This window comes from Quercus lobata, unplaced genomic scaffold (assembly GCF_001633185.2).
Source record: "Quercus lobata isolate SW786 unplaced genomic scaffold, ValleyOak3.0 Primary Assembly Scq3eQI_1872, whole genome shotgun sequence".
Lineage (NCBI taxonomy): Eukaryota > Viridiplantae > Streptophyta > Magnoliopsida > Fagales > Fagaceae > Quercus > Quercus lobata.
Genome location: NW_022154726.1, coordinates 6,501 through 78,589, shown reverse-complemented (window position 1 = coordinate 78,589; position 72,089 = coordinate 6,501). Strand labels below are relative to the sequence as shown.

The 72,089-nt window shown below is 37.2% G+C and overlaps 4 protein-coding genes across 4 annotated transcripts; 2 read left to right on the top strand and 2 right to left on the bottom strand.

Annotated features, from left to right (window-relative positions):
* Window positions 1-17,098: 17,098 nt before the first annotated feature.
* Window positions 17,099-19,494, bottom strand: LOC115973157 (S-adenosylmethionine synthase). Its single transcript, XM_031093401.1, has 2 exons — window positions 19,320-19,494; window positions 17,099-18,610 (listed from the first exon to the last, which is right to left on the bottom strand). The coding sequence occupies exon 2, from the start codon at window positions 18,598-18,600 to the stop codon at window positions 17,419-17,421; it is 1,182 nt and encodes a 393-aa protein (XP_030949261.1). The 5' UTR covers window positions 18,601-18,610; window positions 19,320-19,494; the 3' UTR covers window positions 17,099-17,418.
* Window positions 19,495-25,674: 6,180 nt separating this feature from the next.
* LOC115973152 (zinc finger BED domain-containing protein RICESLEEPER 2-like) lies at window positions 25,675-29,916 on the bottom strand. The gene is made up of 5 exons (XM_031093396.1): window positions 29,596-29,916; window positions 28,210-28,411; window positions 27,392-28,081; window positions 25,977-27,274; window positions 25,675-25,869 (listed from the first exon to the last, which is right to left on the bottom strand). The coding sequence occupies exons 2-5, from the start codon at window positions 28,395-28,397 to the stop codon at window positions 25,748-25,750; spliced, it is 2,298 nt and encodes a 765-aa protein (XP_030949256.1). The 5' UTR covers window positions 28,398-28,411; window positions 29,596-29,916; the 3' UTR covers window positions 25,675-25,747.
* A 22,948-nt stretch (window positions 29,917-52,864) lies between these two features.
* Window positions 52,865-56,990, top strand: LOC115973154 (autophagy-related protein 8i-like). Its single transcript, XM_031093397.1, has 5 exons — window positions 52,865-53,098; window positions 53,191-53,246; window positions 55,887-55,939; window positions 56,507-56,625; window positions 56,727-56,990. The coding sequence occupies exons 1-5, from the start codon at window positions 53,059-53,061 to the stop codon at window positions 56,813-56,815; spliced, it is 357 nt and encodes a 118-aa protein (XP_030949257.1). The 5' UTR covers window positions 52,865-53,058; the 3' UTR covers window positions 56,816-56,990.
* A 4,501-nt stretch (window positions 56,991-61,491) lies between these two features.
* Window positions 61,492-70,403, top strand: LOC115973156 (protein GFS12-like). Its single transcript, XM_031093399.1, has 16 exons — window positions 61,492-61,851; window positions 61,929-62,017; window positions 62,445-64,565; window positions 64,809-65,136; window positions 65,222-65,437; window positions 65,678-65,750; window positions 65,842-66,047; window positions 66,137-66,199; window positions 67,057-67,262; window positions 67,365-67,476; window positions 67,605-68,114; window positions 68,310-68,620; window positions 68,715-68,958; window positions 69,031-69,104; window positions 69,222-69,357; window positions 70,124-70,403. The coding sequence occupies exons 1-16, from the start codon at window positions 61,723-61,725 to the stop codon at window positions 70,271-70,273; spliced, it is 4,968 nt and encodes a 1,655-aa protein (XP_030949259.1). The 5' UTR covers window positions 61,492-61,722; the 3' UTR covers window positions 70,274-70,403.
* Window positions 70,404-72,089: the final 1,686 nt, after the last annotated feature.

The window sequence follows — 72,089 nt, the reverse complement described above, 5'->3', positions numbered from 1 at the left end:
TTAAATTTTTTTTTTTTTCCCTTCTTCCTTCCTTTTCCTATACTGCAACTGCAAGAGAACCCATGGCTTCAGATCTTGGCATTGTAGGATCAGTGCCTTCTGTTGAAGAATAAATAGATATCATCATCAAAAGTAAACAAAAAAGCCCCAAGCAAAAAAAATAAGGAAGAAAGGGGAAAAAAGCAGAAAGCTTTGAGTCCAACGATTCGCCTCTTCTCAAAATCGTCACCTTCTCCATCGCCGGACCGATCTTCGCCACTCTTAGATCTTCCGCAGAGCTCAACCTCTTCAAGACTGACGGCTCCACCGTGGTGACATACCTCTTCTTCTCCTGCCAGACCGCCGGTTTCCGGCTAGATCTAGTGTTAGAATAGTTAAAGTTAGGGTTTCCATAGTTTCTCCAGCGATAAAAAAATCGCCGGCTTCTTTATTTTCTCCTTTCTTCTTTATTTTTTTGCTGGAGATTTTTTGTTTGCTTTTGGTGAGCACCGTGGGAAAGCAGAAAGCATAGCTTTTGATCGGCTGAGATTAGAACAAGTTTATAGCTGATGGACTTCTTTGTTTTCCTTTTTCTTCTCTCAAAAGGAGTACCTCCACTATCTTCATGGTTATTTTTATTATTTTATATGGTTTTAGTTGCAGTGAGCCCATGACTATTGGATTTATTTGGATTTCCCACGGTGAATTTTGGCTTTTTACTTTATTTGGATTTATTTGGAGTAGAAAGCATAGCTCATCTCTTTATTCTTCAGCGGAAGGCAGAGATCCTACCATTTGAAAGATGTGAAATATGAAGCCGTGGGTTCTCTTGCAAGTGCAGTGCAGGAAAAAAAAGGAAGAAGGAAAAAAAAAAATTAGTTTTAACGCCGATTGCTTGGTTTGTTAAACTGGACAGATGTCAAGATTTTAAATAGGGAACCTAATGTACTGTATCTAAGGAACTGTACATAAATTTTGCGCTGCATGTATTTAGTTACTTTGTACATACATGATGTGTAATATATAAATTATACATATTAAAACATAAAGTTATATGGTTTATAATCTAAATAAATATTAAATTTATTTTAAATTACTTGAAACATTTTTAAATATAATTTAAAGTAAAGTATAATTTAAAAATTTTTAGAACTTAGAAAATAAATTTTATTCATAGTAAATTATTAGTAATAGAGTTTAATCTTCAATAACAAGCTTAATAATAAATGAAAGTATAAATTATATATTTTACTAACATTATCAAAATTATTTTAAACACTATTTCAACTTTCTTGATGTATAATGTATAATGTAAACAAAGAAGGAATCAGTACTAACCTTATCCATTGAGTAAACTTACTTGAGATGATTAAATATGAGATCTATACATGCCTTCTTAGTTTATGTCAACCTCTTTGCCAATCTAACAAAATTTCATGTTTAATCAAAAGTTATCTACATAATTCCTCACCTTATATTATGAACACTTTATATCTTTCACACTCTACAATCCTATCAATGTTTGTAATTCTAAGAATTTATTGTCATGGCAATTGGCAATTGGGTCTCAACAATGTTTTTGACAAATAAGTTAAACCCGCCAAAAAATTGGGAGAAAAAAAAATACCTGGCATTTTATGCTCCACATGTTTGGTTTCATAAAACCTTTTTTTATGAATCTCAATAAATCAAATGATGAAAAAAATTGGATAAAAAGAAAAGAAACAGAGCTTGGAACAAATCTAAGATTTGAAACTTAGATTTGCTTATATTATAAACTTAAGGCTAGGGTATATATATATATACACTTACTGGATAACGAAACTGAATTTTAGTTGAAATAGATTTTTATATCATTTGAAACTTAGCTAAAAAGGATTATTTTTTCTTTAACATATAACTATTTTTTTAATTTTTAAAAAAAAGTTCTCTTGGATTTATCCAAAAAATCCTCTCTTAGTTACTGGGCTTGAGCCTATTCAAAAATATCTCTTTTGCCGGATTTGAATTTCTTTTCTTTTTTTTTTTGGATAAAATCGTGTATTAAAAAAAAATGAAAAATTTGTAGATTATTATTCATAATGTGAAAAAAAAAAAAAAAATGATATTGACATTAAGTTTTTGGTCTATCCGAAGATAAATAGCAAAAAAAGTTGATAAGAAAAATTAAAAATTTTGTGTCTATACAAAGATTATTAGAGGAAAAGTTGATAAGAATAATTAAGATGCTTTGTGTTTATCCAAAGATAAATAGAGGAAAAGTTGATAAGAACAATTAAGAATTTGTCTATCAAAAAAAATTTATTTTAATAATAAAATAAGAAAATAAATAATAAGCAAATAAGAAAATATTTTTTAAATTAATTAAGATTAAATAATAAAATAGATAATTAAAATAAAGTAAAGAGAAATAATCTTTTATTTAAGTTATATAATGAATGCATGTGTAAGATTAAGTTTTTTTTTAAATCATATATAAGTCAAAAATTAACTATGTAACTAATATATAAAAATAAATAAAAATAAAAAGATGGCTAAAAAAAAAATAGAAAGGGAGTCTGCAAAATAATATATTAAGCTTTAAAGCTCAAGTAATCACCACCGCATATTTAAATGAAAAAAAAAAAAATCTTGAATTCAATAATTAAAAAAAGATTAAAAAATTGAAAGCTTATTTAAGTGGTAAACTCAATTTTATAGTTAAGAATTAAGAAAAACCTAAATTATTAAACAATTAAAAATAAAAATTACTAAACATTAAAAAATAAAAGTAGAGAGACTTTCATGAGAATTGATTTTTTTTTTCTTTGAAAGCAAGGGAGGAGGCACTAAATTTCATCCTATTAGTATATATGTGTATTATGAAATAGAAAAAAATAAAAAATAAAAAATAAAGATCCTATCAAATATATGTGTATAATGAAATAGAAAAAAGAAAAAAAAGAAATGACAGAGTTAAATAACCTTGGAGAGGAAAAGAGAACTTGTAGTTTTCACTGTAGCCATCCTTAAAGTATCGTTTAAAGTTTCAAGTTAAATTCTAATATAAAATCTCATCAAATTATTCCCTATGATCTAATCTCAAGTTGTAAATATACTTGAAGATAAATATGAAAAAAAATTTGCTGATAACCTTATTTTTAGATAAAGATAGGCATAACTAATAGATTTTTGCATAAGCAAACATAATGAAATAGTGGAAACAATTAAAATTATTCTTTTTTCAAAAGATAATGATTTAGTTTACAAGATTTTATCTTTTAAAATTTACATATGCTAATAGGATTATAGGAATTGTCATAGAGTAAATAATAAAGATACAATTATAAAAATATAAAATAAAATTTAAAAAGTACTTGCAAAGAAAAATGATATGAAAAATACACATTACTAAGTTTATTACCTTCATTTGTATTTCACAACAAATTTATTATGAAACAAATGTGCGCAATCGAAATAGATGAGTTTGTAGTTGAAAGTAAAAATTATTACAAAATAAATATATGACCATATGTTTATTGTTTATATGATCTTTTGCATGAATATTTGATCTTAAATTGTGCTTTTTTTGCCTCTTGGTGGCTGAATTTGTAGGTCCTTCTCGTTGTTCATTCATAATTAAGGCTGTCTACAGGTCAGGCCGGGTCGATTTTGGACCCAACCTGAACTCGACCCACCGGCATTGAGTGGAGAGTGGAGGAACCTGAAACCGACTGCCCGAAAAATCAATTGAGTCGGTTTTGGGTGAGGGTGAGCATCGGCAGGGCCAGGTTTGTTGCCGAAAAAAAAAAAAAAGGCATTGAAAAAAAAAAAAAAAAAAAAGCATCGCCAGAATCTACATTTTTTCACTAAAAATTGTTGGGATTTGGCCGAATCTGGCTAAATATCACCAGATCTAGCCGGATTTGGGCAAGATCTCGCCGAATCTAGCTTGTTTTTGCAAGATTTGGCTGGATTTTTTTATAGCTCCGGTCATGTTCGGGTTGCTAGGGTTTTGGAAATGCAAACCAACCACTCGACCTGACGGTGTCAGTTTTTGAGAACGGAAACCCGTCACCAACCAACTGGACCTTCAGTTCGAGCCAGAATCAAGTCTGCATCGGGCGGTTTGGTTGGGTTGTCGGGCTCTAGTCGGGTTTGGACAGCCCTATTCATAATAGATCTTCGTCTTAACCTTGCTTCCCTTGTTTTTTATTTAGACGCTACTCAACCATTTAACCCATAAGGAAGAAATTTATGCATGGCAACTACTGAAGCCAATGTACTGATAATATCAATAGTTTTTAGAGAAAAAAGAAAAAGATGATAATAGCAATAGTTTTTAGAGAAAAAAGAAAAAGACTTGCCTGGAGATCAATTTCTTGAATGGATTTTTTCTTTTGTTGGTACTTATTATATATATCACGTCTTTGCAAATTTGCAACAGCATTAGCATCCAGGTTTATTGAAGTATTCATAATTCAAGATTAGTTTATTGAAACAAATTTATTATAAAATAAATGTACACAATTGAAGCAAATAAATTTGTAATTCAATACAAATTTACTATGTAAAATAAATGTATGACTATATTGGTTACCTTTAATTGTTGATTGCTTATATGATCTATTTGCAAGAACAGTGTATCTTTGCTTTTTGTTGGTTGAATCTACAGATCTTGATAGTCGTAAACTCATAATGGATTTTCGTTTTGAAAGACAAATCAAGTACATGTAAAGTGTAAAAAAATACTTGCTAGTGGTGGTAGTGATGTCTTCCATGTCAAACGGTTTCTAGGAGAGGGAAATAAATTTTTTTTTTTTTTTTTTTTAAAACCGAGAGAGGGACTTAGTTTGAAAATTATAGGAGTCAATATATAATAGTAAAATATTAATATTTGGAAGCAGTATTTGATGTGGATAAGATTTCAATTGTGATCAAATTCATCTTCTCCTTTCTGTTTTTTATTTTTTATGTTTTATGCGTCTTAGTCTTCATATAATTAGTTTTTTTTTTGTCCTTGTAATTCATTTTAATTAGAAGTTTTTATATCCCTGTTTTATCTAATTAGTTTTGGGAGTGATATTTGATTCGGATTGGGTTTATCTAATTAATTTTTGTTGGTCTTTGTAATTAGAAGTTGACATGAACAAAAAATCTAATGTTAATCTAATATTAGGTTTTTTTTTTTTTTTTTTTGAGAAAGAAACTGATGGATTTTATTAATGAAATTCAACTACATCCAATTATAAAATCGAAACAATATGTGATGCGACATCTTCCATCCATACTTGAAAATCTTGTATGCATAATACATTTTTAGCCAGACTATGAGCAATCCTATTGTTGTTTCTCTTAATGTGAGAATACAACAATCTTACAAAATTGTTAGCAAACATTTTCACATCTTTAATTAGCAAACCCGTTGGTGATAAGCTATGCTTCTCTGACTTCAAAGCTTGAATCAGTCCAAGAGAATCACCATAAAATCCAGTCAGTTGCCATTCACCATCCATACCCTTGTCAACAACAGCATCAATATAATATTTGTTCGATCCCTCTACTATCAAATTAATTGAAGACCTCCAAAAAAGAACCAATCCACGACCTGTGCCTACCCTTAGAACCACCCACCGATGGTCGAAACCAATACTACTTTGAATAAACTCTAGCATTGCTTCATCTGTAAGTGTTTCGACTAAAAACACCACAGAAGGATCTTTTGCCCGAATGATTTCACCGAGCTCTTGTCCTGTACGTAGGTTCCCAAGCCCACAACAATTCCATGCTAAGCAACTCATTGGTGCTGGCGGGGCTGACTCTCAGCCTCCACCAATACAAAAGACACCATATCATCATCTTGAGAAGCCTGGTAACGCTTGTGAGGCAGCTCCGTATGATCTTCTAATGTTTCAATCTCTCTTTTTTTCCCCATAATTTGTTTCACCTGTGTGGGAGCACTACTGGGAAGAGGTTTGCTTTGGCGAGTCCAGCTAGGGAGAACACGCCTGTTATCATTTGAATTGGAAGCCCTAAGGAGCGACTGACTTGCACATGACTTGTTGAGTTGGCTTGCATCCATTTCACTTAAGTTGGCACGTGATCCTGGTGCCACATCATTCGAACCAACTTCCCTAACTCGGCATGATTCCTTATCATTATCATTCAATGCCTTTTCAAATGAGTTAGGAGACTTGATTGCCTCATCAATCACGAAATTAACTGGATTTGGAGAGATTGTATCTGTTACTTCAGAGGAGTTTATTCCAACATTTACCTCGCAACTTAATGGAGAATTAATAGTGTTTACGTTACGCTCTGTCTCAGTTTGTGGGTGCTCCGGCACGGTTGGACTCCTTTGCCGTTGGGACTAGCCTGAGCTTGGACCTGCTGTGGTAGTCTTCAAACTTGCATTTTTCTTTGCTGCGTAATACCCTGGTACAGTGATAACATTCCTCCTTGAAGCTACGAACGTGCTCGAAGATTTGGTCCAAATTCCCTCTGATCTGCTCTCAAGGTTCCCTCACTCTCAACCCAGAGATCGCAGTCCCTGTCGTCATGAGTGAGACGACCACACCAATAGCAAATATTCGGCAATCTTTCGTATTTGAATGTAACCCACACTTTGGTTTGATTGTTAAGAGAAACAAGTCTACCCCTGCATAATGGAAGAGAGACATCAATGGAAACCTAAACCTGAATGAAATTGCCTCCATCGAACAACCTAGGGTCTGATTGCCTAAAAACATCTCCCACAACACCACATATCTTCTTAGCCGCTCCAATGTTCATATACCTGGTCGGAATTCCATGAACCTACACCCACAGAATGGTTCGTTCGAACTTGATATCTTCTAAAGGTGTCTCACCTTCATAACGCTGCATAACCAACAAATGCTTGTCGAAACTCCATGGTTCACTTCTCAAAATTCTATCAACATCTTCCTTATTATCAAAAATGAAAAGAATTTTGAGATTACCAAAATTCTGAATCTTAAAACCATTGCGAGCTCTCCATAACGGTGTGAAAGTTCTAGCTATGACATCAACATTGAGAGCTCTTTTGGTCAAGAATTTTGCTGCAATGGAGTAATCCTTGACAGTATCTTCTCCTATGAGGCAACAACCCAACCCTTCTCTATCAAAAAGAGTAAGCCGATTCCAGGACTGAGCAAGGTCGTCCATAAATCCTGAACTCTAGTGTTTCCCAAATTCCCTGAAAGAAAAACCCAACAAAGCTGAGGAATAAACTTGTTATTCCACGGAGACTGACAACACCTTCGATGAAGGGACAACCAATTCTACTGTGCAAGAGAAATTAGAGTTGAGACACTAATTTCCTAGACACAGAGAAACTACTCTTGGAACTGCATCATTTTAGAACTTACAAAAGGATTTTTATTTAGTTAGTGGGTGATAATCTAATATTAGTTGGTTTTAAATGTTTTCTTTTTAAAATCTAAAAATCTAAAAAAATTTCTTCAATTTAGTGAAGCCACTTGGTGCAACCACGACGTTTAAGCCCAACTTTTATTATATAGTGTACAGCATTAGCATCTTGGTTTATTGAAGTATTCATAATTCAAGATTAGTTTATTGAAACAAATTTACTATAAAATAAATTTACACAATTGAAACAAATAAATTTGTAATTCGATACAAATTTACTATGTAAAATACATGTATAACTATATTAGTTACCTTCAATTATTCATTTCTTATATGATCTATTTGCAAGAATAGTGTTTCTTTGCTTTTTGTTGGCTGAATCTACAGATCTTGATAGTCGTAAACTCATAATGGATTTTCATTTTGAAAGACAAATCAAGTACATGTAAAATGTAAAAAAAATACTTGCCAGTGGTGATTGTGATGTCTTCCATGTCAAATGGCTTCTAGGAGAGGGAGAGAAAGAATTTTTTTTTTGGAAAAAAAATCGAGAGAGATAGAGAGAGACTTATTTGAAAATTAAAGGAGTCAATATATAATAGTAAAATATTAATATTTGGAAGTGGTATTTGATGCGGATAAGATTTCAATTGTGATCAAATTCATCTTCTCCTTTCTATTTTTTTATTTTTTTATTTTTATTTTTATGTTTTATGTGTCTTAGTCTTTATATAACTAGACTTAGTTTGAAAATTAAAGGAGTCAATATATAATAGTAAAATATTAATATTTGGAAGTGGTATTTGATACGGATATAAGATTTCAATTGTGATCAAATTCATCTTCTCCTTTCTTTTTCTTTTTCTTTTTTTTTCTTTTTTTTATGCTTCTTAGTCTTCATATAATTAGCTTTTTTTGGTCCTTGTAATTCATTTTAATTGGAAGTTTTTGTATTCCTGTTTTATCTAATTAGTTTTGGGAGTGATATTTGATTTGGATTAGGTTTATCTAATTAGTTTTTGTTGGTCTTTGTAATTTGAAGTTGACATGAACAAAAAATCTAATGTTAATCTAATATTAGTTGGTTTTAAATGTTTTCTTTTTAAAATCTAAAAAAATTTCTTCAATTTGGTGAAGCCACTTGACACAACCACGGTGTCTAAACCTAACTTTTATTATATAGTACATTATATGATATTAGCTTTGGCGATGAATAGTGTTCACCACAAGTAGTTTGGGTTAGTTTGTTAAGTTTGATGCATGAGGCTTTTGTAGGTATTTAGGTAAATTTCATTATCAAGCTAGTTTAACTAGTTTGATGTGAATGTTCACTCCAAAATGTGTTGAGTTGTTCCTAGACTGGGCACATAAAAGATTGGACCTTGAGTGCTTATTAATGTTTTTTTATTTTTTATTTATTTTTATTGGAATTGGAATTCTATAGAATCTTATTCAACCGTGACAATCGTTTAAAGTGTTTGCCCCAATACAAGCAACCTTTCAAAATTGTCTTTTAAGTTTTAATTGGCTAATTTTACAATTTTCCTAGACGGGGCCCTATTATTATAGACTACGAATTTGAGGGTTGAATTGAGGTATTTAACAGTAACGATATCATTTAGATTTACAAGTATTTTTTTATTTTATATTTAAAATACTCTATGCATATGAAAAATTCTCATAATAATGTGGCCATATTTTGCATGAAAGACGTTTAACATATTTCAATATTTTGGCATATGATCATCATGCTATTAATACAAAGAAATTAATTTAATTGAGACTAAATTTTTTAAAAACACACAAATATCAAATTGATGACTTTGCAAAGAAGTGTTTAACAAGAATCATCGTTGGGATATTGGAAGAAACTGATAATTCTTCACATAAAATAAATTATAAGAGTGATGTATTGGTCTCCCTGAATTTTGTGTTAGGTGAGGTCCTCATTCACAAAAGCTATTGAAGATTTTTTGAAATTAAGCAATTATATCAAGTCTGACAACCAAAGTCAAATATGTGCTTATAAGCCAAATAGTCAATAATATGTTATGCTAAATGTAAGAATGTAATAGTTGATTTGTTGCCTTTCATTATATATATTGATGTAGGACAAATTAGGATTTTGTCTATGTATATTCGTGGTGGGTTTAGGGTTAGGAAAAAAGAAGAATTTGTGAGAAATTAGGGTTATTTAAGAGTTGTGTAAATAGTATCCATGAACAATAATTTTAGTAAAATAAATAGAAAAAAATTGGAGAAAAAACAATTAAAGAGCAACATGACATTGACCACAATCGATATATATAACCAAGGTTCAAAGAAAATCCAATTAGATTTTAATTAAATTCTCAATTTTGCGTCACGTGTCTCATTTAATTTTTAATTTTGTGTCTAGTGATTATTGAGTATAAAATCAAAGACTCCAAATCCAATTAGATTCTAAATTAGATTTCAATTGGAGTCCAAATTTTCACCACGTGTCAATCTAAATTTTTAATTTTTGTGATGAGTGAAGTATAAATGTAAGCTAATACCATGTATAATTTGAAATTCTTCTAAAAAACAGGTATAATTTGAACCGTATAATTGTAATTATTTTTAATTGTACCAGTACATATGCATGAGGCTACACACTAATATATATAAAGACTCTTACTTGTACTAGTAGTAATAAGATTCCTACTAGGACTACTAATTTGACTAGTAAATAAAAATTAATCCATAAAGATCTATAAACTGAATAAGACTTATTAATAAAATAAAACACATGGCCCACCATACATGGGTAAGTTTTCACCAAGCTTTGAGGGGATATTTGCCCATTAGCATGATTTTTCACTACTATTTCATTAGTTAGTAAGCTTTAGAAACAATTTAGGAGAGTAACATCTCGAGCCTTAAAGACTCGAGTTCTAACTACTGAGGTGGAATAATTTATTCACATGGAACTTGAGTTCTATAGAAGTAGCTCTGAAGAAACCAAGTACAAAGAAGACAAAGGAAGAAGAAAGACAATCTGGAAAATGCAAATCCAAAGAAGAACAGAGGAAGAGGAAGACGATCCGAAGAAGAGAAAGAACAAAGGAAGAGGAAGAAGAGAGGAAGAGGAACACAATTTGGCAGGAGAAGAGGAAGAATAGAGGACAAAGAAGAAGAACAGGGCACGATTTGGAAAAGAGGAGGAAGAAGAAGAAGAACAAACGTCCTAGAAAGAAAATGGTGGAACTCGAGTCTTAAAAACTTGAGTTCCACGTGGATATTTTTTCATGCCAGATTGCCACCACTTGCAACTCAAGTCTTTGAAACTCAAGTTCTATCTTGGAACTCAAGTTTTAGACACTTGAGATGCTAGTTTACTAAATAGCTTTGCAAACTTGACAACTAATTAAAATGTTACAAAAATGATGCTAAATGCAACAACAACAAAAAAATCCTAGCTTTGACGTGATTTACTCTGTCCTTTTTAAAAGCCTGTATAATAAATTGTGGGTACCTAAGGCATGCTTAGGCATGCTTGCAACATCCTAGGCCGTCCTCGGCATGCCTTGCAACGTCCTCGGCATGCTTTGCAACGTCCTCGACATGCTTTGCAACGTCCTTGGCATGCTTGACAACGTCCTTGGCCGACCTAGGCATGCTTGCAACCTTTGCGTCCCACATCGAAGGAAAACCCCCCCCACTTTCTGCCTTATAAGCTGTGAAGCAAAGGGAGTAGTGTACCACCAAGTATCACAGCATTGGCGCCGTCTGTGGGGAAGGCTTGTGTGTTGGTATAGGATGTGGTTCGATAGAGTTTCTTCGTTATTTCTAACCATTGGTTATAGAGTTCTAGTATAAAGTTCTGCTAGGGGCTACGTTTCTTGACTAGGGGCTTGGCTGAGGAGCTAACTCCCTTAAAGCCAAGGTCCCCCTTAAAGAGCAAACTAGGCACTTGATAGTGTTAATCATATGGATAAACTCTAGGGGCTTGGCTGAGGAGCTAACTCCCCTAAAGCCAAGATCCCACACAAAGAGAAAACTAGGTTTTGGACAGAACCAAGGCATTGCATGGTCCACGAACTCAAGCCCATGGGGAAACCAACTACCTGGATGAAGAAAACTAGGTTTTGGACAGAACCAAGGCATTGCATGGTCCACAGACTCAAGCCTATGGGGAAACCAACTACCTGGATGAGGAAAACATGGTTTTGGACAGAACCAAGGCATTGCATGGTCCACGGACTCAAGCCTATGGGGAAACCAACTACCTGGATGAGGAAAACTAGGTTTTGGACAGAACCAAGGCATTGCATGGTCCACGGACTCAAGCCTATGGGGAAACCAACTACCTGAATGAGGAAAACTAGGTTTTGGACAGAACCAAGGCATTGCATGGTCCACGGACTCAAGCCCATGGGGAAACCAACTACCTGGATGAAGAAAACTGGGTTTTGGACAGAACCAAGGCATTGCATGGTCCACGGACTCAAGCCCATGGGGAAACCAACTACCTGGATGAGGAAAACTAGGTTTTGGACAGAACCAAGGCATTGCATGGTCCACGGACTCAAGCCTATGGGGAAACCAACTACCTGGATGAGGAAAACTAGGTTTTGGACAGAACCAAGGCATTGCATGGTCCACGGACTCAAGCCTATGGGGAAACCAACTACCTGGATGAGGAAAACTAGGTTTTGGACAGAACCAAGGCATTGCATGGTCCACAGACTCAAAACCCATGGGGAAACCAACTACCTGGATGAAGAAAACTAGGTTTTGGACAGAACCAAGGCATTGCATGGTCCACGGACTCAAGCCCATGGGGAAACCAACTACCTGGATGAGGAAACTAGGTTTTACCTGGATGAGGAAAACTAGGTTTTGGACAGAACCAAGGCATTGCATGGTCCACGGACTCAAGCCTATGGGGAAACCAACTACCTGGATGAGGAAAACTAGGTTTTGGACAGAACCAAGGCATTGCATGGTCCACGGACTCAAGCCTATGGGGAAACCAACTACCTGGATGAGGAAAACTAGGTTTTGGACAGAACCAAGGCATTGCATAGTCCTCGGACTCAAGCCTATGGGGAAACCAACTACCTGGATGAGGAAAACTAGGTTTTGGACAGAACCAAGGCATTGCATAGTCCTCGGACTCAAGCCTATGGGGAAACCAACTACCGGGATGAGAAAAACTAGGTTTTGGACAGAACCCATGGTCCACGGACTCAAGCCTACGGGAAACCAACTACCTGGATGAGGAAAACTAGGTTTTGGACAGAACCAAGGCATTGCATAGTCCTCAGACTCAAGCCTATGGGGAAACCAACTACCTGGATGTGGAAAACTAGGTTTTGGACAGAACCAAGGCATTGCATAGTCCTCGGACTCAAGCCTATGGGGAAACCAACTACTTGGATGAGAAAATTGGGCACTAAACAAGACCTAGCTACCATACGCGACGTCGAAAATGGTTCCTATATCTCCGTTAAACGATGGTTAAAAATGATTCTAAAGCCTCTACGGGTGCAAATAAACTAAGGTGTGGGAAACATGATGATAAATGTATTGCATACATAGATATTCGTACGTGTTAAAATTAATGAGGCCACGTTTCGCCTTCCAGGGACACTAGGAACGTGCCTTGGGCAGGTGAAAAGTTTCGGGAAACGATAAGTGACAAGGATTGATAGGCATTGGCAGATCTCTGATGTCATCAAAACCCTCCTATCCGTCCAAGGAGACGGATAGCAGGATTTTGAGGGGCTATTGTGGGTCCGAGAGGTCTGCAATCCGGCCCAAACTCTATTTGGGCCCAGGGCCCATGCCGAGGAGGTATCTTGCCGATGACGAATGATCAATGGCCGGGGTAGCAAGGGGAACGGCTGAGAACTTACCCTGTCCTCGGCATTCCAGAGTTTCAATGGGAAGACCAACATCATGGTGGAGGCAATCCCCAAACAGCCCCCTCAAGGGGATGTGAGCGGAATGGGGCCCATAGGGAAGCAGGGTGTGAAATTGGACCAAGGAAAATGCGTCCCCTCTTCAGTAAATGCACCTGCCAATACCCATAACTGATTAATGAGAAAAGACGTTTGGACGGTGTAAACTTCGATCCATGCAACTAATAGAAAGTTAGACGGGACAATTGATGGGATGGATACAGAAATAAGCTCCTGCCTGACCTACAAGTAGAGGGTCAGGATCAACCAAGACGGACTATATAATAAAAAGGAAGGTGCACCAACCAGGGGGCGGGGAAAAATGGCCAAAAACCAGAGCCTCCCAGCCCACCTCCAGGAGAAAGACTCCAGGGGTGAAGGAAAACTTAACCTTGTATGAACACCGCGAAAAACCCACCGCCTGTCGATCAAGGCCTAGCCTTCCAAACCCACGCTCTACAAATGATATTGTTTGGGCCTTTTTACGTGCGAACCCGACACCGTTAAGGTCCGCCACGAATCGTGTCCTTACATAAATCAACAACTCTTCAACTATCTAAACATTTTTTTTTATTAGTAAATTACAATATCATTCAATGGGTCTTAAACCCACAACCTCACCTTCTTTATATTTCTTTTTTAATTGGTAAGTAACACACGTACCTAGTGGTCTTGAACTCATAACCTCACCCTCCATCCCAATACTATGAAAGGAGAAATGGATCATCAAGTTAGTCAAAATAGTTGGGAAAAATGCTTACACACCCCCGGAACTTAAGGGTGGTGGCCCTTACACCCCCCTCCTCAACTTTTATTTAGCTAATTTACTCCTTAAACTTCACACATGTGCCAAATTAATATCTCAATTAGTCTATTGTTAATTTACTAACAAAAAAAGCATGAGAGATATACGTGAAGCTTAAAAATACCAAAATCAATTGTCTCAAGTTTGAACTTGATGGAAAGAAGAGAGAGAAACGATTTGACCAAAAACACCGCATCATCAAACCATAGAAGGTGAAGCACAAAACCACTAACTCAAGCTCAAAAAAGTTACAGTAAAATTTACTCAACCCCACTACCAGCCATGAACATGGAACCAATTTTCTCTTTATTCTTTTAGGACAATTAACTATCAAACTTTATATTAATTTGTTTATAGTAAATTTTTTAACAAAAAAACTAGATTTTGATGAATTCAATGGAATTTGATTGTTTGTGTTGTTAGGATTTGGAATTGGATTGGTGGGTTTTGGTTATTTTTCTATGTTGGCTTGTGGAATTGAAACGACAAAATAATGGTGGATGTCGAACGACAGGTCCAGATATGCAGTTGAGCGGTGCAGAACAAGGAACTATGGCACTGGAGGAAGAAGGGAAGTGGTGGTGGTTTTGGTTCAACTCTCTCTCTCTCTCTCTCTCTCTCTCTTAACATTTCTTTGTTCTATTCATTGGAATTTTGGTATTTTTAAGCTTCCCAGCGTCTCCCTTGAATTTTTTTGTTAGTAAATTAACAACATACTAACTAAGGTATTAATTTGGTACATGAGTGAAATTCAAGAAGTAAATTAGTCAAAATAAAAGTTTAAGGGTGCAATGATCACTACCCTAAAGTTTGAAGGTGTGCGAGCATTTTTCCCAAAGTAATTACTAATTAGAGGAGAGTTTTTTTTTTTTTTTTTTTTTTAACATAGAATTTTTACTCTAGCCTAATCTAAATGTACATGTGTTTGAAACTCCCTCCTGGAGACTTAAACCCCGGTCCTTACCCCTCACAAGCACTTATACTTGTAGAATGACCACCACACCAAAAGAGCGCAATGGCGTATGATGATTCCTTGGATCACAGTGGATTGACAAGACTCGAACGTTGATCTTTGGGCTATCTCCTGTAATACAAAGAACACAGAATCAGAGGGGACCGGCCAAAAATCCTCCGATGATTAAGTTAGTTACTTTGAACTCTCTGTAACGAAGAAGTATTCTCTCAAAAATGAAATTGTCTGAATCCCCTTACCCTTCATCGAAGAAGCCTTATATAGTGTGTGTGTGGAACGGTTATCTGTTTAGTAACCGTTCCCAATGTCGAGGAGTCCGGAGAATTGGGGATAACTTCCATAACCGCTGTGGAAGTTAACTAGGTCGGACGGGCCGATGAACTCGTCCATCCTTACTAAGGATGGACGAGACCTCCACGATGAGCTCGTCCACTTTTAGTGGAAGATGGACGAGACCATCTTGGAAGGCTTGTCCTTCATAAATGATGAGTAGATTTCATGAGGTATTCCTCGTCCATATATGGACGAGGTTCGCCAGTACGCTTGCAATTTTTTCCGCCTATTGTAGCTTCTTTGGTTGGACGATACATATGGACGAGTTATGGACTTGGATTATTTGTGACACCATCAGCGTAAAATGTTACTAGAGCACAATGCCCTCGTCTGACTGTGCTGTAAATAAAAAGGGAAACAATGGAATTGCAGCTGTAAAACTCTATCCCAACGTTCATCTACTTTCACTAACATCAGGGACCAACAGGGAAAGAGAACAAATGCCATATACCAATGTTTGAATTAGTTCTTGCATTTAGAGCACGCACAGCAGTGGTGCTAAATAGCTATATTGCTATTTTTTAGCACCACTGATCACAAAAGAAGAGTACAGCAGTGGAGCTATAAGCAAAATTTTTTGCTTCTCAGCTACAGTGCTCAAAGGTAAAAAATAAAAAAAAAAATAAAAAAATTTATTACACTTCTCTCTCTTCTCTTAATAAAAAAACCTTTCCTATTTTCTTTCTCTCTCTCTGGCTTCTCTTCTTCCTTCTTTCTTCCTCAAATTTTTTTTTTTTTTTTCTCTCTAGCTCGCCAGCCAACTCCTTCATCTCCCTCATCCTTCAACTCGCTGGCTAGCTCCCTCATCGCCGATCCGTTTCGCCGACCACCTCAAGTCCCATCGCCGATCTCCCCAAGCCCCATCGCCAAGTCGACCCGGTTCCCAAGTACCCAAATGGGTTACCGTTGTTTTTGCTATCGAAGCATTTTCAGGTCGGGTTTACATAGCGGGCGGGCACGATAAGAACAAGAACACGTTGGAATCAGCGTGGGTTTACGATCTGAGGAAGGACGAGTGGGCCGAGTTGACTCAGATGAGTCAGGAACGACACGAGTGCAAAGGGGTGGTGGTGGTGGTGGTGGATGATTGTCCTGTGCTGTGCTATGATTGAGGTTTTTTTTTTTTTTTTTTTTTTTTTTTTTTTTTTTTAATGTATTTTCATATGGGTTTGGTGGCTGTGGTGGTGGTGGATGATTTTGACAGTGGGTTTGTGGATTTTGGTTGTAGTGGTGGTGGATGATTTTGGCTTTAGCAGTGGGTTTTGTGGATTTTGGCTATGAGTTTTGTAGTTTATGGTTGTGGCAGTGGGTTGTGGTTGTGGTTGTCATGGTTGGTGGTTTGTGGTGATGGGGTTGTGATTGTGGTTGTGGTTTTGTTTTTTTGTTTTTTTGTTTTTTTTTCCTATGTTGTGGTTGCTAAAGTAGAGTGGTGGTTGTGACCGATGGTGGTGGTGGTTGTGGCTAGTGCTATGGATGTTTTTTTGTAGTGAAATATATTATTTTATCGTAGATGATATATTATTTTATTGTGATGTTTATATTATTTTATTGTATTGAAAACTAAAATAAATCCATAAGTAAAATAAATAAAATAACTTTTGGTGAAGTTAAAAAACTAAATTTTTAGTTCCACTGCTGTGGATGCACTTACAAATGATGCATATTAATGGTCTCACATGCGGTGTGTCAAAAAGCAAATACCATTTCACATTGTTGCAGCAGACCAAGGATTCTCTTTCATATATTATTATTTCTTTCTTAGCAGCATTAAAATACAACTCCGAGACTATCTTTCAATTTGTTTATGATATCCATTACCCTTATAAAAAATAAAAAATAAAAACCTAAAATTATCTTCCCGAAAAAAGACATGAAATATAATAATAATTTTTTCCTCAAAAAAAAAAATAAAAAAAAAAAAATAATAAAATAACAGTGCACAATAGGAAGAGCCAACAGGCAAACTCCTGCCTTCAAGCAGAAGCAAGTAAAACAGGTTAATTTTATCTTGGTAATTGAAGACGAGACCTTAATCAAGCTTGGACCTTGTCCCACTTAAGGGGCTTCACCACCTCCCATGTGAAGTCAGTGTCATCCCTACCAAAATGTCCATAAGCAGCAGTCTTCAAGAACCTGCCATTGCCACCCCTCTTGAGATCAAGATTAATGGAAATCATACCGGGCCTGAAATCAAAACTCTCCTTCACAATCTTGAGGATCTCTTTGTCAGGAATCTTTCCAGTACCATAAGTGTCAACAAACACAGACAAAGGCTCAGGAACACCAATGGCATAAGAAACTTGCACAATGCACCTTCTGGCAAGTCCATTAGCCACAATGCTCTTTGCAGCTTGCCTAACAATGTAAGCTCCACTCCTGTCCACCTTAGTTGGGTCCTTCCCAGAAAATGCACCACCACCATGAGCACCCCATCCACCATAAGTGTCAATAATGATCTTACGGCCAGTGAGACCAGCATCACCATGAGGTCCACCAATGACAAAACGGCCAGACGGGTTAAGGTGGAAAATGGTCTTCTCATCAAGGTACTTCTCAGGAATCACAGACTTGATCACATGCTCCTTTAGATCGGCTGCAATCTCATCATTTGTCACAGTCTCATCATGCTGAGTAGAGATGAGCACGGTGTGAACACGAATTGGAACCATGGCACCTTTTTCATTGTAATACTCAACAGTGACTTGGGTTTTCCCATCTGGCCTAAGCCATGGGCATGTACCATTCTTGCGGACCTCAGTGAGGCGAGCGCCAAGTTTGGTTGCAAGAACATGGCTCAATGGCATCAATTCTGGGGTCTCATCAGTAGCATAGCCAAACATGTGGCCTTGATCACCAGCACCAATCTCCTCTGGCCGCTTTGTGAGATGACCGTGCACACCCTGAGCAATATCAGGACTCTGCTGCTCAATGTTAACAAGGACCTTGCAATTGTCTGCATCAAGACCCACATCGTCTGAAACAAAACCAATGGCTCGGCATGTGTCACGCACAATTTTCTCATAGTCCACATTGGCCTTGGTTGTGATCTCTCCGAATACCATGACCATGTTGGTCTTGGTGCAAGTCTCACAGGCCACCTTGCTCTCAGGGTCCTGTGCTAGACAAGCATCAAGCACTGCATCAGAGATCTGGTCACAGAGCTTGTCTGGGTGCCCCTCGTTCACTGATTCAGAGGTGAATAGGAAGGTCTCCATTTCTTTCAAGCTGCAAAGTACACCAAAATAAAATAAAATTATGACCAATACCACAATTATACAGACTAACCAAATTTATTCACTCTATTATGAATAGATGCATATAAACATTGGGACATTCCTACAAGGGAATACATGTGGCCGACCCAATCCGTAACCAACCCCAAAATTTTGAGACCCGGGGTTGGTTGGTGATATTGTGTATATATAATTATATATAAAACTGATCCGATGGGTTTTTTTTCCCCCCCACAGATCTGTTTAGTAAAATTGCTAGGAAGTAATTGAAAATAACAAAGTACAACAGACAAATGCATAATGGATCTATTTAATTGCATACAGTACAAAAACCCAGCAACAGCAACTGACAACCGACAATCGTTCAAAACTTTGCTAGAGCAACCTTAAAAGTACCCACAAGTGCAGACTGATTTAAATAACATAAATGAATTAAAATCCTGAATCCATTTCACAGTACAACAGAAATACCCTTTACACAAACGCAAACACCAACAACAAAAAACAAACAAATCAGAAATGGTTGATTCATGGGTTTCCTCAAACACCCAATACCCAACTTATCATAATCCCATATTTACTCACACTCAAAACGCAATTAAAAAATGCCACCAGATCTGAAACCTTAATGCACAATGCTATTATAAGATTACAAATAGAGCAAACCAAATCATAACAAGAAATATAAGAACTAGGCCTACCTCGAGAAAGGGAGAGAGAGAGTTAGAATGGGTTGTGCTTGGCTGAGTGAAAATGTGGACCAAAGGGGTTTGCCTTGCCAAGCGGAACGAGTCCAGAGTTGGGGTTTTAGGTGCTAATTTATAGAGAATGCGGAGTGTCAATAAGAAGCGAATTTTGGGTTAGATTCATTCACTGTAACGCGGGGTCTACATCCACGGCTGAGATTACATGTTGCTAATTTGATCTCAGCAGTCGGTGACAGCGTGTCGGTGAGTTGAGGCATGTTTTTTTAGGATTTTAGTGAGGATTGAGGAACAAGGAGGATGACGCGTTTAACTGGGAATTGCCTGTAAAGGTTAATAAGGCCACCTACCCCAGCCTGTCGTCGGCTGTGCGAGTCTTTGACTCGGATATGTCAAGCCACCCACTACTCGGCTTGCTCGGTCTTGGACTAACCAACCCACCCACTTAGTTAACTCTGTTTAAAAATTAATTTGAAAGGTCTCAAAACACTTTCCTCGTGTATAATATAATTGTCATAATGCAATCGTGTACAAACTCTTTCTTAGAAGGAAACCGATTTATTTATTTATTTTAAATAACACACATTTTCAAACAATTTCATTAGTTAGCACGTTTTTAAAACTATTTAGAAAACTAACATCTCGAGTTCTACATACTCGATTTTGGATTGCTAAATCGAGTCCAATGAACTCGATTTCAACATTTTGTCATATGAAACTCGAGTCCATATGACTCGATTTCTTCAACAGACTACGTCAATGCCTTCAAAGAAAGAACAGAAGCACCAGAAAAATTCTCCCAGAATTAACAAGCTTAAGAGAATCCAAATGGTTGTCTCACCTGAAAACCAAATTTGTTCATCCTTACAGCTCTGAGATAGTTTGCATTCTGCAAGCCTTCATCTATAGGGTTGAAATCAAACCCAAACCGCTTCGGTGTTGAAATCAAAACATTTGTGGGGTTGTGTTTTGATTTGGGGGTATTTTTTTTTCTGATTTTTGGGTTTGGGTCTTCATGGGGTTGGTTGCAAATTCTTCTTCTTCTTCTTCATGGATTTGCTTCTTCTTCTTCTTCTTCATGGAATTGGGTCTCTATGGGTCTGCTGAAGAAATCGAGTCCTACAGACTTGAGTTTCATATGACAAAATGTTGAAATCGAGTTCAAGGGCTCGATTTAGCATACCAAAATCAAGTATTTAGAACTTGAGATGTTAGTTTCCTAAATAATTTTTAAAAAGTACTAACTAACAAAATTGTTTGAAAATTGGTGTTAGTTTGAAAAAAATCTGAAGGAAACACTAAACACAACACTTGAAAGTAACGTGTTTAAGCCTGGTGAGATAGTGTTTTCAAAAAAAAAAAAGCCTAGTGAGATAGTGTAATTTTTTTTTTTTTTTTTTTATGGGATAGTGTAATTTTTTTTTCTTTGAGAAACAAACACACACATACACAAGGGAGAGAGAAAGGGGTTCTACCACAAAGGCACACTACAACTCCACTCAAAAGCCATAGTAACTTTTTAAGGGAGGGTGTGGCAAATTATACTACACACAACACACTCTCTTTTAAATGTGTGTATATGTTTAACAATTAGTTTGTTTCTAAAAAATGAAAATACTACTTGAAGGAGCCCAAAACTTTCAAATGATGTCTAGTATCATTTAGAATCATATTGGACATTTAAAAAATAAAAATAAAAAATCTTGAATTAACCTAGAGACTAAGGGGTGTTTTTTGTATTATACCTTATATTGTAAGTTTGTAAAAATTAGGCTTTTATTATTAGGTTTGGTTAATGAATGCCCTCAAGGCAGTGGTTAACGAATCACTATAAAAAAAATTGTGATGCTAATTTTATAGAAAATATAAAAAAGCTATTGAATAAGTCAATTATTTTTTCCTCTTCCCATCAAAAGTTTCTAAAAATGATTATTAACAAATGCCCTTAGGGTATCTTTTATCATCTCCCTTTATATTATTATTAGTATTATATAATAAAAAACATTTCACTTTTGGTTCGTACACTAAATTAGAATCATAATATAGTGAGTTCTAATTAACTCAATTGGTAAAATATTTTGTTATCGAAAAAGAGATTTCGGATTTGAAGTTTTAACCTTGACTACAAACCAAAATAAAAATAAAAATCAATTGGTGTATTGATCTTGATCATGGAACGTATGCCTATCTTATTTATTATTTTTTTTAAATCTTAATATATCATATTTTCTTTGAATAATAAAAGGGAAATGTTTTTTTTTTTTTAATAAAAGGGAAATGTTAAGATGCCCTAAAGGGCATTTAGTTTATAAAATATTTTTAGAAACCTTTTGTGGAAAAAAAAAAGGTTTTGTGATTTTTTTTTTTTTTTAATATTTCCCATGAAAATAGTATCTAAACTTTTCTAAAATATTTCATTAACAAATGTCCTAAGGGTACTCATTAACTAGACTCATGTGGGGCCCAAATAATTTATGGGCCGGGCCCATTTACCCATGAGGAGGCCAAAGGCCCAAGCCGAGGAAGGCTATGGCCCAAGCCGAGGAAGGCTATGGTCCAAGCTCGGCAGGATAGCCTTGGGATTCAGCCGAGGACAGTTCAGTCCTCGGCAGACCCAAAGTCCCACCAGGAAGAGGGGTAAAAACGGTATAGGACTAAAACTAGGAAGAAAAATCTAAAATATCAAGGGAAAGCTGCCCTTACTGCCATTTAATACTCTGAACCTGACAGAGCCGTATTCCTTAGCCTTTACAACCACCCCCAACGACTTTGGGTATGGGCTGATGGGACAAGTATCAGTCTAGGAAAAGTCGATCCTACACGTGGACGAAGGACAATGAACACAGGCAGATATAAAAGAAAAGATAAGTAACTTAGAGAAGGGGCTGGGAAAAATGGCCAAAAACCAGAGCCTCCCAGCCCACCTCCAGGAGAAAGATCCCAGGGGTGAAGAAAACTTAAACCATGTATGAACACCACGAAAAACCCACCGCCTGGTGACCAAGGCCTAGCCTTTCAAACCCACGCTCTACAAATGATATTGTTTGGGCCTTTTTACGTGCAAACCCAACACTGTTTAGGTTCGTTACGAATTGTGTCCCCACAATTGGCGCCGTATATGGGAAAGGCTTGTGTGTTAGCATAGGCGGTGGGTCGAGAGAGTTCCCTTGTCATTTCTGACAACTGGTTATAGAGTTTTAGAGTAAAGTTCCGCTAGGGGCTATGCTTCTTGACTAGGGGCTACTCTTGGTAGCGTTAATCGCTCGGATAATTCTAGGGGCTTGGCCGAGGGGCTAACTCCCCTAAAGCCAAGGTCCAGCGCCAAAGAAAACTAGGTTTTGGACAGAACCAAGGCATTGCATAGTCCTCGGACTCAAGCCTATGGGGAAACCAATTACCTGGATGAGGAAAATAAGGTTTTGGACAGAATCAAAGCATTGCATAGTCCTCGGACTCAAGCCTATGGGGAAACCAACTACCTGGATGAGGAAACTAGGTTTTTGGATAGAATCAAGGCATTGCATGGTCCTCGGACTCAAGCCTATGGGGAAACCAACTACTTGGATGAGGAAAACTACGTTTTGGACAGAACTAAGGCATTGCATAGTCCTCGGACTCAAGCCTATGGGGAAACCAACTACCTGGATGAGGAAAACTAGGTTTTGGACAGAACCAAGGCATTGCATAGTCCTCGGACTCAAGCCTATGGGGAAACCAACTACCTGGATGAGGAAACTAGGTTTTGGACAGAACAAGGCATTGCATAGTCCTCGGACTCAAGCCTATGGGGAAACCAACTACCTGGATGAGGAAACTAGGTTTTGGACAGAACCAAGGCATTGCATGGTCCTCGGACTTATGGGGAAACCAACTACCAGGTTTTGGACCAAGGCATTGCATAGTCCTCGGACTCAAGCCTATGGGGAAACCAACTACCTGGATGAGGAACTAGGTTTTTGGACAGAACCAAGGCATTGCATGGTCCTCGGACTCAAGCCTATGGGGAAACCAACTACTTGGATGAGGAAAACTAGGTTTTGGACAGAACCAAGGCATTGCATAGTCCTCGGACTCAAGCCTATGGGGAAACCAACTACTTGGATGAGGAAAACTAGGTTTTGGACAGAACCAAGGCATTGCATAGTCCTCGGACTCAAGCCTATGGGGAAACCAACTACTTGGATGAGGAAAACTAGGTTTTGGACAGAACCAAGGCATTGCATAGTCCTCGGACTCAAGCCTATGGGGAAACCAACTACTTGGATGAGGAAAACTAGGTTTTGGACAGAACCAAGGCATTGCATAGTCCTCGGACTCAAGCCTATGGGGAAACCAACTACTTGGATGAGGAAAACTAGGTTTTGGACAGAACCAAGCATTGCAACTCAAGCCAAGGAAACCAACTTTTGAGGAAAACAGAACCAAGGCTTTGCATAGTCCTCAGACTCAAGCCTATGGGGAAACCAACTACTTGGATGAGGAAAACTAGGTTTTGGACAGAACCAAGGCATTGCATGGTCCTCGGACTCAAGCCTATGGGGAAACCAACTACTTGGGCAACCAATTTCTTGGATGAGAAGAAGATTGAGTTTTTGTAAGGTTGGCTACTTAATAACAATTCTAAGTTGCTCAGTCCTCGGCTCAAAAACTGTAAAAGGTTAATGCCAATAGGAGTGTTAAGAAAATGTTGAAACGCGTCACTATTTAGTAGCCTAGGGGGGCTGTTCATTTTGCGGGTGATATGTCCTCGGATGGTTACTTCCTACACTGCCTCGTGCATTGAGCTATCATCTCGACCAATTTTGGGGTAAGTATCATTTTTTTTTTACAGGTCGGCATTGTTGTGCCAAACAACTCTATTAAGGTTATGGTGATATCTTTTTCTTAGCAAGCATTTTTGCCCTAAGTGTCATTGATTCAAATGCTATATTACTATGCCGAACAGCACTTATCAATACATAATAGCGCCTTTCTCTTGGATAAGGGATTATGGCCCCAAGTATTGTACTCTAAGGTCGGCGGTATGGTGCCAGACCGACTCAATAGACCCATCATAATGTCCTTTCTTTTCCTGCCTAATGGGAGTTTCAGCCCTAAGTATCTTTTGTTTTATTCAATATTATTAAGCCGGATTGTTTTTATAAGCGCAGAGCAAGATCTTTCTATTAACTGGGACTTTGTTCCTAGACGTCGGCCACAGTTTAAAAAAAAAAAAAATCTTTTCATTCACAAGATTGTATGTCTATTCATTGCTTTATCATTCCGGATATATAGAGATAGAGTATGTGAAATAAAGTGATAACAATTTTTATTAATACAAAGATGTATTACAACGTACAAAGAGGGGCTTAAACAAGCCTATACAAAAGGTAGATTGCCAAAACAAAAAAACAAAAAAAAAAAAAAAAAAAAACAATACGTTAAGTAAACGGTCAGGTCTCTTTTTAAACTCGTCTCCGAAGTCCTTCCAAACTCTGCCTCGGTAGCGCCCATATCGAGAGAAGGACCTTTTTCAGAAGAAGATGGAGGAGATGAATGAAGAAGATGGAGGAGATGAATGAAAAGAAGGAGGAGAAGAAGAGAGAAGAGATGAAAAGAAAGAAAAATGAGCAAAAGAGGGAGAAGGAAAATCACCAGGATGGATCTAGTGGTGGAAAGAAGTAGGAATGGCAACGGGTCGGGTTCGGGCCGGGTTTTTTCATACCCGGGCCCGACCCGCGGGCCAAGACCCGTAACCCGGACCCGGCCCGTTTAGGGTACCGGGTTTTTTCCCGGGGCCCGGACCCGCCCCATCCGGGCCCCGCGGGCCCCGTTTAGGAATTGGGCCGAATTCATGGCCCAATCAAAAAAAAAAAAAATTAAACCCAAATTTATTTTTACCTACATTAAGCCTGCATTTTTGGGCCCAAATTTATTTTTGCCTACATTAAGCCTGCATTTTTGGGTCCAATCAAAAAAAAAAATTTAAGCCCAAATTTATTTTTGCCTACATTAAGCCTGCATTTTTGGGCCCAATCCAAAAAAAAAAAAAAATTTAAGCACAAATTTATCTTTGCCTATATTAAGCCTGCATATTCTAATGCAATTCAAGCCCAAATAATATGGCCCAAATGCCAATAAATAACATGGCTCAAATGCCACATGGCCCACATCATAAGCTACTAATAATAAATCAATAAACCACCTGTTAATTATAAATCAATAAACCAATAAACTATAACTAATATCATAATCACTAGCTAAACATAAAAATAAAATAAATCCAACAAGTTTAAGAAATAAGTATCAAAAGTTCAACGAGTCCAAGAAATTAAAAAGCTACAAAATAAATCCCACAAGGTCACAAGTTTAGAATAATTACATACCAACAAATTAATTCAACAAGTCCAAGAAATTAAAAAAACTACTAAATTAATACAAAATATTTAATCTTCATCAATTGTGATGCAACTCCCATCAATTGTGGCACAACTCCCATCATCTTCATTTGGCTCCCCATCATTAAGAATGGATTGAAATGTACCATCTCCTGGTATAATTGAAGAACCTACAACAACAATGAATTAAAAAATGTAATAAATCTCATCAAATTATAACTAGCAAATATAAAAACACAATTTTGATTTTATAAATAAAAATTAGACAATTACTAACCGTTGATTTCACTCCATAACCAATTCTGAGCACACATCATTGCCTCTATAGTCTTGGGATGTAGTCTACTGCGGTGTGGACTTAAAAGTCTTCCACTAGTGCTAAAAGCAGCTTCTGAAGCAACAGTTGTGACGGGAATGGCTAAAACATCTTTTGCAATCCTTTGTAAAGTAGGATACTTGAGACCATTATTTTTCCACCATGCCAAAATATCGAAGTCTTCACTCCTCTTCAACACTCCCTCATCAATGAAATGATCAAATTCCATTCTACCACTCCCATGTTTCTTTGAACTACTTGAACTATTGTTCACAAACCCATCAAACCTTGACATTGACCCAATCAACCTAAATTTTATTTGTGCCCCTTGATTTGAAGTACTTGCAGGCATATGAGAACTTCCTTCATTATCTACAGGAGACTCATCTACATCTCCATACTCATCAAGCAAATCATAACAAAGATTCTTAATTTTTTCAATCTCCAAATCAGAATTAACACCATAAATGCTAGGATAATAAAACTCCAATAATTTCATCTTATATCTTGGATCTAAGATAACAGAAATAGCCATAACAACACTAACATTAGCCCAATAAGAATTAAATTTAGCAAGCATGCTTTCGGCCATCGTACTTATCATCTCACTTGAAGACAAACTCCATTCATTCAATGCAATTTTCAACTCACACACCATAGAAAAATACATATTAGTTGTGGGGTACTTACGACCAGAGAAAAACTCAGTCACACTAGAAAACAACTCCAACCTCCCACAAATATCTTTGGCTACCTCCCAATCATGATCATATGGCAAACAAGTATAAGATGTTTCACGTTTAGCCAAACGCGAGAAAACATCTTTATAAATCAATGCAGTAGAAAGCATTAAGCAAGTTGAATTCCAACGAGTTTTACAATCTAAAACTAACTCTTTGGTGCATTGAATACGCAATTGACGCGCATTTTCTTCAAATTTTTGTCTCCTCTTTGGTGATCCAGTCCAATAAATCACACTATCACGAATCCTTTCAATACCATCACCAATAAGAGACAACCCATCTTGAACAATCAAATTTAAAATATGTGCAGCACATCTCATATGCAACATAGACCCACCCAACATAAGAGAACTAGTATCAAGCTTATTCAAGAGAAGTCTTATCATGGCATCATTAGTACTACAATTATCTACGGTTATTGTGGACAACTTCCTATCAATATTCCACTCTAAAAAGCAATCAACAAGGACATCGGCAAGAACATCTTTCGTGTGTGGAGAAGGAACATAAACAAACCTAGAAAAATAATAGGAATAATTATAACATAACTAAATAAACATTCAATTTAACATAACTCAGTAAACATTCTAAATGTAAAATCTTTAACATTCAATTTATAGATAAAAAAATTACCTTAAAACCCGACTTTGCAACGTCCAAGCATGATCAATGAAATGAGCGGTAATGACCATAAACCCTCTCTTTTTGTTACTTGAAGTCCACATGTCAGTTGTAATTGCCATCCTACTTCCATTCTTGTCCGTGATCTTCAAAGCTTTCTCCCTCTCATTATCATAGATTTTAAAAATGTCACTCTTCAAAGTATTTCTTGTGACAAGTTTAAACATCGGTTGAAGATCCGTCACAAATTCTCTAAACCCAATGTGATCAACTATTGAAAGGGGATATTCATGTAAAATGACCATTCGAGCAAGCTTATTCCTAACTCTAGCTTGATCAAATTGATAATTACTTAAACTCATAGTTCCATCCACCTTATTTTGTTGTTTAATTAAGACTTGTTGTCTTATATCTTTAAACTTCATCCGTGGACATCTTGCTAGATGATTACGCAAATGGGTTGTACCTTGGCTTGAATCACCCAAGTAAAGTTTGCCACAATGATGGCATTGGGCTTTAACTTTTCCTTCAACTTTCTTCCTTGTAAAATGAGCCCAAACATCTGAAGTGGTCTTTCTTTTTTTACTTGTATCCGAGTCCTCATTTGTAGGCTCTTGCTCTCTCTCTTCCTCTGTCCCTGGACTTCCTCGACTCCCTTCTTGTTCCTCTACCTCTAAGTCCACCATCGGGGATTTCGGACTCCTAATTGGTTCAGAAGTTTGGAGGTTAGAATCAAAACAAATTTATTATTACACATACTTATTAATTAATAGGCACAAATTCATAATTACACAAATTAAACATGATTAACAACAAATTCAAACACTTACTCGTTGTTTAATGGACATAAAGGTGATGGTGATCCTGAAGGTGAGCTGCCAGGCGACAATGGTGAGGGTGATCGTGAAAATGGCGAAGGAGACCGCACAGTTTGCAAGGGACCACGTCCGGTTCTTAAAGGAGAGCCACTTGGCGAGGAAGAATCAGATTTGTTTGTGTTTATGTTTGTCTCTTCCATCTCCGTTTTAGGCTCTATATTCCCAACAAACACAAAAAACAATATTTCACTACCATATTTCACACTTAGTTTCACAAGAAATGCAAGTTAACAAAGTTAATTTGATGCAATTCCTACCCAAGAAAGCTTAACTATTACAGCATCATTATAACAGCCACGGAAAACAGAGCAAGCTCAACTATTACAAATCCATGAAATCAAATACACGCAATTTGCATAAACAAAGCAATAATCAACACCAACTGCCGCAACCTCTCCAAAGCATAATAATAAGAATGACCCATCAGTTTTGATCCAAAGAAACCAAATTACCAAAACCACAAACTAAATATTTGATTCTATTTTTTTGGATAATTCAACATTTGATTTACTAAATCAAAAACATGAAAAATTGATAATAAGCCATGTCTGTCTGTCTTCAACTTATTTCATGTTGCAATCACCGACAAGTTAGTACAATAATAATAAGGTCTATAAAAAGATCTTAGATGCATGACTGAAGCGACACCGTTTTCAGCAACTGGATTCGGTTCTAATCATAATTAACCACAAAGAGTTGGAAAACTTGAACCGCACAAAGTGACAACCAGCGCACTCACAAAACACAACAGTCACAACTATCTTTCGGTAACCGTATGGTTACTCACTTTACAGTTACATAATTTTTAATTGGACATTATTCGAAATTTCCCACCTTAAAGAACTACAGTAAATTCTAACTCTCTCCAATTAAAAGTCAAATGAAGAGCCTCAAAAAAACCTGATCATGTGTCTCCCCCATTTTCACACTCACCGACAAAACTACAACCAGATCCAAACATCAAAAACAAACAAACAAACGCAGAAAATACCAAAAAATTAAAAGATTTAGAACTTACGAATTATACAGCCATATCCATGTTTCCAAACAGAACAAACCTCAAAGTTCAGCAAAAACAGAAACGAAAGTGAAATTACACAGAACTCGACAAACACCAAATCATCAAAAGCTTCAGATCAGAGATTTATTTAGGAAGCTCGAGGTAATGCATGTTTCCCGTGTGGTCAACATAATCTTTATGTTGTATACATACAACATAACATAAAGAAACAAACTTACATACTTTAATTAAAAGATTCGATTCAACCAATAACGAAAATCAATAAGCCTAAAAAATCAACAACATTGAAAAATTGAAAGCAGAGAGAGAGAGAGTACAGGGGCGAATGCGAGGGAAGGAGCGAGAGTGGTGGAGAACAGGTGATGAAACCGAAAGTCCTGATCGGCGATCTTGAAGCAGGCGACGACGTTCGGATCGGTACCAGAGACGCGAACTGAGGGAGGGTAGCCGGAGCCGGAGGCTTGTGAGGGTCGGACTGAGGGACTGAGGTACTGAGGGACGGACTGAGGGACAGAGACGCTGAGGGACGAAGTGTGGGAGTGAGGGTTGTGAGGGTCGGAGTCGTCGGACTGAGGGACGGAGGCTTGTGAGGTTCGGACTGAGGGACGAAGGCGTGAGGGAGTGTCGGAGTGTGGTGTGGGACGACGGCGTGAGGGTGTGGGAGTAGGGAGGGAGGCTGCGGCGTGCTCTGAAGACTGAAGAGTGAAAGAGTGAAGAGAGTTAGGGTTAGATTAAGGGGTATATATATATGGGGGGTAGTTTTGTAATTTTAGGTTCCGGGTTTTTTCGCGGGTCGGGTTTCGGGCCGGGTCTCGGGTCGGGTCTCGGGTTTTTTAATTAAAACCCGGACCCGACCCGGACCCGTTTCGGATTTTTTTTTGGAAACCCATACCCGACCCTATTTCTAATCGGACCGAGTAAAATCCGGCCCATTAGGGTCGGGCCGGACCGGGTACCCACGGATCGGGCAAAAATTGCCATCCCTAGAAAGAAGAAGAAAGAGAGGTAAAAGGAGACACCAGTGAACGAAGAGAGGAAGAAGCAGGGGCACTTGGTCCCTGCCTCAGTCCTGACTTTTAGGACACTAGTGCCATGTTAGGTATGCTCATGAGAGAGCGGTTGGTACTGATAATGGGCGTCCTCGACTCAGTCACGCCGGAAGTTTGATGTGACGAGTCCCTGCTTCGGATTTTGGCTGAAAGAAAGGCGAGGTTGATTTTGAGTCTTCGCCATCCCTGCCCTGACCAAGCCATTACAAGCTTTATTGGTACGTGATGTTTACGAGAGGGGTATGGCTCCTTCATTACTCGTTGTTATGGTAAAGCGTATCACGATTTAGTGTATAAACTAGTGGGTAAAATAAACTCTAGGGGAGGCCAAGTATTTTAAATCTCAGAAGGATGAGAAGGGACTCTTTACAAAAAACAATAACCTCCTACCTTCCCTCTTATACGGAGGGTGGAGCGGGAGGCATTTAATAGGTTCAGATCTCCAAATGAATCTGCAAACACAAATATGCCGGTTCCACTTCTCCATCTCATCAAAATAAACCATCGAATTAAAGTAGTCTCGTAAATAGAGGTCATTAAAAGCGCGTTTTGGATAACCAAACGGCAAGAACGCGTCAGGAGTAAAATTAAAAAATTGTCTCATAGACCGGTGCGTTTCCTGGGCAAATGGAGAACCGCCAGCATTAGTGAAAGGCTGAATTGAATGAGCCATAATAAAAGCTCGGTATTACCAAAACCCCCCTTTCCAACTAAGAAGTTGGATAGCAGGGTTTTGAGGGGCTATTGTGGGGCCCAAATAATTTATGGGCCGGGCCCATTTACCCGTGAGGAGGCCAGAGGCTCAAGCCGAGGAAGGCTATGGCCCAAGCTCGGCAGGATAGCCCTGGGATTCAGTCGAGGACAGTTCAGTTCTCGGCAGACCCAAAGTCCCACCAGGAAGAGGGGTAAAAACGGTATAGGACTAAAACTAGGAAGAAAAATCTAAAATATCAAGGAAAAACTGCCCTTACTGCCATTTAATACTCTGAACCTGACAGAGCCGTATTCCTTGGCCTTTACAACCACCCCCAACGACTTTGGGTATGGGCTGATGGGACAAGTATCAGTCTGGGAAAAGTCGATCCTACACGTGGACGAAGGACAATGAATACAGGCAGATATAAAAGGAAAGATAAGTAACCTAGAGAAGGGGCTGGGAAAAATGGCCAAAAACCAAAGCCTCCCAGCCCACCTCCAGGAGAAAGATCCCAGGGGTGAAGAAAACTTAAACCATGTATGAACACCACGAAAAACCCACCGCCTGGTGACCAAGGCCTAGCCTTTCAAACCCACGCTCTACAAATGATATTGTTTGGGCCTTTTTACGTGCGAACCCAACACTGTTTAGGTTCATTACGAATTGTGTCCCCACAACTCATATTAAAATAAAAGGTCATGCTAACGAGTGCCTTAAGGGCATTGGTTAAGAATCTATTTTAGGAAAGTCTTGACATCACTTTTATAAGAAATGAAAAAAACTGTCAAAACATTAAATTTTTTTTTCTTTTCCCATAAAAACTTTCTTTAACTGGATTCTTAACCAGTGCCCTAAGGGAACTTGTTAGTATTTCCCTAAAATAAAAGGTTCCATTTACAAATTCAACCATAATAAATACCTATTAAAAATGATCATGATTATATATCTAATATTTCTTTACAAAAAACATTCATAATAAATACACATTAATAACTACCATAATTATCATATTTCATATGTAATATTATTTAATATAGGAGAAATTACATTTTTTTTTAACCCTAAATTATACATGTAAGGACCCAATTTGAGTCCTAAGCCCAACAGTCAAAAGGATTTTGGCCCAAAAAGCCTAATACAATGAATTTGTAGAAAGTATGTCAGAAAACTAGGCTCTAATGAATTGGACAACAATTATGGTGGGTCTAGATGACCTGAAAGCAAAGATAAACAGGTTTTACCCAAAAAAAAAAATCGTCATCAGCACAATCTAAGAAGATATGTTCTTATATATATCTCTTTTGAATTTGATTACAAGTCTAGTTCCTATTGTTACAGCGTTTTTCCTTTAATTTCTCGATCCCCCATTCCCCCTCCTCAGTGTATTCTTTCTCTTTTATATTGTCTTCCTTCTTTCATCTCCACTCTCCACATTTAGACCAGGTTTCTGCCGTTGATCCCTGTCCCATCAGCACCTTCTCGAAGTTTTTGAGAGTAGCTGTAAGGGTGAAAATTATTGTTCAAGTATCACTTCCACATTAATGCAGCCAGAGAGTTAGTTACAGAGCATTCAATGTGGTGGTAGCAGTTTTCTCTTAAATATTTCATAGTTCCCCTTTGTCTTGTGCTTCCATGATATGTATTCTTATCAATAGAATCTTTCAGAATGTTGCTCTGGATGGCAAACCACACCTTTTGACCTTTGTTTTGCTTAGTCGAGGAGGCATTCCTCCTCGGACCACCTTCGTGGACCCTCATGACCAGACCCCATTTCTTCATTCACTAATGCAGACTTCCATGACAGCGTTTACTTGTCCTCGGATTACTAGATGTCCTCGGATTAAGCTCCATGCCCAACATATATATAGATATATACTACTGGGCCTATCATACCTACAATACATAATTTTACACTTTGCCCTTGAAACTATCAAAATGCACACTTGACCCCCAAATTGAAATTTTGTAACACTTAACCCCACCATTTATTTGATGTTAAGTTTAATGAAATTTAGTATTGAAAGACCAATTTGCCTTCTACTGTTTGTTTTGGAAAGATGGGTAAATTGTTCTTTCAATACTTAATTATCTCATACTTAACACCAAAACAAAATAATTCAATGGACAAAATGTAAAACATGTTATAATTTAGAGTGGAAAATGTAATTTCCCATTTCATATATAAACACAACTATAATAAATGACTATTAATAACTACATGAAATCACATTTGGTAATTTTTTTTTCTCATTTTATAACTATCATATTTTATTAAATTTTTCTATGCATTGCAGGAATTGTTAACTAGTTATCTATAATCTATAATATATAAAAACATAAAACATTTAACTTTTAGGGACTTCATAATATTGTGCTATATAAATCTTTGAGGTCTTATAATTTTAATTGTCATTATTTTAAGAGAAATGCTATGTCCACAATATTTCACAACAAATCTTAAGTGGTAGTTTGTTATGGGCGGACAAAAAAGTAATTTTAAGTTTTAAATTCAAATTAAAATCAATAACAACTTACCACTTATGATTTGCAGTGAAAGTGTTATGAAAATGTTGTGGACATTGCACTACTCTTATTTTAATATAGATTTTTAATTATATGTAAATTATATTCTATCCACTAAAATCTTAGTGCATAATATTTTTTCCATATACAAACACAATTATAATAAATGACTAATAATTAATAGGATATAGAGTTCCACATATAGGCACTATCATAATAAATGCATATTAATAATTAATAACTACCATAATTTTTATTTTTTTTGAGAAACAACTACCATAATTATAAAATTGGCTAAAATACAAATTACATACTCTAACTTTGACCAAAATTCATTTAAGTTTTATAACTTTACTTTATTTCAATTGAGTTCTCTAAGTTTCAAATTTATTCAACTGATGTCTCCCATTTATTCCGGTTAGATGTGACATGAAGCTTTGCTTTTTTATAATACCTCTTTGTATTTGATAGTTGTGGGTCCGAGAGCTCTGCAGTCCGGCCCAAACTCTATCTGGGCCCAGGGCCCGTGCCGAGGAGGTACCTTGCCGAAGACAAATGCTCAGTGGCCGAGGTAGCAAGGGGAACGGCTGAGAACTTACCCTGTCCTCGGCATTCCATAGCTTCAACAGGAAGACCAACACCTTGGTGTAGGTAATCCCCAAACAGCCCCCTCAAAGGGATGTGAACGGAATGGGGCCCATAGGGAAGCAGGGTGTGAACTCGGACCAAGGAAAGTGCGTCCCACCCCCTTCAGTAAATGTACCTGCCAATACCCAGAGTTGGTTAATGAGAAAAGACGTTTGGGCGGTGCAAACGTCGATCCATGCGACTAATAAAAAGTTAGACGGGACAGTTGATGGGATGGACACAGGAACAAGCTCCTGCCTGACCTACAAGTGGAGGGTCAGGATCAGCCAAGACGGACTATATAATAAAAAGGAAGGTGCACCGATTGGGGGGTTGGGAAAAATGGCCAGAAACCAGGGCCTCCCAGCCCACCTCCAGGAGAAAGACTCCAGGGGTGTAGGAAAGCTTAAGTTCATACGAACACCGCGAAAAACCCACCGCCTATCGAACAAGGTCTAGCCTTCCAAACCCACGCTCTACAAATGATATTGTTAGGGGCCTTTTCACGTGCGAACCCGACACTGTTACGGTCCGTCACGAATCGCGTCCTTACAATAGTGGAGCTTCAAAGTTGTTCGAATCTGTAAATAATTTTTTTTGTTTGAATCTTTGTATGTACTAGATTTGTGTTCTTCTTCTTTGAAGGTCAAATTAATTTTGTATTTCCTTTTTTTTCTCTCCTTTTATAAAAATATTTTTATGATTTTTTTTTTTTTAAGGGATCCACTTAACAGAGTTAGAGTATGACAGAAGTTTCAATTGAATAAACATAAAACTTAGAGGACTTAATTGAACTGAAGTAAAGTTAGATAATTGAATTGAATTTCGGTCAAAGTTAGAGGGTTTGATTTGCATTTTAGCCTATTGAATTTCATATTATATATTTTAAATTAAAATAAAATTATATTCTATAGTGAAACCTTCCATTAGAATTTTGGCACATCATATTTTTACATATACAAACACAATTATAATAAATGCCTAATGTAAGGACACAATTCTGTTGCGGCCCGATAATGACGTTGGGCTCGCACATGAAAGATCCCTCACAATATGATTTGTAGAGAGTGGGCTTGAAAAACTAGCCGTTGGTCACGGGGCGATGCCCGGTCTTGGTTTTTAGAGGAATCCATGTGGAAAAAGGGGTTGGGCATGAACATTTAAGCCCTACGGCGTCGCATCCTATGGGATGGGACTCCTCGGACTTGATCCGAGGACCATTAAGGTCTTACCCCGGTTACCCAACGATGGGTCTTTTTCTGTGATCTCAGGTGTTGTTGAGTTGTTCTCACCCATGTAGTCTTTCTTTTTTGGGGGTGGGATAGGAGTCCCCTTACCAGATTCACTTACTTCTTCTTTTATACCAGCCTGCGTTCACTGTCCTTCGTCCACGTGTAGGGTCAACCTTTACAAGGCTGACATTTGTCCCATCAGTCCAATCCCAGAATTGTGGGGGATGGTTGATAAAGCTGAAGAATACGGCTCTGTCAGGTGCAGAGTCTTATCTGGGAAGGGTAGTAAGGATAACTTCCCCCAAGATATTTTAGATCTCCTTACAAATTTGTTCCTATATCTCTTTTTTACCCCTCTTCTCAATGGAGCTTTGGGTCTGCCGAGGACTAGACTGTCCTCGGCTGCCTCTCCGGACCATTTTTGCCTTACATTTTTGAGCTAGGGCCATCACCTTTTTCGGCTTGAGCCTTTGGACTCCCTATGAGCAAGTGGGCCCGGTCCATAAATTATTGGGCCCCACAATAGCCCCTCAAAACCCTGCTATCCGACTCCTTGGTTGGAAGGGAGGGTTTTGGTAAACCCGGGCTTTTAGTATGGCTTATTTAATTCAGCCCTGCATTAATGTGGGCGGTTTTCCACCTGTCCAAGAAACTCACCGGTTTACAAGGTAATCCCTTTAATTTGCTCGTGACCCGCTCCTGCCGTTTGGCTGTCCAAGACGCGCCTTTAATTACTTCCCTTTTACGAGGCTCCTTTACGTCCGACGGCTCATCTGATGAGGTGGGGAAGTGGAACGGACACATCTTTATTCTTCAGATTCTTTTGGAAATCTGAATGAATTTAATACCTTCCGTTTTGCCCTTCCTATAAGAAGGCAAGTAGGAAGCCATCACTTTCGTGCAGACACCCTTCCATCTTTCTGAGATCTGAAACCCTCAACCTCCCTTAGCGTTCACTTAACCCAATTGTTATTCCCCTCATCAGAATACGTTTACCATAACGAGTGATGAAGGAACCATTCCCCTCCTCAAAACATCATGTTCTAATAAAGCTCGAAATGGCTCGGTCAGGGTAAGGATGGCGGAGACTTAAGATTTGCCCCACCTCCCTTTCAGCCAAAATCCGAAGCAGGGGCTCATCACGTCAAACTTTCGTCGTGACTGAGTCGAGAACACCCACTATCAGCACCACCCGGCTCCTCACGAGCATACCTAACATGGCACCAGTGTGTTAGGAGTCAAGACTGAGGCAGGGGCCAAGTGCCTCTGCTTCTTCCTCTCTTCGTTCACTGGTGCCCTCCTCCGCCTTCCTCTCTTAGTCTTCCCAGCACCAGCTCCGTCCTGGTGCTGTCCTTCTCCCTCTTTTGCTCCTCTCTCTTTCTTTTCATCTCTTCCCCTCTTCTTCTCCTCCTTCTCTTACTCATGTCCTCCATCTTCTTCATTCATCTCCTCCATCTTCGTCTTCCTTCTCCTTCAAATTCTTCTTCCTTCTCCTTCATCTTTTTCCAAAGAAGGTTCTTCTTTCGATATGAGCAATACTGAGGCAGAGATTGGAGAAACTTTGAAGACGAGTTCAAAAGACACCTGGCTGTTTACTTATCTGTACTGCGAATGTTAGTATTGCCTCGGCAGCTCACCTTTTGTATAGGCTCGTTTGAGCCCCTTTTTGTACGTTGTAATAATTTTTCATATTAATAAAAGTTGTTGTTATTTTACTTCGCATGTTCTGTCTATGTTTTTACAAATTTGCAAGCGCTGCTCGGCATAATAATATATCATTTGAATCAATGATAACTAAAGCCAAAATACTTGCTAATAAAAAGATGTCGCCATAACTTTAATAGAATTGTTTGACATAGCAATGCGTACTTGTAAATAGCGATATTTGCCCGAAACAAAGCCGAGATTAGAACTGGATGTTCTACGTGGTGTAGGAAGTAATTATTTGAAGGCATATCACCCGCAAAAATGAACAGCCCCCTTAGGCTGCCGAATAGCGGAGCGTCCCACCATCATCCTAACACTCTTATTGGCCTTAACATTTTACAGTATTTGAGCCGAGGACTTTCCCTATCCGAGCAGTTGGTTTCCCATAGGCTTGAGTCCGAGGACCATGCAAGGCCTTGGTACTGTCCAACACTTGTAATTTTTCTCTTTTTTTTTTTTTTACTTGGTTTCCCCCATAGGCTTGAGTCCGAGGACCATGCAAGGCCTTGGTTCTGTCCAAAACTTGTGATTCTTATTTTTTGTACTTGGTTTCCCCATAGGCTTGAGTCCGAGGACCATGCAAGGCATTGGTTCTATCCAAAACTTGTAAGGTTTATTTTTTGTATTTGGTTTCCCCATAGGCTTGAGTCCGAGGACCATGCAAGGCCTTGGTTCTGTCCAAAACTGGTGATTTTTATTTTTTGTACTTGGTTTCCCCATAGGCTTGAGTCCGAGGACCATGCAAGGCCTTGGTTCTGTCCAAAACTTGTAAGGTTTATTTTTTGTATTTGGTTTCCCCATAGGCTTGAGTCCGAGGACCATGCAAGGCCTTGGTTCTGTCCCTGGGCCCCTATGCTGAACGGGCCTGGGCCGCGAATTTACTGGGCCCACAAATTAAGAGGTATTCCCGTAGTCTTTGGTTATGCAGTACTTTTTGGCGTCCCAGTGTTCGAGGTGCGCCTTCACGAGACTCCTTTAATCTCAGAGTTGCAGACGGCGTTGGAAATCGAGTCAGAGACATTTTGTCTGTAGCGTTCCTTGGGACGCTGCGTGAATTAAATGCCACCACCTCATCTTTTTGAATAAATAGGAGAGAAAGTCGCTTTACCTGCGCACAAATCTTTCAGTTTCCTCCCTTAGTACATCATGTTTGAGGCGAGGGTTGGGGAAAATGAACTCTCTCCGCCACAAAGGCGTCGTGTCCCCCTGAGACTCAAAAGAGTGATGTACGGGCAAAGGAGGCACAAATTCAAGAGAATATTCTAGTTTGACAGAGGGGAAAGGGTGTTTCTCCCTCTTTTAGTCAAAATCCGAAGCAGGTTCTGTTCATGCCAGAATTTTGGTGTGTCAGAAGAAAGATTTTCCGCCACTAGCGCCTCTGCCTCGTCGCAGGCAAATTTTTGGTGAAGGCTCCTCAACTTCCGGCTCCCTGCACCTTTCTTTCAGCTGTGTGAGGTTCAAGTTGGGCTCTTTCGCTGCCTGAGTTATGGGCGTGCAAAAGCATTGAGGAGGAATAAGGTCTCGAAGCAGTAGCCAACCTCTCCTCTGTGCTACATCCTTGGCTTTATCTTCACTCTCTTGTATTTTTCTTTACTTACGTAGTTAGCTTCAATGTAAGCTTATTTCAGCTTTTCATTGTACACTGTACTGTTCCTTTATCTTAATAAAAGATGTGTCTATTTCTTTATACACACTTTTCTTCTCCGCAACAACTACTTTGTGCATGAATATTAAATGTAAGCTTGCCCTTAATGATATTCCAGGCAGAAAACTGCCTTAACACAGATTCCTACTTCTTTAAACTCATAAATATTATCAAGTATAACAATGGTAATCCTTAATAAATTAAACTCTTGGAACTAACCGGGATAACCGCTGAGTGCTGCGCGATGCATGCTAGACCAATGTCCGAGAACGATAAACTTTAAATAATTCGTTCGAGAGGGTAACCGAATAGCGAGGGACTTTGATTGTGCTTTTGGGTAATATATCGCACCGTATCGCATCAATCCCTTTGGTGCTGCAGATCCGAAAGCAGACTTGAGAACCCTCGCAATTTAGGAACTAACCCAATTGTTAATGGAGAGTTTTCCTTGGATAAATCCCAAAGTCCATGTAATGCAGTTTTTCCTTACAAGTAGTTGGTTTCCCCAAAGGCTTGGGTCCGAGGACCATGCAAGGCCCTGGTTCTGTCCAAAACTTATGAGTTTTCTTTTTTGTACTTGGTTTCCCCATAGGCTTGAGTCCGAGGACCATGCAAGGCCTTGGTTCTGTCCAAAACTTTTGAGCTTTCTTTTTTGTACTTGGTTTCCCCATAGGCTTGAGTCCGAGGACCATGCAAGGCTTTGGTTCTGTCCAAAACTTTTGAGCTTTCTTTTTTGTACTTGGTTTCCCCATAGGCTTGAGTCCGAGGACCATGCAAGGCCTTGGTTCTGTCCAAAACTTTTGAGCTTTCTTTTTTGTACTTGGTTTCCCCATAGGCTTGAGTCCGAGGACCATGCAAGGCCTTGGTTCTGTCCAAAACTCTTGAGCTTTCTTTTTTGTACTTGGTTTCCCCATAGGCTTGAGTCCGAGGACCATGCAAGGCCTTGGTTCTGTCCAAAACTTTTGAACTTTCTTTTTTGTACTTGGTTTCCCCATAGGCTTGAGTCCGAGGACCATGCAAGGCTTTGGTTCTGTACATAACTTTTGAGCTTTCTTCGTTTATGTTTCGAATGTAAGCCCTTAGACCAGGGTGGGGAGAGCTGGTTTGTGGTCAAAAGCCCCTAAAGCTGCCCGCGCCGTTGGCACCGCAAGGCGTAGCCCCTAGCAGAAGTTTATGTCGGAGCAACAGCGGTGTGTTGCCGGAGACGTAGGAAACCTCACGAACCTCTGTTTGCTAGAGAGTCGACTCCACCGCCACCCGCGCCAACGCGCAAGCTTCCCCACAGTCGGCGCCAATTGTAAGGACACAATTCCGTTACGGCCCGATAATGACGTTGGGCTCGCACATGAAAGATCCCTCACAATATGATTTGTAGAGAGTGGGCTTGAAAAACTAGCCGTTGGTCACGGGGCGATGCCCGGTCTTAGTTTTTAGAGGAATCCATGTGGAAAAAGGGGTTGGGCATGAACATTTAAGCCCTACGGCGTCGCATCCTATGGGATGGGACTCCTCGGACTTGATCCGAGGACCATTAAGGTCTTACCCCGGTTACCCAACGATGGGTCTTTTTCTGTGATCTCAGGTGTTGTTGAGTTGTTCTCACCCATGTAGTCTTTCTTTTTTGGGGTTGGGATGGGAGTCCCCTTACCAGATTCACTTACTTCTTCTTTTATACCAGCCTGCGTTCGCTGTCCTTCGTCCACGTGTAGGGTCAACCTTTACAAGACTGACATTTGTCCCATCAGTCCAATCCCAGAATTGTGGGGGATGGTTGATAAAGCTGAAGAATACGGCTCTGTCAGGTGCAGAGTCTTATCTGGGAAGGGTAGTAAGGATAACTTCCCCCAAGATATTTTAGATCTCCTTACAAATTTGTTCCTATATCTCTTTTTTACCCCTCTTCTCAATGGAGCTTTGGGTCTACCGAGGACTAGACTGTCCTCGGCTGCCTCTCCGGACCATTTTTGCCTTACATTTTTTAGCTAGGGCCATCAACTTTTTCCGCTTGGGCCTTTGGACTCCCTATGAGTAAGTGGGCCCGGCCCATAAATTATTGGGCCCCACATACACCATTAGGATTTTTTTTTAGAGAGTTTTAACCTATGGCGTCCGCTCTTGATAATAGCATTTTATCACCAAATCAAAACATCAATCAGTTTTGTTGTAGACGAATATTGAACCTTAGATCTCTTATTTAACTATTAAGTTTTTATGTCTATCCAAAGTGTTTTTTTTTTTTTTAAACGTAAACGTGCACCTCATGGACTCTATTTTTTCATATCAATTTCTTCAAAACTCTATATTAACCTAAACCTCTTAAGTTTAGGGTATTTGATTGTTAAAAATCATATTGACTATTAAGTTTTGGTGTTTATTCAAAGAAAAAAAAAGTGAAGGGAAAAAATAGTTTGAGAATTGAGATGACCAAAAAAGTTGTATGTTTTGTTAAAACACTATGGAGAAGTTGATAAGAATAAATAAATTGTTGATTCTTTCTAAAAAGTTACTGCAACTTGATGAAGCCACTTGTCATAACCACGACTTATGAGCCTTTACTGCAATTTGGTAAAGCTATTTAGTGCAACTACAGCTTCTAAACTCAACTTTTATTATATACACCATTAAACTTTTGTGTTTATCTAAACTGTTTTTTTCGTAAACATGCACCTCATCGACTCTCTTTTTTTCATATCAATTTCTTCAAAACTCTATATTAGCCTAAACTTCTTAAGTTTAGGGAATTTGATTGTTAAAAATTATATTGGTGTCTATCTAAAAAGCTTTTGCAACTTGGTAAAGCCACTTGTCACAACCGCAACTTATGAGCTTTTACTGCAATTTGGTGAAACCACTTGGCGCAACCACAGTTTCTAAGCCCAAATTATTATTATTATTATTATTATTATTATTATTATTATAAGAAAACAAAATCAGTGTTTATTTATATTAAAAAAATAGTAATAATAACTATTTGATAATGGGTAAATCGGTAACCAATACAATGCGGGGGAAAAGTTTAACATAATATATTTTCCCTCTTTTAATTTTTCGTCTAAATATGACATTCGATAATTATTACTATACATTTATTATGATTGTTTTTTAATATGATAATATATATTCTAGTGTTAGGTGTGGGGCCCAATAATTTATGAGCCGGGCCCACTTGCTCATAGGGAGTCCAAAGGCCCAAGCCGAAAAAGGTGATGGCCCTAGCTCAAAAATGTAAGGCAAAAATGGTCCGGAGAGGCAGCCAAGGACAGTCTAGTCCTCAGCAGACCCAAAGCTCCATTGAGAAGAGGGGTAAAAAAGAGATATAGGAACAAATTTGTAAGGAGATCTAAAATATCTTGGGGGAAGTTATCCTTACTACCCTTCCCAGATAAGACTCTGCACCTGACAGAGCCATATTCTTCAGCTTTATCAACCATCCCCCACAATTCTGGGATTGGACTGATGGGACAAATGTCAACCTTGTAAAGGTTGACCCTACACGTGGACGAAGGACAGTGAACGCAGGCTGGTATAAAAGAAGAAGTAAGTGAATCTGGTAAGGGGACTCCCATCCCACCCCCAAAAAAGAAAGACTACATGGGTGAGAACAACTCAACAACACCTGAGATCACAGAAAAAGACCCATCGTTGGGTAACCGGGGTAAGACCTTAATGGTCCTCGGATCAAGTCCGAGGAGTCCCATCCCATAGGATGCGACGCCGTAGGGCTTAAATGTTCATGCCCAACCCCTTTTTCCACATGGATTCCTCTAAAAACCAAGACCGGGCATCGCCCCGTGACCAACGGCTAGTTTTTCAAGCCCACTCTCTACAAATCATATTGTGAGGGATCTTTCATGTGCGAGCCCAACATCATTATCGGGCCGCAACGGAATTGTGTCCTTACAATTGGCGCCGACTGTGGGGAAGCTTGCGCGTTGGCGCGGGTGGCGGTGGAGTCGACTCTCTAGTAAGCAGAGGTTCGTAAGGTTTCCTACGTCTCCGGCAACACACCGCTGTTGCTCCGACATAAACTTCTGCTAGGGGCTACGCCTTGCGGTGCCAACGGCGCGGGTAGCTCTAGGGGCTTTTGGCCACAAACTAGCTCTCCTCGCCCTGGTCTAGGGGCTTACATTCGAAACATAAACGAAGAAAGCTCAAAAGTTATGGACAGAACCAAGGCCTTGCATGGTCCTCGGACTCAAGCCTATGGGGAAACCAAGTACAAAAAAGAAAGCTCAAGAGTTTTGGACAGAACCAAGGCCTTGCATGGTCCTCGGACTCAAGCCTATGGGGAAACCAAGTACAAAAAAGAAAGCTCAAGAGTTTTGGACAGAACCAAGGCCTTGCATGGTCCTCGGACTTAAGCCTATGGGGAAACCAAGTACAAAAAAGAAAGCTCAAAAGTTTTGGACAGAACCAAGGCCTTGCATGGTCCTCGGACTCAAGCCTATGGGGAAACCAAGTACAAAAAAGAAAGTTCAAAAGTTTTGGACAGAACCAAGGCCTTGCATGGTCCTCGGACTTAAGCCTATGGGGAAACCAAGTACAAAAAAGAAAACTCATAGGTTTTGGACAGAACCAGGGCCTTGCATGGTCCTCGGACCCAAGCCTTTGGGGAAACCAACTACTTGTAAGGAAAAACTGCATTACATGGACTTTGGGATTTATCCGAGGAAAACTCTCCATTAACAATTGGGTTAGTTCCTAAATTGCGAGGGTTCTCAAGTCTGCTTTCGGATCTGCAGCACCAAAGGGATTGATGCGATACGGTGCGATATATTACCCAAAAGCACAATCAAAGTCCCTCGCTATTCGGCTACCCTCTCGGACGAATTATTTAAAGTTTATCGTTCTCAGACATTGGTCTAGTATGCATCGCGCAGCACTCAGTGGTTATCCCGGTTAGTTCCAAGAGTTTAATTTATTAAGGATTACCGTTGTTATACTTGATAATATTTATGAGTTTAAAGAAGTAGGAATCTGTGTTAAGGCATTTTTCTGCCCGGAATATCATTAAGGGCAAGCTTACATTTAATATTCATGCACAAAGTAGTTGTTGCGGAGAAGAAAAGTGTGTATAAAGAAATAGACACATCTTTTATTAAGATAAAGGAACAGTACAGTGTACAATGAAAAGCTGAAACAAGCTTACATTGAAGCTAACTACGTAAGTAAAGAAAAATACAAGAGAGTGAAGATAAAGCCAAGGATGTAGCACAGAGGAGAGGTTGGCTACTGCTTCGAGACCTTATTCCTCCTCAATGCTTTTGCACGCCCATAACTCAGGCAGCGAAAGAGCCCAACTTGAACCTCACACCGCTGAAGGAAAGGTGCAGGGAGCCGGAAGCTGAGGAGCCTTCACCAAAAATTTGCCTACGACGAGGCAGAGGCGCTGGTGGCGGAAAATCTTTCTTCTGACACACCAAAATTCTGGCATGAACAGAACCTGCTTCGGATTTTGACTAAAAGAGGGAGAAACACCTTTTCCCCTCTGTCGAACTGGAATATTCTCTTGAATTTGTGCCTCCTTTGCCCGTACATCACTCTTTTGAGTTTCAGGGGGACACGGCGCCTTTGTGGCGGAGAGAGTTCCTTTTCCCCAACCCTCGCCTCAAACATGATGTACTAAGGGAGGAAACTGAAAGATTTGTGCACAGGTAAAGCGACTTTCTCTCCTATTTATTCAAAAAGATGAGGTGGTGGCATTTAATTCACGCAGCGTCCCAAGGAACGCTACAGACAAAATGTCTCTTGCTCGATTTCCAACGCCGTCTGCAACTCTGAGATTAAAGGAGTCTCGTGAAGGCGCACCTCGAACACTGGGACGCCAAAAAGTACTGCATAACCAAAGACTACGGGAATACCTCTTAATTTGTGGGCCCAGTAAATTCGCGGCCCAGGCCCGTTCAGCATAGGGGCCTAGGGACAGAACCAAGGCCTTGCATGGTCCTCGGACTCAAGCCTATGGGGAAACCAAATACAAAAAATAAATCTTACAAGTTTTGGACAGAACTAAGGCCTTGCATGGTCCTCGGACTCAAGCCTATGGGGAAACCAAGTACAAAAAATAAAAATCACCAGTTTTGGACAGAACCAAGCCCTTGCATGGTCCTCGGACTCAAGCCTATGGGGAAACCAAATACAAAAAATAAACCTTACAAGTTTTGGACAGAACCAAGGCCTTGCATAGTCCTCGGACTCAAGCCTATGGGGAAACCAAGTACAAAAAATAAGAATCACAAGTTTTAGACAGAACCAAGGCCTTGCATGGTCCTCAGACTCAAGCCTATGGGGGAAACCAAGTAAAAAAAAAAATAGAGAAAAATTACAAGTGTTGGACAGTACCAAGGCCTTGCATAGTCCTCGGACTCAAGCCTATGGGAAACCAACTGCTCGGATAGGGAAAGTTCTCGGCTCAAATACTGTAAAATGTTAAGGCCAATAAGAGTGTTAGGATGATGGCGGGACGCTCCGCTATTCGGCAGCCTAAGGGGGCTGTTCATTTTTGCGGGTGATATGCCTTCGAATAATTACTTCCTACACCACGTAGAACATCCAGTTCTAATCTCGGCTTTGTTTCGGGCAAATATCGCTATTTACAGGTACGCATTGCTATGTCAAACAATTCTATTAAAGTTATGGCGACATCTTTTTATTAGCAAGTATTTTGGCTTTAGTTATCATTGATTCAAATGATATATTATTGTGCCGAGCAGCGCTTGCAAATTTGTAAAAACATAGACAGAACCTGCGAAGTAAAATAACAACAACTTTTATTAATATGAAAAATTATTACAACGTACAAAAAGGTGAGCTGCCGAGGCAACACTAACATTCGCAGTACAGATAAGTAAACAGCCAGGTGTCTTTTAAACTCGTCTTCAAAGTTTCTCCAATCTCTGCCTCAGTATTGCTCATATCGAAAGAAGAACCTTCTTTGGAAAAAGATGAAGGAGAAGTAAGAAGAATTTGAAGGAGAAGGAAGAAGAAGATGGAGGAGATGAATGAAGAAGATGGAGGACATGTGTAAGAGAAGGAGGAGAAGAAGAGGGGAAGAGATGAAAAGAAAGAGAGAGGAGTAAAAGAGGGAGAAGGACAGCACCAGGACGGAGCTGGTGCTGGGAAGACTAAGAGAGGAAGGCGGAGGAGGGCACCAGTGAACGAAGAGAGGAAGAAGCAGAGGCACTTGGCCCCTGCCTCAGTCCTGACTCCTAACACACTGGTGCCATGTTAGGTATGCTCGTGAGGAGCCGGGTGGTGCTGATAGTGGGTGTTCTCGACTCAGTCACGACGAAAGTTTGACGTGACGAGCCCCTACTTCGGATTTTGGCTGAAAGGGAGGTGGGGCAAATCTTAAGTCTCCGCCATCCTTGCCCTGACCGAGCCATTTCGAGCTTTATTAGAACATGATGTTTTGAGGAGAGGAATGGTTCCTTCATCACTCGTTATGGTAAACGTATTCTGATGAGGGGAATAACAATTGGGTTAAGTGAACGCTAAGGGAGGTTGAGGGTTTCAGATCTCAGAAAGATGGAAGGGTGTCTGCACGAAAGTGATGGCTTCCTACTTGCCTTCTTATAGGAAGGGCAAAACGGAAGGTATTAAATTCATTCAGATTTCCAAAAGAATCTGAAGAATAAAGATGTGCCCGTTCCACTTCCCCACCTCATCAGATGAGCCGTCGGACGTAAAGGAGCCTCGTAAAAGGGAAATCATTAAAGGCGCGTCTTGGACAGCCAAACGGCAGGAGCGGGTCACGAGCAAACTAAAGGGATTACCTTGTAAACCGGTGAGTTTCCTGGACAGGTGGAAAACCGCCCACATTAATGCAGGGCTGAATTAAATAAGCCATACTAAAAGCCCGAGTTTACCAAAACCCTCCCTTCCAACCAAGGAGTCGGATAGCAGGGTTTTGAGGGGCTATTGTGGGGCCCAATAATTTATGGGCCGGGCCCACTTGCTCATAGGGAGTCCAAAGGCTCAAGCCGAAAAAGGTGATGGCCCTAGCTAAAAAATGTAAGGCAAAAATGGTCCGGAGAGGCAGCCGAGGACAGTCTAGTCCTCGGCAGACCCAAAGCTCCATTGAGAAGAGGGGTAAAAAAGAGATATAGGAACAAATTTGTAAGGAGATCTAAAATATCTTGGGGGAAGTTATCCTTACTACCCTTCCCAAATAAGACTCTGCACCTGACAGAGCCGTATTCTTCAGCTTTATCAACCATCCCCCACAATTCTGGGATTGGACTGATGGGACAAATGTTAGCCTTGTAAAGGTTGACCCTACACGCGGACGAAGGACAGCGAACACAGGCTGGTATAAAAGAAAAAGTAAGTGAATCTGGTAAGGGGACTCCCATCCCACCACCAAAAAAGAAAGACTACATGGGTGAGAACAACTCAACAACACCTGAGATCACAGAAAAAGACCCATCGTTGAGTAACCGGGGTAAGACCTTAATGGTCCTCGGATCAAGTCCGAGGAGTCCCATCCCATAGGATGCGACGCCGTAGGGCTTAAATGTTCATGCCCAACCCCTTTTTCCACATGGATTCCTCTAAAAACCAAGATCGGGCATCGCCCCGTGACCAACGGCTAGTTTTTCAAGCCCACTCTCTACAAATCATATTATGAGGGATCTTTCATGTGCGAGCCCAACGTCATTATCGGGCCGCAACGGAATTGTGTCCTTACAGTGTATTTTGGTTAAATTATCAAAACAAAATTCCGTTTCTAATATTTTTCTTTTATTTTTTTTTTCACATTTTTTCACGTTTCTATTAGGTGTTTTTTTAAAGATGGATAGAAGGTTAATCTATTGAAGTTTATCAATTTTTTTTTTCTTTCATTATTCCTAGGTTGATTAGAAATTTGAATTCTTCACAATTGAAAATAATATATATATATATATATATATATACTAGCATTATGCCTGTGCGATGCACGGCTTAATCAAAATCCATATGCAAATAATTTTTTAATTAATTTACTTAAAATTCAATAATAAATAAGATAATAAAAATAAATGAATATTTTACTTTTAAGTTATATAATGAATGCATGTAATAATAATAATAATAATTGAATGGAAGATGGTAGAGATCCCATAAAAAATATATAAAAGGATTTTGAATAATACATTGAAATTTAAGGCTCAAAATCAAGTTTTTTTTTTTTTTTTTTGGAGAAAAAACTTAGGGTTAAGACCTTGGTAATAAGTTTGTATTGATAATTGAAAAACAATCTGAACAACTATTTGTATTATTTGATCTCATCCTCTATCTCTATATTATTGACAAAACAAAATAAGTCAGTAATATATATATATATATATATATATATTATATAGACACGTGTGTGTGTGTTGGGGGGGGGGGGGGTTGATAATGACCACAGTCATATTTATAATTTATAAATTCTATATTTGATTTTAAAAGAAAAAAATATGTTAAGTTAATAACAAAGTTGTATCCATCATATCTTGCATTTTAGCACACATCTGTCACCTATCTACCGTTTAGGTGGCACCAGCAAGATTCAGCTAAGGTAAGGAACTTCGTGTCGCGCATCTTCCGTCTTCACTACTATGCACAATGATATCATACAAAGCAATGAATGAACTACTAATTTTTTTTTTTTTTTTTTTATTCCTCGTCCAACTTTGTTAAAGGTGAATTAATATTGTTGGTGGTGCATGAACTCATCCTCACGATACTTGCATAGTTATTTAGCCAAATAAAATGAAGAGGAAGAGGAAGAGGAGGAGAAATACGTACCTTGCTTTGGGGATTAAGGGAGCAACAATATAAATGAGAAGTTGATTCTCAAAAAAAAAAAATGAGAAGTATTTTGACTGCCTAACCAAGAGTTTATAATTCTATTTATATATGTATTACTATTATACAAAATTGTTTCAAATACGGATTGCTTTTTTACACGGTGTTTATCTAAAAACTTATCAATATAAGATTTTAGATGAACACAGCTCAAAGGGCTTTATCATTATCCATTGAATTGCTAGGCTTTATCATTATTTTGTAGCATGTTTGGTGATGAAGCTTTCTTGATCTCTCAAAAGAAAATAAGAAAAGTTGAAACTTGAAAGATCTCATGTTTTCATTGGAATTTAAAGAAAAATAAGTTTTTTTTTTTTTGAGAAGATAAAGAAAAGAAGTTAATATGAATATAACATAGGTTGCATATTTTGTTAAAACTTAAAACACTAACTCTTACTTTATCCAAAGTGATAAGATCAAAAAATTGTTGTTTTTATCTAAAACATTACATCAATTCAGTCAAGCCACTTGGCATGGCTTCTAAACCTTTACTGCAATTTGGTGAAGTCACTTGGCGCAACCACGGCTTCTAAGCTCAAATTTTATTATATAGTATATGATATGATATATATATATATATATATAGTTTTTTTTAATGTATTCTTATATATTCCTATGCACAGTATCTTCTTCATCTTCTTATTTTATAGCTTTTTCTTTTTGCTTTTTTTTTTTTTGTCTATCCTTTTTCTTTTTGGGATAAAAACACTACTTATTGTTCTAATCAATTTTTTCTCTTCCCCATTATCAATAATTTTAATCCTCTTATAATTTCTATGTTGATTAGAAATATAATTCTCTTTTTGTTTTGTTTTGTTTTGTTTTTTCTTATTACTTAGGCAATTCGACGTTTGTGAAATCTATTGTAGAATTATTTATCAAACCTACCATCCACACTATTACAAGTATGTATTTGTCTTCTTCTTCTTCTTTTTTTTCTTTTTTTAAGGTTTTGCTAATGAGTCATAAAGACAATTTTAAATTCATGAAATCCATTATATAAACCTCTATGAATGTTTACTCTAGATATTATTTAAGAATTATTAAGTTTTGTATTCTCTATCTTTTTATTTATGGGTTGTATTTGTGTCATGTTTATATATGTGTTATTAGATTAAATTAATTTTCTTGAATAGTAAAACTTTTATGTTACTATTTTTATGAGATCCATGAATCATATAGTTTTAAGAAGGTGTTTTGATCATAATTAATATGTATATACTTACAATTTAGTCAATAACAAATATTTATCAATTCTACTCTAGTAATATGAATAGTATATACATATTACTAGAGTATAATTTCTATATTGTATCAAAAAAAAGTTAAATATAAGCTTCTTCTCAAAATCTTCTCCAAAAAAAAAGTTCTTCTCAAAATTAAAAAATATATATATAAGTTACGATTAAAAGAGACTTAAAATTATTAAAATACTATAACTAAACAAATGATTTACAGATTTTAGTGTACCTAAAATGGTAGCCGCACAAGTTACATGTTAGTTATAATAATTATTGGAACATATTAGAATTCACCTTGTATAATGCTTTGACTTTGTTCGTACTCTTATCCTGTACATCTATGCATTTATTCATGGATCTCATAAAATTATGTATTTGAGGCCCATCGTGACTGGCTGGAAGAGGTCCCAGCTGATGCATCACCTGCATCACCTATTGTTATTCGAGACATCTCCTAGTTGTTTTAATAAAAGCTGATTGACTGGTTTCTGAAAAAAAAAAGAATAATAATAACAATAAGAATATCATGTCTAGAGATTTCAAAGGAGATCGTGGTTTAGTGAGTCATGACTACTCATGACTCATGAGACAAAGGCTAGTTAGTATAAGACACCACGAGGAAGCATTTATGTCAATTGGAACTATTAATTTTGGTGAATTCTACCAATTAGAGAAGGTTATTAATAGAACAATTTGTAATCTATTTGTCCTAAAGCTCCCACATGTGTCACATGTCATGCTTATAAATACTCATATCCACCTAATGAAAGAAAATACATTTTCATAAATAAATAAAAAAATAATAAACTTTGGATAAGTCTTCAAAAGGAGATAGTATCACATGTAGCCGTTGTATGATAATTTTCTCAACAAGAAACCTTTAGAATTTAGATGGGTCATCATTGGTGACCATGACTTTTGCACCTTGGTTGAACTTTCGTGACTCACCATGACCCTCTTCTTCTCTTTTTTTAATCTTCTCTACTAACCACACCTTCCTTGTTCTCCATGACATATCTTGAAATTATCCCCCGAAATTAACGGTGCATAATATTGTAATTAATTGAAATATAGCATTCCTTCATTAAAAAAAAAAAAAAAAAGATTAAAGAAAAAGATGAAATAATTATATTGAGCTATTTAAATTAACATCTTACAAGTTATTTTTCCCGACATTTTTAAATTGTTTTCCAACAAAGATTCCAAGTGTTTTGCCCTTAATTTTCTATGTTTTCTAAAATAATTAAGGATGCAAGTGTCATTATATATTGTTTGTAAATGATTTTACATTGTAGTTCAGAAACATTCATTGAGTTAGTGGGTTGGTGAGTGAGTTGGTGAGTTGGTGTTAAATACTCTTCAACCTTGATGGTGGCTAGCCACCAAAACCCAGTCAAAAACTGACCAAAATTGGAGGGTACTTTTCAGAGAGGTTCAAAAACTAAAGAAAAAGACAGCACAAATTAAATTAGTGAATTACTTAGCTCGAGCCGTTGAAGGTCGGTGCTCTTGAGTCTTGACTTGAAAAAACGTGCTTGTATAATTTTGTTCACGAGTGGCGACGTGGGTAAGAAGTGGTACAGTGAATGATGGTCATGGACCCAAACCGAGAGCAGGAGGTGGAACACGATTATTGTCAATTGTAAAAAAGGTTGATTTCATTTTCACCTAAAGGCTATCTAGGCGTCATCAAAAATCGAAGCTAACTAGCTACAATGACAATAGACGTGGGACCAACTTTATATAATTTTGAGCGACAACAATGTTAGCAAACAATTTTTTTTTTTATCACAATTATTAAGTGGTAGGTTATGATTGTGTTTTCTAAATAAAAAATAAAAAAATTATGATTGTAATAAGAAAAATGGAATCTACATAATATTTTTATAATAAATTTTATATGATAAATTATTATTATTTTTAATTTAAATTTATTACTTGAATTATTTTTATTCCACTCATTACAACCCGTAATAATCTATTACTTAGGATTTGTTAGGAAAATATTATGGATATAACATTTCTTTTGTAAAAGTCACTTAATATGAGTTTACTATTGACACCATACATTTTCTTTAACACCAATCACAATATTCTACCTATACAATCAAGAATGTGTTTCTCAAACTCACTGATTATGTCAATCAATTTCTAAATGAAAGATTAAAAAAGTAATCATGAACAATATTTTCACAATAATTTCACAAAAAATCGTAGGTGGCAATTTTTTATTGGATCTAATATGGACTTACTACTAACATAACATTTTTAGTTATTAGTAACAATTTGTCAATTATCACCTAGTATTTATTGTGAAATTGTAGTGAACGTAACATTAATCGATTCAAAATATTTCTTTTGTACTTGGCACTTAGTGGACATCTCATTACAATACATTAACACAAGAATTAAATCTAAATGATACATAATAGTATGAATACAAATGTTAAAATTTTAGAGAATACAAATTTTGTCTCTCTTTATACTCCACTAATCACAAAGTTTAAAATGGAAAATAATCAACCCATATGATAAATTATGATTTATGGAACATAAAGTGAGACACAAAAGTAGTATAGAAGACTTGTATTCAATTTTCATATGCCAAACTAAAATTACCTCAAACTTGGGTGTAATTGCAATTGTCTAAATAGTATTTTATGCTTTACCAATCACAATGTTTAAAATGGAAAACAATCAACCCACATAATAAATTGTGATTTGTGGAACATAAACTGACACAAAAGTGATAAAGAATATTTGTATTCAATTTTAGTAGGACAAACCAAAATGATCTGTATTCAATTTTAGTAGGACAAACCAAAATGATCTCAAACTTGGGTATAAACTGCAATTGTCTAAATAGTATTTTAAATTGTTAACCATGGTCAAAGAAGCAACAATGTAATTAAGGCCCATCACTCATTGTTTATACATCTAAGCCCAAATCACACAGGCCCATATCCACAGTATTGCCCACCGCTGGTAGAGACAAAATCGTCGCTTGCTTTTTAACAATTGTCATTTGACTTTCGACAAAACTCACCGCAGAATCAAGCAACAGAAGACAATTTCGTAACACAACCACACATCATCTCCAGCTGTCTTTTTCCGTGAATTCCAAAAAATCCCCTCCTTTTCAAATCCTATATCATTTCGCCAGAAGCCAAAAAAAAAAACTTCAATTCCTTTCTCTGATTCAAACCCTCAAAACAACACCACAAATCCATGGGCAAGCTTAACTCTTTCAAGGACCAGTACTCCATTGGTTCGTTCTTCTCTACAAACTTCAAAATTTCCTTCAAATTCTTATATTTATTTATCTAAAGGATTTTTATTTATTTTTATTTTTTGGTGCAGATGAACGTGTTGAAGACTCAAAAAATATCATTTCGAAATACCCTGACCGAGTCCCTGTAAGTTTTTCTAAATTGCCTTATCATAAGTGTTGCATTAAAATTAGCAATTTTAACGTGGCTAAAAAAAATTGTCTGTTGACAAATTTGCATGATTATTCGTTTTGGGTTGAATTAGTTATTTATTTTTTATTTGATATGTATTTTTAATTTTATGAATAGATCATGTATTGAATGGGTTAGTAGATATAGGAATTTGAACACTACAAGATTATTTTATTTCATTTTTACAGATACAGTTGGATTGAATTATGGTGTAAATTCCATGATGATTGCTCCTTAATATCAGGAAAGATACCAATGGTTCCTTTCTTATGTAGGCAAAATGTTGAAGACTTCAGATATGAGCAATGTTAGTGGGAAAACTAGAGAGACAAGTTAAGACCATAAAAAGAGGGTACAGTTAACGGATGCCCATAGGGCATTTGTTAATTGACCATTTTAGGATAGTTTTAACTTTTGATATTACTTTTATGGGAAATATAAAAAGCTAAAAAAAAAAAAAATTAGTTACATTTTTCTTTTCCCATAAAAAATTTCTAAAAATATTTGCTAGACAATACCCTTAGGGCATGCGTTAATTTTTTTCCCACCAAAAAAGAAAAGAAAGTAAAATCAATTCAGAGATTTATGTGGTTCAGTGTCTTCATCCATGGGAGCAAGCGGCTGAGAACTCCCTAAATTGAATTTCCCAATATACCCTTACCCATGAGGCTTTTAAAGTAGAGACTGGTGTTACATTCGCATTCAAAATATGAGTCACCATCTCTAAGATATCAAGAGAAACTGGGATGTACAAATGTTGGGCTGTCGATATTTTGTTCATGATAATTTGAAAAAGCATTAGCTTATGCCCTTTTTGCTATAATCTGTAAAAGCATTAGCATTGGGGAATGCTAATGCCAAATCTAAGGGAAATTTGGCATTTTAAGCCCCAAAAACTCTTGCATCAGGGAATTGTAAATAGCAGTATTGCAAATTTTTTTGCAATACTGCTACAATGCAATTCTATGTTTAGAATTGCACTGTTCACAATATTGTAAAAAAATAATAATATATATATTTTTTTTCCCACGAAATCTTCTCTCTCTTCCTTCTGTGTTTCTCCGTTTGCTCTCTCCTCTCTTTAGACCCAAACACCATCCTCCTCCCAACATCAACATCAACATCAACATCACACACCATCCTCTATCACTGAAGCTTCACCAAGCCTCTCACCCATCTCCATCGCTGAAGCATCACTACCCACACCCATTGTCACCATAGCCACAGCCACAACCACAGCCATAGCTACCACAGCCACCACCACCACCCACAACCTCAACCCCAACCGCCATCAACCACCATAAACCAAAACCCACTCACCCACCCACCTGCCACCACCGTAAACCCCAACCCAAAATCAACCCACCACTAGCCACCACCACCACAAACCATACCCACCATCAACCAAAACCCACTCACCCACCTACCTTCCATCACCATGAACCCCAACCCAAAATCAATCTGCCACCAACACCATAACCCATACCCATCCACAACTAGCACCCAAAGCCACTCTGATCAACCCACGAACCCAACCACAAAAATTAAACCCCAACCCAAAATCAATCGCCACCAACACCATAACCCAAAGCCACTCCGATCAACCCACAAACCCAACCACAAAAATCAAATCCCACCAAAATCAATCAAAACCCAACAAAATTAAAACTCACCGAAAAACGATCCACGATCCACTGCAGAGACCCACAATCCACGATCCACCGCAGAGATGCAGAAATTCCACGATCCACGATCCATCGCAGAGACCCACGTTCCACGAAAAACCACTGCAGCCTAGCCACACCCAGCACTAGAGAGACCCACAAACTCGAGAGGCAGTCAGGCATAGAGAAAGGGAAATGGAAGGGCAGAGAGAAAGTGACAGAGAGCATGGGAGAGAAAGTGAAAAAAAGGATGAAAAAAATGATGAAATTCCAGCCAAATCTGAAAAAATGTAGCTGTGGAAATAAATAATAAAGAATGATTAAAAAATAATATTTTAATAAAAATAGAGTTTTGGGATGTAGGAGAAATGGTAAAATGGTATGGTATAATGATAAAGTGGCTTTTTGGAATGGTAAAATAGAGTAGAACTAGAATTTTCTGATGCTAATGCTCAATAGGCCATGGTCAAAAGGTTGATGTTATTTAATGTGATTGTAAGTTGAGATGTCTTAGCAGCTTAAATTGAATGTTTGTTGAGTAATCAAAGTTTGAGTTTGTGAATGCAATGCCTCTCAAAAAGCCTCTTTTATTACTATTGATCTCAAACTTTCCAAAACATCATTGTCCAAACTAAATAAATGATTAAATAAGATCAATTCTGAAGCTTCAGGTTTTCCTCTTTACAAGTAAAGGATCAAATTTAAATGATGACTCAGTGACATGAGGTTACCTTTAGTTTGGATTTGGTTATCATTTTTGTCACATATAGGAACCAAGATCCTATGTGAATTTCAACTTACAAAAAGTTGTGATAGTCTCTGGCTCTGCTTTTGTTTTAGCTGAAATATCTATTGTATTTGTAATTAGTATGTTCACTCATAAACACAGCTGTTGCAGCTCATTAAGGTTTCTCTTTGTGTGTTCTTTCAGATAATCATTGAAAGATACTCAAGGACAGACCTGCCTGAAATGGAAAAGAAAAAGTAGGCTCTACCGCTCTAGCTATTATAATTTTCTATGTTTCTTACAATGCTTTTAGACTAACTTTGTTTTGTTAAAAGCAAGATTTGTGCCATATTAATACATGTGGGATTCAACTTGAAGAGCTTAATTACTTCTTGTCCGCTATTTTTGTGATATTGACATGCGACAAATAGACAAGGTTGCTGACTTTAGGTTATTTTCCTGGTTTAGTGCAGTCGTAATGTATTTGCTAATGCATTTCTATATGTTATTAGTCTCATTTAGTGTGGATAACATCTTCATCTAGAAAATAAGAGAACTTTGCTTTTGTCAGTTATGCTTAGTGTTTGGAGTATTCTTCCACGTTCTTTGCCTGGTGCTCTTTATGTTGAACAACAGAATCTCGTTCCTAGATGAATCTCATTATTTTATAATTTTGATGAAATCAGAATGCATCAGTGCAGATTATGAGTACCAATTGCTGTTGAATCGCGATCTAGTTAACTGATAGATATTGGCCCTTTCTTTTTCTAGATTCTAACATAGAGGAGACTAATCTGTCTCTTGTTTATGCTTATTTATTCTAGATTCCTGGTTCCTCGAGACATGTCTGTTGGGCAATTTATCCACATCTTGAGTAGCAGACTACATTTGACCCCAGGAAAAGCTCTGTTTGTTTTTATCAAAAACACATTGCCTCAAACAGGTAACTTGAGCAGTTTTTTTTGGCTCTTGCTAAAGTTGGGTTAGCTTCTGCCTTGTGTTAGAAACACCCTAACACATATTGATAATGATTTTCATCTACAGCCAGTCTTATGGACTCCATATACGAATCTTACAAGGATGATGACGGGTTTTTGTATATGTGTTACAGCAGTGAGAAAACCTTTGGCTAATATATTCCGTAATTCCTCAATAATGTACATGTCTATTCTTCGTTCTTGTAAGTACTTGTGATCCACTGATTCCAAAACATGAACATGCCCATGTGGCTTGACGCAATAATTTCATTTGTAAAGAACATGTATTTTATAATGCCTCTAATAAAATTGACTGTTTATAAAGAGTAAATGGCTCCACATTTTTTCTCTCTTTATCAGTTTTAAAAAGAAAATCCTGAACAGACTTCATACTTTGATATTACCTAGAAAGGCAAAAATAATGCAATATTTTCTTGAGGTGGCTCTTCCTATGCATAGGTTATTTCATTTTTCCTCATCAATTTTTTTTTTTGGTGGGGTTTGATTTTTTTTGGTTAGGAAACAATGTGCCCGTTTGGATTCAGCGTTTTCTGTTGAATCCTAGGCTGCATTTTCTGATTTTTATTTTATTTTATTTTTTTTTTATTCCAGCCGCACTATTTGACCAAGTCAACCGTGAACAGTACACAGTGCACTCGTGGACTCATAAATTCTATTTTTCAGTAACTTTTTCATTAAAAATGAGTCTCACGATACTATTCACACATTTAAAAACTATTTTGCTGTAGTGTTTTCAATTTCAATTTTCAATTTCAGCAAAAATAAGCTCAATCCAAACAGACCCATATGACTGCATGGGAAACATAGCCACTCCTATTGCTTACCTGCCTCCTACTTGGTAAGCAGTCTTGGCAGCAACCGCATTAACCATTTTGTTATACTAACTTTGAGTCGAAAGTTCAATTATATGCATTTTGTTGATTTGTGTGTGTGTGTGTGTGTGTGTGTGTGTGTGTGTGTGTGTGTGAAGGATATATTCCAATATATGGTACTAACTGACTGCTTGACAGATACCTTTGGCAAATTGGCAGCTAATTCTCTTGATAATACAATAGTAGCATGGCATTTATAATATTATTGAACAAAGAATCAAAATACAGGTAGTTTAAACTTTGCACAGACAAGCAGCTGTAAGGCTGCACTAAAAAAAGGCGCAGCTGTAAGGCAGGAAGCCTGCAAATACCAATGCGAGAGTACTACATTATACTTGAGGTAAATGTCTCAAATTACATGCCATCATTCCACCAATTCCAATAATCTCAAATGAAACCAATCGTACGCAGCAATCAAAGATCAACATTTGCCAGTGGAGTGAGCAATCTGGAAGCATTTTAAGGAAATAAAGATCATTAAAGGAAAGCCAGTTAAGGAAATCAATTTATTTTTTTTTATTTTTTTTATTTTTTTACTGAAACGATAGAATCAGTTAAGGAAATCATAAAAGTGGGAAAAGAAGAAAATATGACAACCCATTGTATCCACTATGCCAAAATCAGGAATAAACTATTTTTTTGAGTAATGTTATAGCCACAACTATTTTACAAAGGGCAAGACTTAAGTACAGTATTTAGGTGTTGTTTTTAAGGTTTCCCTCTGAAAATTCTGCCATGTAAATTTTTTTTTTTTTTTTCATGAGATGAAAGTGTATTTTTAAGTTAAATAGCCACATGGCAGAATCTTAAAAAGAGAAGTCAAAGAATAGCACTTAAGGTATTGTACCTAAGTTTTGTCATTTTACAAAATGTTGATGTGGCAAAATTTTATTGGGTTTTATGTAGGCCCACCACTATCATCATTTTTTTACATACCAATAATCATTCACTACATTAACCATTTGTAAAATAATTTGTGTCTATAGTATTTTTCTTTCTTGAGAAGCAATTTCCCACATATTTCCTCCTAACTAAACACTAAATAAGGGACATAATCTTTTTTTTTGTTCTATAATATATCATCAACATTTAAACAAAAAATTTACTATCACTCTTTTGATATCGCAAAATCCAATTCACTAGAAAAACTCTTCTTTTGCTACAGCTTATTAGTCTTATGTATAATATTTTTTTTTTTTTAAATTGAGATAAACTATATTTTTGTCTTGCTTATTTTTTCAAACAATAAACCAATGAAAATAATCTTATACCAAACAAGCAATCTAGTTTTTTTTTTTTTTTTTTTTAGGTCTAACATTAAAGGCTATTTATGAACACTTTGGGCTGATTTGAGAAAAAACTTGATTACATTTGTTTAATTAGCAAACGGGCCAAGTTTAATCTTAAGTTTAACCTTAATTATTAAGTGAGCAAAACTCAAACATCATAATGTATACTTGAACAAGCTCGTGAGTATGCAACTTGATTTGTGTATGTATGATATCATTATATATACATGCAAAAGATATACTTATTTAGACTTGCGATTGAATTGTATAATGTTGTAAATAATTCATAAAATACAACACTATTATTTATAATATAAATATAAATAGTTCATTATGTAATAAAAACTAGTCGCTAACCCATGCGATGCACGGGAAAGCTATTGGATATGAGATTTTAAAAACTTTTCATTAAACTTCCCACCACAAAGATATAAATTTACCGGAACACAAACTTTTAGTATGAAAACAAAGATAATGATATTTAATGGATAGGATAACAACACAGGCTTTTAGAAGAAAACAATTTGATTTAAAAAGTCGGAAATTTTAGCACAAGCAAGAGCAACTACAATTGTTAAGGAAGGATTAAAGGTCCTATAAGAAATATTTTTTCCAATATTTGGGCCCAATGGTAGAGTTCAAAGAAGGCGACTTGTTACACAAAATTCTTCTCATTATAATCAAAATCCTAAAGTGAATATTCAATCCAAAAATGTGTAACCAATGTTATATATTAAAGTGTTGTATATGGCAGAGAATAGAAAAAACATATTCTTATGACCATGCCCATATAGCTTCTAAGTTCTAACTATTATGCTAAGTAACCAAACAATATTAGTAATCGAAAAAGTATCATAATCTAGTATACTGATTTAAAAGTTACAATTTCAAACACAACCTCACTATGAAAATTCCACTGACATTCAAATATCACTTAGCTTAAGTAAAACTATAAAAGTAATAAAACTAACATTTGGAATAGAGGGTTAAAGCGTATCTTTTGAATCTGGAACACTTTAAAACAATAATTGCAAATTTCAAAACCAAATATAAATATATTAACATATAATACGGAACACTATTATAGATTTTATATTATACAAGGTTCTTAGCTATCTTTGCTAATTCCAATTGAATTAGATTTCTATTCCATTTGGTAACTTTTATCTCTACTAATTTTAATTGAATTTAGGTTTCTATTCTATGTGGTAACTTATGTCTCCTAATTCTAATTGAATTAGGTTTCCATTTGACCTGTAGCTTCTTCTCCTAATTCTAATTGAACTTCTCTCCTAATTGAATTAGGTTTCCATGTAATTAGCATGCTTATAAAATAGTTTTGCATTTTTTTTAATCTTATCCTTTCTACTTAAGAATAAAAAAAAATGACTTTATGAAATAAAGTCACCAGCTTTTTAATTCATCAATAGAAAATTTTTTGAAAGGTTTGGACTGAAAGTTGCTTTCGTAACTTTGAATCTAAACCCTTGAATAAAAAAAATTGGAAAAAAAAAAATCAAAATGTCAAAATTGTTGTGAGAGAATTTCACTCTACAATAACCTAGTGGTATATTGCACGGAATCTCCATTCATGAATGGGTGATGTTTAAGGATGTAAAAACCAATTAACTAAATTGTTTGATGAATATATACATTACAATCTATAATATAAGCCAAGAAATAGCAAACGAAAAGGAAACATAGAATATGAAGGCATCTTTAAAGATTTTGCATAAGTACCAAGAAATATATTCACACAGACTATTAAAGGAAAAAAAAACACAAACACAGACCATACACAAACTATTATTAAAGAAAGAATACAAAAACTAAAGAGAGAAAGCTATGAAGAGAAATTTTTGTATCTTGAGAAAGAAGTGTTTGTAATAAAAGAATAATTTGCGGCAACACACGTAGGCTTATACATATATAGGAGAGTAAGTCAGCACCTCCTTCACTGTGAAGGAGTTTGCATTGCATACAAACATGATTTAGAGACTTCCACGCCATTCCAATAAAATCCAATTCTTAATGGGACTCTTAATTCATGGCAACCAGCTAAGTGGCATTAATCTTACTATATGTATCTATATATGATCTTCTAATATCTATCATATAAAATCAGAATTTTTTTTTTTAAATAATGCTGACGTGGAAAATTGTAGGAGCTTCAGAAGCTTCGGTTTTATATATATTGATTATATATAACTTTTAACAATATTAAGGTTAGAAAATATTGATTATTATTATAGGTTTATAAACATAAATTATTTTATTTAATCAAGTCAAAGTTATAATTTAGTCACTAATTATTAGCATAAGTCTATTAAGAGGTGAAGCATACACAAACTTTTCTAAGTGGGGAGGGGGAATTCAAATTGTGAATATCTTGTTGGAAATACTATATTATGATATTGCTATTTTGTTTTCTTTTTTTCTTTTTTTTTTTATTTGAGAAAAACTATGCTATTGCTGTTTTTTTTTGTGGCTGAATTATTGCTGTTGAGTGTTGACTATTGAGTTACAAGTTTTCTGACTTGTACAGAAGAAGTTTTTTTTTTTGAGAAACTTGTACAGAAGAAGTTAATAAAGTACTTTGTAACAAATTAATCTGGTGATTATAACTTGAGCTTGGCTAGGTACCAGAACCAACTACCAAGTATCAACACTACTCTAAACGGTGCGTTTCAATGATGAAAGCATGAAAATGAAAATAATTCCGCTTCTTCTCTTCCACCTGTCGATCAAAGCGTTGGACTGCTAGTTCTTCCAGAGATTTCTAATTCTCAAACCATCTCACCCAGTTCAGTCCAAAATAAAAATCATGGAGTGATCGTAGTGGCTCTGCTCCTTGCGAGTTGCGAATAAAAGTGAAAAAAAAATGAAAGAAGAAATGTGCTTGGAGTGCCTGCAACGCCGGATCAAGTCGGATTTCTCAGACCGGCAACTCGTTTTCTCCTATGCCCTCTCTCATTCCGCTCTCCCTCTCGCCTCTACTGCCGTCGTTCAGGTCTCTCTCTCTCTCTTCAATGCTTTGTGTTTTTGATAACAATTTGGATTTGTTTTGATTTCATTGTTTTGTTGCAGATGTGTAATCCAAGAGGGGAGGCCTCAGCTTCTCACTTCATAGTGGTGTATCTTCCCAGTACAGACCACAATTGCTTAACCAAATACGTGTAATTATACCATCTCTTCCATTTCTTTTTTTTTTACTCTTTTTGTATCAGCTTTCTTTCTTTCTTACTTTGTTTATGGAAAGTCATTAGCATAGGGATAATTGTTCACTTTTTTGTTAAAATAGAAAGTAGGAAATAAAATGATGTAGAGAGAGAGAGAGAAACAAAGAGAGGAATCACAGCAGCCTATGGTATTACGAAACCATTTTTGCTATATTGAATTGTGTGTAATAATAAACCTAATGTATGACCGTAAAATCACAGCAGCCTATGGTATTACGAAACCATGGTCTACTTGTTTATGGGAATGTTCTAATATATAATATCATAATATATTCTAACAATAAGGAGCTAGTTAGTTATTCTTGGAATTTAAGTGAATGATATGGAAAAACTAAAACTATTGATTTTTTTTTTTGGGGTGCAGTAATGAATATATTGAAGGAAGTGATAATCATGGGATTGATGATATTTGTCGAGATCAAGGAGAGGTTGGAGTGGGAATTAGCAGCAACGAAACTACTTTATCGAATGATAATCAGTGTTTGTCAAGTGGTGGTGATAAGAATTCATTAGAGAGTTCTACATGTAACCATTCCGGTAGGTTCTCTTGCTTTAGGACAGTTACTGCGTTGGCCCCAATTGCCCGTGTTGGCATTTGTTCCCAATCGATTCTTGAAGAGGTTGTTGCCAACTACTTGTCTGGGTCTTTGGAAGATGACGTTTTGTCCTCACTTAATCTATTGATAGAAGGGAAACCTACAGGGAGAGATAGCATAAATTTTCTTAGTTTACTTGGGGTACCATCATTTGAGGAGAGTAACTTCCCTGGTTCCCTGAGGCATCCAAATATAGCTCCTGTTCTTGCAATGCTCAAGACATCTGTTCATATTAATTTGGTGCTTCCGAAAGCACCATACACCTTGGAAAACATTCTCCATTATAGTCCTAATGCTTTAAAATCGGAGTGGCATGTAAGGTTTTTAATATATCAGGTACTCTCGGCGTTGGCTTACATACATGGTTTAGGGGTTGCCCATGGTAATATATGCCCATCCAGTATAATGTTGACTGAGTCATGCTGGTCTTGGCTGAGCATTTGTGATAAGTCTTTGTTAGGATTTGACTTAAGTACAAGAGATAATGAATGCACTGATACTGCCCCTGCGAAGATAGGTTGTTGCATAGAGGATTGTCTTTCTCAAGGTCTCTATGCTGATTTGAAGCTTTCCACATCTATAGACTGGCATTATGATTTTAATAAGTGGTGGAGGGGAGAGATGAGTAATTTTGAGTACCTACTCATCTTAAATAGATTAGCTGGGAGACGGTGGGGTGACCACACATTTCATACTGTAATGCCTTGGGTGATAGATTTTAGCATGAAACCTGATGAGAATTCTGATGCCGGCTGGAGGGATTTAAGCAAGAGCAAATGGCGGTTGGCAAAAGGGGATGAACAGTTGGACTTCACCTATTCGACATCTGAAATCGCCCACCATGTATCGGACGAATGCCTTTCTGAATTGGCAGTCTGCAGTTACAAAGCAAGGAGGTTACCTTTGAGTGTCCTGCGTACAGCTGTTCGTTCAGTCTATGAACCCAATGAGTATCCCTCTACCATGCAAAGACTGTACCAATGGACCCCTGATGAGTGCATTCCAGAGTTTTACTGTGATCCCAAAGTTTTTAGTTCTCTGCATGCTGGGATGACTGATTTGGCCATACCTTCATGGGCAGGTAGTCCTGAGGAGTTCATTAAATTACATCGTGATGCTTTGGAAAGTAACCTAGTCTCACGCCAAATCCATCATTGGATTGATATCACCTTTGGGTACAAAATTTCGGGTCAGGCAGCTATTGCTGCCAAAAATGTTATGCTGCCTTCTTCAGAGCCCACAATGCCAAGGTCAGTGGGACGCCGCCAGCTCTTTACTCAACCACACCCCATGCGTCGGGGTTCTACCAAGAAAGCATGTGATAGCACCAGTAAATCAACTATGCATCAATGCCAAGCAAATGAAGTAGAGAGTGAGAAATCTGTCCTCTTTGATACTGCTTATTTACAAGAGTTAGAAGAAGCCTCTGCCTTTTCTGAACAAGCTAGGCATTTGAGTGCTCTTTATGGCTGTGATCCTGAACATTTTGGGAAGGATGTCAATCCTGCGGGGGAGCTATCAGGTGAGAATTTCAAGAGAAGTATATCTACACTCTCTGACATTATCGGAAACAACAGGTTGCCATTTGATATTGATCTGAGTTATCTTCTTGAGCATATTGAGGTGGAGGGTGAAGGTTCCATGGGATATCAAGAGTTACTACTTTGGAGGCTGGGGTCATCTTGTTCAAGGACTTGCTTTGAACGTGCTGCAAAGGACATATTTTCTGTAGGTTGTGTTTTAGCAGAACTTCATTTGAGGAAGCCACTTTTCGATTCAACTTCATTGGTCATGTACTTGGAGAGTGGAATATTACCTGGATTGATCCAGGAACTTCCTCCTCACACTAAAGTACTTGTTGAAGCATGCATTCAGAAGGACTGGATGAGGTATTTATTCTGTTTTTTCAAATTTTAAATATGATACCATGTGTTGTTGAAGATTGTGATACTATGCATGTTACATTCTAGGGTGCTTCCTTCTTTATTTTGGTTTATCCCCTACCCACACCCCCCCCCCCCCTTTTTCTGGGGAGGGGGTGTTCTTATGTGTTTCTTCTTCATGTTTGTGGGGCACTTTTATGTATTACTGAAGTTTAATTTTCTTTCCTGTTCATTGCTTCTAATCATTAGGAGGCCATCTGCTAAAAGTCTTTTAGATTCACCTTATTTTCCCGCGACGGTTAAATCATCATACTTGTTTCTTTCTCCCCTTCAACTTCTTGCTAAAGATGGCTCCCACCTTATTTATGCTGCAAATTTTGCAAAGCAAGGAGCCCTCAAGAAAATGGGAACATTTGCGGCTGAAATGTGTGCTCCATACTGCTTACCGCTAGTAGTGACTCCTCTGTCTGATACTGAAGCTGAATGGGCTTATATACTACTAAAAGAATTCATAAAATGCTTGACTCCAAAAGCAGTGAAGGCACTGGTCTTGCCTGCTATCCAGAAGATTTTACAGGCTAGTTTTAAACTTTGATTTTAAAAATTTTCTGGTTTATGGGCTTTCTTTTTTGATCTCCAACTCATTGAGATATTAATTTCAGACTACAGGTTATTCACACTTGAAGGTTTCTATTCTTCAAGATTCATTTGTGCGAGAGATTTGGGATCGGGTTGGTAAGCGAGCATATCTCGAAACAATACATCCTTTGGTCATATCAAACTTGTACATTGCTCCTCATAAGAGTTCAGCGGCTGCTGCTTCTGTGCTGCTAATCGGATCTAGTGAAGAGCTTGGTATACCTGTTACCATTCATCAGGTTAAAATTATCCTAAAATTCTCAGTTTTGTGACTTAATAGAAACCGGCATTTGAGTATGCCGATCTATATCTATCTATCTTTATACAGAGATTCAATACTGAAAGTGTGTGCAAACACAAATAGACACAAACACACACACACACACACACACACACACAACACCCCCACAGAGACAAACTGTGGCATGAGTAATTTTTCATTGCATTTGTTGCATTCTAATTTCAAGTTGTTGAATCAGACAATCTTGCCTCTAATTCACTGCTTTGGGAAAGGTCTCTGTGCTGATGGAATTGATGTCCTGGTTAGAATTGGTATTCTTGGTTCATTGGGTTTTGTTTCTGATGTCTTTTCTGGAATTGGCATATTCGGCCTCTAAGCCACTTTTATATTTTGACTTTTCAGGTGGTCTTTTAGGGGAGACATTTGTTGTCAAACAGTTGCTACCATTGCTAAAACACGTTGTTCGTTCCTGCATTGATGTCTCATCTATGAAGAAGCCTGAGCCTGTCCAGAGCTGGAGTGCTCTAGCACTTATTGATTGTCTAATGACATTAGATGGCCTGGTTGCATACTTGCCAAGGGAGGTGGTTGTAAAGGAGCTAGTTGATGTACGGGATTTTTATTCTCATTTTTGTTCCAGTTTTGTTTTATTGGAACATTTGAGAGTTAACAATGTACCTCTCTTTTCATTATGCAGGATCGAAGTTGCCTTCATGTTATGGTTCTTATGCATAAGAATTTGGAATTTGCGGTGCTTCAGGTGCTTCAAATTTCTCTATTAACTTGCACGGGGTGCAGTCACTCATCGTAGTGGATTTATAGGATTTATTTTGTTGCTTGTCTTGATATAACTTGGAGTTGTCCTTGTAATAATTGGATGAAATCATAAAGAAAGAGTTAATCAATTTTTGGCCAAATTATCTCTCTTTTTTTTTTAATTGGTAAGTTACACACACCTAGTGGATTTTGAACCCATGATCTCTCCCTCCACCCCTTTTTTTGGGGAGGAGTGCCCATTCAGATTAAGCTCATTGGCTAAAAGAAACTATTTAAGTCACTTATGTGATGCTTACTAGATTCAAGTGAGATTCTTGCCTTTTCGATAATTTGATAGTTACAACTTACAATGGGGATGGGGGGAGTTGAACCCTGGATATTTCCATTAGAAAAACCAGGAGGTGCCAGTTGAGCTACAAGGCTCTTGGTAGATTTTTGCCTTTTTCAATTGGATTTGAAACACAAATGCATAGCAGATCAGGCATTCACCTGTTCTGTGTCTCCATTAGTTTTGCTATATACAACAAACATTTGATATTTCCTGGCATTTCTAATCAACAACATCAAAATGTCTACGCCTCATATTGCTCCCTTTAGTTCCTCGTAATCTGTGTTGTGTTAATGGAGTTGTAAGTAGGGAAAAATTTTGTTGATTTTTTTTATTTAAAAAAAAAAAAAAAAATCCAATTCAATCAATTGTTGCAACTTTCCTTGCCAATGCTGGAATTTATAATGAGTTCATTTGTAATTCTGTCAATCCCACCTTTTCCCTTTTTTATATCTCAAATGTGAGCTATTAGTTTTAAGATTCCAATATTGCAATATTCCTTTCTCTGCCAGGTTGCTGCTACTACTCTCATGGCAGTTTGTCAGCGGATTGGATCGGATCTGACAGCATTGCATGTTCTACCACAACTTAAAGAGCTATTTGATGAGATTGCTTTCTCACAGGAAGTTATTGGAGGATCTCCTCTTAACAGAAGTGTGAAGGTTTCTAAAGCAAAAATTGATGGGGAGGTTCAAATTGAAAGCCGTATGGACCTTGTGTGAGTGCTGATCACATTTCACATCATCAGATTAGAAGCTTAGTTAAATTGAAAATTATTGTCTACAATTAGGATGTATTGAATTTTTTAGCATATTTGCAGGTTGATTCTGTACCCTTCTTTTGCATCTCTTCTTGGGATAGAGAAACTTCGACAGTGTTGTGCAACATGGTTGCTTCTTGAGCAATATCTTTTACGGTGTCATAATTGGAAGGTATGAGAGCTTCACGGTTTTTAGTTTGTCTCTAGTATGAGTTTGCTTGTATGAAGTTTTGTGTCACGCATGTGCTTACGCACACACAATTTGTTTCACTTCAAAATTCTGAACTTGTTATGATTCAGTGGGAATATACAGGAGAATCACCTCGAAGTGGTTCAGAAAATAATAAAAGGCCTTTATTCAGCTCAAGGTCTGAATACAATCCTGCTAAGCTGTTACTTAATGGGGTCGGATGGTCAATTCCACAATCTCAAGGAGTTAGAGGTACAAAAAACTTGATTCCTCAGAAATGGATTTATGAAGTTCAAAAGAGTCCAGTTGAGATAGATGCATCAACATCAAATCTTGTGAAGCGTGAGCCATGGTTTTGGTTCCCTAGTCCAGCTGTTAGCTGGGATGGGCCTGATTTTCTTGGTCGTGTAGGGGGTCTCAAAGATGAACTTCCATGGAAGATAAGAGCATCTGTTATACACTCTGTCCGTGCGCATCATGGGGCATTGAGATCTTTAGCTGTTTGCCGAGATGAGTCTACAGTATTTACTGCAGGAATTGGCCCTGGATTTAAAGGAACTGTTCAGAAATGGGAACTCACAAGAATCAATTGTGTATCTGGCTATTATGGTCATGAAGAGGTTGGTTTATTGTACGCGCTTGCGCTTTAAATGAAACTTTGTATGCTATATATTTCATTGCAATCACATTGTTGGTTGCCTTTTCCAGCAGAACTTACAGGTTCTGCATGATATTTGGCAGACCTAAACTTTGTTATGGTTCTTGGCATAATGCTTTTGCTTAACCAGATGTCTCTAACCATCTGCAACTTCTAGGTTGTGAACGACATTTGTCTCATGTCGTCCAGTGGAAGAATAGCATCTTGTGATGGAACCATACACATTTGGAATAGCCGAACTGGGAAAATTATTACTGTTTTTTCTGAACCCTTGGTGGATTCCACACATCTTGCAAGCCCTTTGTCTCCTGCTTCAAAGAATAATGCTGACCAGGGTAATATGCTAAATTCCAGTACGCTAACGAGTGGGATACTGACTAGTGCCTTTGATGGGAACTTGTATACTTGTATGCATCACTTAGAATTTGTTGAGATGCTTGTGGTTGGCACTGGAAATGGTTCTCTCAGGTGAATACATACATTTAAAGTCAGATTGCATTTGAATCTTACATAGATAATGTACTGATGCAGTTCAGACTTGATCTTTCCTTATACCGTGCAGGTTCATTGATATCACCCAAGGTCAAAAGCTGCACCTGTGGAGGGGGGAGTCTGTTGAGTCTGGTTTTCCTTCTCTTGTTTCTGCCATATGCTCCAGTGGGTCTGACAAAATGCATGCAGATGGAGCTTCTGCTTCGCCATCTTGGATCGCAGCTGGTCTAAGTACAGGTCATTGTAGGTTATTTGACCCAAGGAGTGGAAATGTTATTGCCTCTTGGCGAGCTCATGATGGATATGTGACAAAGGTGTGCTTAATTTGCTAAAAGAAAAACCCATTTTAGTTTGAATTGGAGTTTCATTAACCTTATTACATGCAGTTGGCTGCACCAGAGGACCATTTGCTTATTTCAAGCTCTCTTGATAGGACTTTACGAATCTGGGACTTGAGAAGGTAATTCCGCAACTTCTCTGTTTAATAATTGTAGTTATTCAATTGACCCCTTTCAAAATCAATGTTGTATTCTAAAGCCCTTCCTTTCCTAATTGCCTCTATAATTTTTTCTCACAGGAATTGGCCACCGCAGCCCACTATTTTCAAAGGTCATTCTGATGGCGTGTCTGGTTTCTCTTTATGGGGCCAAGATGTTATTACAATTTCCAGAAATAGGATTGGACTTACGTCTTTATCTAAATCTGCTGATGAAGTACGTATATAGCAGTATTTTCTCAGTTCTCAAATGTTTACTATGTGCATTTAATTAGCATAACAATTATCTTAATGCTTTCTGCACCCTCTATTGTTGGAACACTAGGTTGAAATATATTATCAAATATCAATTTGTCACCATTCATGTTTAATTGAGAATACCGAAGCTTTATTTGGTATAGCTTTTAACTCTCAATACATGTGAGTATAATGATTAGATTACTATATGTGGAAGTATCTACTAAAAGAATTGTTGATGCGGAAGACACAAGAAGACTTTTATTTTAATTTAGTATTATTTATGTTTGCAAGTCAATTGTATTGTTAGGTTTTAAGTCATAGTAGTCTATTAGGCTATTAGTATTTTAATATGCAAGGTTATTTTTGCAATTAGGGTTATTTTTGTAAAAATTCAGTTAATTTTAAATAAAGTTGCATGTATATGTATGTACACAGGAATACAATCAAAATATTTACAGTTGTGAACAAAACACTGCAAAAACTATATAGCCAAGCAAACCACAGTTTACCGGATTGTAAAGGTTCAACTGAAAGTGCCTAGGGTTTTAAAGGATCCTAACCTGACCATTTGGTCTTTTAGTTAAGACAGCAATAATTACATGCCCTCTTTGTTTTTCAGCACAGCAATTCTAGTGAAGTATTCTTCCTCTAACAAGATAGTTATATGGTTTCTCAGTTATGAATTTATTTCTCTATTATTGTTTTTATTTTTTTAATGGATCTTTGTGATTGTCATGTGGCAGGATGGGCGTTATCGGGTCATACCTCAGAAACTCTACATGGCAGATCATGGAACAAAAAATTTATCAGTGTTATCAAGTATTAGTATTCTACCTTTCTCACGATTGTTTCTTGTTGGAACAGAGGACGGATATCTGAGACTCTGTTGTTAGATACAAATTGATACCACAAAGAAAGACTACATGTTTTCATTTTTGAGAATGGCTCGCTCTTAATTTTAGCAGAAAGGAGCTTCACATTGTAATTACAAAAACGCTATGTGCATATTCTGTCTTCTCTTCATCAGTTTATTCCCTAGGCATATACAGTTTTTTTTTTTTTTTTTTTTTTTTTTTGGGGAAAAGAAGAAAAGGGGTTTTTGTTTTTTTTTTTGGGGGGGGGGGGGGGGGGGGGGGGGGGGGGGGGGGGGAGTTGCAGAGTTTGCTGCAAATACCATATCTGATACTGTGAGGCATTTGTAACTTTGTATAACAAAATTTATGTGAGGAAATGATTTGTTCAATTCAAGTAAAATGTAGGATTTTGATTATGGTCATCTAGCTGGCCTTTAATAAAATGTGCTCAATAGAGCTTTTTTATGGGGGAATTTACATATTTAAATCACAGTTAGGAATTAAGATCACAAATGAAGAGATTATATATATGATAGGTATCTTAGTTTTGAACCCTCATGTAATTCTAGGAGTTTACATAGATAAACTTGTCTTGTGTTATAAAATTGAGCAATGTTATTGATATTAACAGTTTTGACAACAAATTTCACACCTGCTAAGTTCGCATATTATTATTGAATCTCATAAAGGTTCATCATTAAATACAATTTTATTATTCACCATTAACAACTTGTTACTTCAAATAGATATATTTTTGTTCTGTTTATATTTTAAACAAGATAAACCAATAGAAATAAATTAAATTATACTAAATTACCACATAAAAATAAACCAATTCGACAATATAAACTCCAAAAGAATTAGGATTATCCCAAGTCAATTCAAAGTTACATTTTCTTTTTCTTGCCTTAAAAAAAAAAGGTTAAATTTTGTTTTACATCCGACCCAAAGCTTATAATGAAAATAATTTCTTTTCCTACTTGATACTGAAAAATAATGTCACGCTTCTACTTGCACTTCTCCTTTTGTTTTATTTTTTGTTAAGTGAAGGAAAGAACTTAGTGGATATGGTTTATAGTTTATACAGTACAAATGTTAGTTGTAAAGTACTAAAGTCTATTTTGTTTAACGTGTATTTAGGATTTTCTTAGATTTTTTTTTTTGAAAGATACATTTTAAATATTTTAAGATGTTACAAATTAGGGTCCTTCTCTAGTACCCCCTATATTTTTAGTGGGTATGGTACCCACACAAATCTCAGCCATTAAAACTATGTTGTTTTAATCTTAACCGTTAATTTTAGTTTAGTGGGAAACCTATTACCAGTAGACCAAGTAAACATATAAAAGCCAAAAAGAAAAAAGAAAAAACTGTGGTTCCTCTTCTCCAACCCTCTCCCGTCCTCCCTCTCTGGTGTTCTCTTATAAAACCCAGATTCCTTCTTTTCAAATGGGTTCCTTATGTCCATCAATTTCACTGTCATCTCCACGGTATCCCCATTTACCAACCGCTGAAGGTTTCTTAAAGGATCAAATCTTTTGATTTTTAAGGTAAGGATCAAATAAAACCCTAATTTCTTTGTTGGGTTTTGAGAATTTTTTTCAAATTCGCTCTTAAATTTCATTGTACCACAATGTAGGCAATACTTCTGTGCTGAAGAGGTACTAATTTTGTTATTTCTTTTCAGGTGGCACATAAAGTGCTTGTTGAAATGCTTCATAGGAATTCAGTTTTTCCAAACTTGTTATGTCTATGTTTTTGATGATCAGGGGGTTTGGGTTCTTGTTAGTGTGGTGTTGAAATTTGGGTTTTTTTTTTTTTTTTTTTTTTGGGGGGGGGGGGTGGATTAGCGGAG

Coding starts and splice junctions, on each gene's coding strand:
- LOC115973154 (XM_031093397.1), top strand. CDS start 53,059: ATGGGCAAGCTTAACTCTTTCAAGGACCAGTACTCCATTG. Junction 53,099..53,190: donor CAAGGACCAGTACTCCATTG/GTTCGTTCTTCT, acceptor TTTTTGGTGCAG/ATGAACGTGTTGAAGACTCA. Junction 56,626..56,726: donor AAACACATTGCCTCAAACAG/GTAACTTGAGCA, acceptor TTTCATCTACAG/CCAGTCTTATGGACTCCATA.
- LOC115973152 (XM_031093396.1), bottom strand. CDS start 28,397: ATGGAAGAGACAAACATAAACACAAACAAATCTGATTCTTCCTCGCCA. Junction 27,275..27,391: donor TTGCAAAGTCGGGTTTTAAG/GTAATTTTTTTA, acceptor TTATTTTTCTAG/GTTTGTTTATGTTCCTTCTC. Junction 25,870..25,976: donor GTTATGGAGTGAAATCAACG/GTTAGTAATTGT, acceptor TTGTTGTTGTAG/GTTCTTCAATTATACCAGGA.
- LOC115973156 (XM_031093399.1), top strand. CDS start 61,723: ATGAAAGAAGAAATGTGCTTGGAGTGCCTGCAACGCCGGATCAAGTCG. Junction 66,048..66,136: donor TTGTAAAGGAGCTAGTTGAT/GTACGGGATTTT, acceptor TTCATTATGCAG/GATCGAAGTTGCCTTCATGT. Junction 68,959..69,030: donor ATGATGGATATGTGACAAAG/GTGTGCTTAATT, acceptor TATTACATGCAG/TTGGCTGCACCAGAGGACCA.
- LOC115973157 (XM_031093401.1), bottom strand. CDS start 18,600: ATGGAGACCTTCCTATTCACCTCTGAATCAGTGAACGAGGGGCACCCA.